Source organism: Dipodomys merriami, unplaced genomic scaffold (assembly GCF_024711535.1).
Source record: "Dipodomys merriami isolate MVZ:Mamm:240054 unplaced genomic scaffold, mDipMer1.0.p SCAF_33, whole genome shotgun sequence".
NCBI classification, from domain to species: Eukaryota; Metazoa; Chordata; class Mammalia; order Rodentia; family Heteromyidae; genus Dipodomys; species Dipodomys merriami.
The window spans coordinates 5,722,155-5,794,243 of NW_027204826.1; the positions used below are offsets into that span (position 1 = coordinate 5,722,155).

Below are 72,089 nucleotides of genomic sequence, written 5' to 3' on the forward strand. Positions count from 1 at the left end.
AGGTTGATTCCTAGGCATTTTACTTTTTTGAGGCTGTTGGAAATGGATTTGTTTTCATAATTTCTCTGCTTGTACACTGTTGGCATATAGAAAGGCTACGGATTTTTGTGGGTTAATTTTGTATCCTGTTACTTTGCCAAAGTGGTTGATCAGCTTTAGAAGCTTGGGGATGGAGTTTTTTGAGTCCTTTAGGTATAGATCATGCCATCTGCAAATAGGGATAATTTGATTTCTTATTTCCTATGTGAATCCATTTTATGTCATTTTCTTGCCTTAGTGCTCTGGTTGGGAGTTCCAGAACTATATTGAAGAGTAGAGAGTGGACATCCTTAGCTTATGGCTTTTATGACTTTAATGACATTGTACTGTAGTTCACTGGTCCCTTGCAGAACAACACTCCTGAGAGCTTGTATCTCTCCTCCCCCATTGGAACTTGAACTCAGGCTCTTGTGCTTTCCAGGCAGGTACTCTACCACTTGGGCAGCAGCCTTAGTCCCCATGTGTCATATGCTCAGTTCCCCACTCTGCCTGACACAAATAGGTTTGCCGTCAAATGGCCAGAAATGTGCTTGCTGACTCAAATAATCTTAGAATTAGAGAAGGAAAAGAAATATCCAGGTACATTCCTTTTAAGATAAAAACTTTATTTTACAATTTTATAAAGCAGCTTTACATTAAGCACAATTCATTTACTTTGTGTAGAAACAAAATAACCTTTCCATCTGCAAAAAAATCAAGTTTTGCTGCATATAAAACTAACATGTGCACATTGTGCTTCAACCGCAAAGTCTGTACAGCGTTACACAGGACTACCCTTCAAGGAGGGTGTCATGTAAACATTTATTGCATATTTCACACATGGTGTACAGCCCACATGTATAGTGGAGGAGAAAGACAATGACAGGACGCTGGAACCGCAGCTCCTGTGAAAGTGCACACTGCCAAGAAGACACTCGCTGCACAGGAGCTTTGTGGTCACCTCTGCACCCCTGGCACACCTGGTGCTTCTTGACTGAAGCCTTACATACAGGAACTCCAAAAGGGTCAAACTTGACCTTGGTCTGGAAGCTTTTGGTTGGTTGAGCAATTGAAGTGGCAACCAATTATCAGCAAATTACCTTTGCTGTTTAGGTGAACAAAACCAACACCTATAGTCTTAAAGAAAATAAAAATTAAAGAAACAAAACTTTAAAGTACCCTCCCCAGTATTCCTAAACTCAAAATAAGTAAACATTTTCCATGATTTAAAACCCTAGACAGCTCTATAGTTGTCAGGGTGAAAATGCAGATGGTCCCAGGTGGCGTCCCTCCTTGGTGGTCCAGCTCACCTACAGGTAACCATCCTGCAACAAACTGACTTAGGGACATCTGCGGGGTATCTGCACTTCAATCAGCTCCATGATTCCGAATGTCCTCAAGTACCCACAATGCCCCTTGGGGATAGAAGACAAACCAAGCTGCCACTACAGTGTGGAGGGCAGTGTTAGACCAGCAGCAGCCCTTCCTCTCCCCTCCCCTCTTAGCTTGGGACTGTGGGATTAAGGCACTGGTATGTCCCAGAGCAGGACCACAGTGTTCTCACCAGCTCTCCTTCTCTGAAGACCAGCATGCAAACACAAACAATCCTGGACCCACTAAGTAACAGCAAACATGGAGAAGGAGGGCATTCATCTGAAACGTCAGCATGAAAAAATGGGGGAGGTCCTTGCCTTTATTACTGAGATAAAACATATTTAATGCTTAAATGTTGTTGAGACATTGAATGTCTGAGAACTACAAAGGTGGACGGGAATGTAACACCCACATCTGTCTGTTATGGGTAAAATGAAGAGCTGGGGTCATAGAAATTGAGAACCAAAGCTTATTTGTATACTGCCAGCTTAAAATTGTTTCCAGTGTGGAATGAATTTTCATGTTGCTGCCCACTCTGAGGTGCATACATTTTGTGTACCTATCACAGACATGTATGTTCCATTGCACAACACCATGTAGGCAGAGAGGGCACCGGTTCTTCTGAGGTCAGGTGAAGAGCACTCTGTCGATTGAGCCCTTCAACATGTAGGGGCTCGTGTGTTTCCAAGCTGTCTGTTATTATGGGGCTTATGTTTCTGGGCTGTGCATTACTAGGAAATCTGTCTGGGGCTCAACAAAGACCTTTCCAGACACAGCAGCAGCACCTCTTCTAAACAGCTGGAATAACTCAAAACTAAGTTTTCAAGTAACAACAGAGACAGAGCCCCAATGGCTTAGTGAGAATAGAGAATGACCCCCAAGGGGAGGGAACCCCAGTGTGATTTATGTATGGAACATTTAAACTAGGCCTTTCCTCAGGTGCAACAGAAGAGATGGTGGTCCTAAAATTACTAAATCCTCACCAAATTTAGGTTTAAAGTCAATATTCTACATCATGTCCCCGGACTAGACAAAACTGTCAAAGTGAAGTCAAGAGGAAATACAAAGAAACCATCACACAGGGGTGGCAGGAGGGACAGGCTGATTATCACACTTTCACTGATTGTAGATCAAGTTTCATAAACATTTCTGTAATTTCTTGTGCGGTCAATAAGTTTCATTCTAGTTGTGCTTTACATACTGTGAAGCCTGAAGACTGGGTGTGTTTAATTTACACACATCAAGAAAACCATAATGCAAAATAGTCTCCATATGTATCAAATTGAACAAATGCAACAAACACCCATTTACCTCCCAGAAATGTCTAGAGAAAAGAAATAGCTTTTAAAAAGTTGAGCACAGTCCACTATCCAGGGTACAAACACACACTGACTGTATTACAGCACATATTGTTTAAACATCTGTTTCCAATATAAATATAAATAATCACATCTGAAAAGCGCTCCGCACTGCGTGTGGATGTGCCGGCAGCTGGCCAGGGCTATTCACCGTTACTTACTGTCTACAGCCTGCAACGAGCAAGGCACCCCAAACATTCCTGCTCTAACTGCCACCTGCCCACAGAGCACACGCAACTGTCTCAGGCCAGGAGCAGGGTTCCCCATGCCTGGTGCATGGCCTGTAGCTTATGGTTCTGAGGCTGACCATGGTTTGGTTGTTGGCACTAGTTGTGCTTTGCCCTGCCACCTTTGAGGTAGCTCTTCCATCTCCGGGCAAACTCTCTGAAGACGGGAGCATCATCAACAGTGCTGAGCAGCTGCAGCTGGTTGATGTGGGTGGTGTGGTAGTCCCAGCGGGCCAGGTTGGGAGCAACACCCAGCATGAAGTGCCGCAGGTCGTAGATGGTCCCTGAGCCCGTGTCGTACAGGGGCAGCATGGCCTTCAGGGACTCCATCCCACGCTCATATAAGGATGCTGCTTCTTTCCCAAGTGTCTCCCCCGCAGTCTCCTTTAGGTCATACAGCCCGATTAAGGAGTACATAAAGCCATTTAAGACAAAGGAGCTGGGCGTGGTTGGGTATTCTTCATACCAGTCATGTTTGTTCATGAACACGGCTTTGACACCACGCTGCTCTGATGGGAACTTGTAAGGGGCTGTAGCCCGTAAAGCTGAACTGAGGAATACCTGGTCTTTTGTTAAGAGATAGGCCCTGACAAGCGTAGAAATGGCTTGCCCCTGCGCCATCGCAGAGTACCACCCTGGCTCTAAAGACTTAAACCCTTCCCCTAGCTTCCGGGTCACCATGATGGGCCATCCACCCCTCTCGTCCTGATTCCTTACCAGCCAGTCACTGGCAGCAAAGAAGGCAGCCATGTGGGCGGTGGTGGAGATGGTGATGTTGTCCAGAAAGCCCTTTCCCTTTGCAATCAATCGCACCACTTTTCTGGGCATTATTTTGGTTGGCTTGACAGCTTTTGTGTTGGAGAGCCCCACTCCTTTCCTGAGGTCAGTAACTAGGTCTCTGGTGACTGTGCTCCATGAAGTTCTGGGCCCGATGCCATAGTAAATGTCCCTTTCTTTAAAAGCAATGAGTTGGGTATTTGAGACATAATGGACAGTGAAGAGCTGGCCCTTCTCGGTGGTCTCTAGAACCACAGACACGCTCCCGTTCGTTAGGAACTTGAGGTCAAATGAAATAATAAAGTCTTTTGTGTTTCCCAGCTGCAAGGACACACCATCACTGGCTTCTAAAGAGGAGAACACATCAAAAAGACTGGTGAGGAGAAAAAGCTTCCAAACGAGCTTTGGTTATCTATATAGTGTGTTCTTGACAACTATGGACCATGCAAAATTAACACTTGAGAATTCTATGTATCAGATTCATATGCATTTTTCTTTTACTAAGTTAAAGTACTGACACATAGTAAAGGACTCAGAGGAAAACTAAAACACTGCTGATCAAATTTTCTTTTCTAAGCCAGGTGATGATGGCTCACAGTTGAAATCCTAGTTATTCAAAAGCTCTTTCAGGAGAAAGATGCCTGATCCTCAGGAGATCTGAAGATAATGGTTCAAAGCCAGGCTAGGCAAGAAAGTCCATGAGACTCCTATTTCCAAATAACCACCAAAAAGTGGAGGTATGGCTCAAATGGTAGAGCACCAGATTTAAGTGAAAAATCTAAGGGATAGCACCCAGGCCCTAAGTTCAAGCCCCAGTACTGGCACAAACATAATCTTTTCTAGTGCTAGTACCAGCTAACCAATCGCTGATGACACTGCTGCCCTCCTATAAGAAGAAAAGCAGACAAACGCTGGCCCAGCTCACAGCATTGGAAACTGTAGAAGTTCCAGATTTCCAGTTTTTATCTAACAATTAATGTTACTCCATTCCTAATGCTCTCTATCTCACTTAAGACTTCAATTCCCAGAACTGTGTTTGTGCACACCAAGGCCTGGATGAGGAGACTGTCTCTACAGTACTTGTACTTGCCCCTTCACATGTTAAACAGAGATATATTACTTTGCAGGGTAATTGTGAGGATTTTTTAAAAAGACAATGGCTCAGAACTAGTAATAAATGATAATGCTTCATAGCACTAATTAGCACATGTTAAGAAAGTAGCAAAAGCTATTTTATCTTCAAATTAAAAATAGGAATTTCTCGCCGGGCGCTGGTGGCTCACGCCTGTAATCCTAGCTACTCAGGAGGCTGAGATCTGAGGATTGCGGTTCAAAGCCAGCCCGGGCAGGAGAGACTGTGAGACTCCTATCTCCAATAAACCACCAGAAAACCGGAAGTGGTGCTGTAGCTCAAGTGGTAGAGCACTCGCCTTGAGCTGAAGAGCTGAGGGACAGCGCCCAGGCCCAGAGTTCAAGCCCCACGACCGACCAAAAAAATAAAAAATAAAAATAGGAATTTCTCTTGGACAGCTCCAACACAGTGATGGCGGAGGACTCTGAGTCCTGATCATCTCAACTACCAAGGAAAGAAATGCACATATTAAAACCAAATGCAGACGGACACAGTGATACATGTCTCTAATCCCAGCTACTTAAGAGGGAGGGGTAGGAAGGCTGTGGTCCCAGGCCACCCTTGAGCAAAAGCATGAGACCCTAGCTGAAAAACTAAAGCAAAAAGGGGTGGAGCATGGCTCAGAATGCTTGTGTAACAAGTGTGAGGTAGGCCTTGAATTCAAAGCCCCAAGACCCCAAACTCTAAAACAGCAGCAAGAATAAAAAATATTACAGAGAAATATGAGTACCTTGGTCTTTACACAGCTTATATTTCCAAAACACATCATATGGATTGATTATCTCATTCTATCCCTACAATTATCTGAGACAGCAAAATAGGAATTGACATGTTTATAGGAGAGATCAAAGCACACAGGCTTTCTCAAAGCCAAGAGCTAACTGGTGACAGCTAAGTGGTTCAGGTTTCCTGGACCCAGGTTCAAAGACTTTAAGAGAGAAAAGCGCTACTGGAAGAAACACCCTCATGGCAAGGGTTACTGCTCTAAGTCCTATAATGTCAGACCTTGGCCAGGGCACTCCTGAAGAACCCTTTGGTATATACACAAGAACATGGATTAGAAGCAGGAACTTGGAACTGTGTTCGCAGCAGTCAGTGTGGTATGTGAGCATACTGGGCTATCATCTAACCCTTGTGCTGGAGCCCAGCACTGCAGACTCTGTAGCACATGTTCTTGGTTGCTTTATGTAGTGGATCAGCCACAGTGGAAATTGTACCAGGGACACGGCCATTGTGATGGCCTTGCCCATTTTATCATGCTTTGAGAGGCCATTACTCTCTCTTAACTAGCACTTCCCACTTCTGCAGTGAACGGGATCTGAAGCTCAGTACTATAACCCTGAAACATGGAATGATTCTGAACTGATTTATGAATCACTCAAGATGACATTACCCTTAGCAAATCAGACTACCCTGAGTGCTGTTTACTCTTCATTCTCAGGGTAAGGCTCTTTCATAGTCAACAATGAGAGAAAAGCTAAAGAAATCATTTGCTCCAAGAATTTTCTTCTAAATGACACAATTTAAAGAATCACTTGCTATATCCAATAATTCACTAATGAATGAAGTGGTGGGATGTAGCATTCCCATCAGCAGAGAGGTTCCTGAGTCACACAGCAATGACAATCTACCATTACTCTTCACTTCTTCCACCATTCTTTACTTCCATCACCAGCTTTACTAGGCTGAAAGGGAGGAGGCGGTGCTCAGAACCTTGATGGGGCATGGGTTGTGGGTCACAGGCCTGAGAAGGAAGGGCTAGAAACAAGAGGCACTGACATGCCACGTCACAGAAGTGACAGAGGGTGCTTTGTACTTAATAAAGTATGATGTGACACACTGCCAGTTCAGTTTTAAAACTAGGAAAATACTCAACAAACAATAAAAATGTGCTGCAGACTCATAAAATGCACTGTCACTTATTTTTTCCCCCCAGACAGGATCTCACTACATACTTCAGGATGGCCTGGAACTCTTGATCCTGCCTCCATCTTCTGAAGGCTGGGATTACAGGTGGGTCCCACATCTAGCTTATATTTTTTCCCCCCACTCTAGATGATTTTATTCTCTTTCAGGAAAACAAAAATTCAAGGCCAAGAAAGAAAAAAATGAAAGGTCAAAAGTCTCCAGCCCCTGTGCCTGCAACACTGGGTACTGAAACGCCTCCATGAGGTCTGTCCTCTAAACAGCCTCACGCATCATACACCTGTGTCCAATGAGACAGCCCCCCATTTTCATCTTCCCCTCTCTCCTCCTACAGACTTCTGTAGTATGCAAGTACGGGCACTACTGGAATGCCCAAACATCTATACCTCACCAGTACCCAGTGTCCCGTGGCAACATGGTTATGACTGACAGAGTTTTCTCCCTATGATTTACCTCCAGCTATGGGCCATGGATAGAGGCCAAAGGGAAACAGAACATAGGACGTGGAAGTATACAGTGAAAGTGCTTGCTCTAACTAGAACAATTTATACGACAGCTCTGAAAAAACTCCCAGGAACTCAGGATGCAACAGCTGTTTTCTATCCTTATTTACACAGATCCTTGGGGGTACCCCAAACCAAATGTTCTTTGGCTTTATATAATAATTTCCTGCTGCAATATCTTCTTAAACATCACAGGCTCCTACACTAAGAAAAGATTCTGTCTTGGACTCTCACAGAATGCCACAGAGGAAAGTTCTACTCCCAGAAAGGAACATCAAGGTCACCCTGCACTTCATCAGCTCTCACCAATCCATGACTTAAGGCCATCTAGAAAGAGGTTTGTCCTGTGGCTTACAAGGTCTGTAAATTCCCCAGTCATCAGTAAAGGATACGGTGAGAACACAGAAGAGGGCTTATAACCGTTTCTCTCTTTTGTATTTATCAACTGCAAGGATGGTACAAGGGGAATGGGTTCTGATCTTGACAACATCTCTGTAGAGCGAATTAATCCTGATGTGCTAACTAGTATGATTCCATTGTCTCTTTAAGTAATGGACTCATTAATTCTTATAGATATTGATCAGTGCAGAAAAATGCATTATATCCTAATTAATGAGACTGTCAGTAAAAGGGGAGATGATGCATAAAGTTAATTTGATTTTTTAAATGATTTTATTAATGAAGATGGTTTTATATGAAGTTTGAGAGAATTTAGTACATTAACACAATTCAATATGGGAGTAGGCCTCCTTGGTAATGCTACTTTTGTTGAAAAAGTTACAAGCTATTGGCAAAAATTACACAAAGGAAAGGATGGCTCTTTTTGTAAAAGTTCCTTCTACATTAGGGGGAATAACTCAAAAATTAAAATATACTGCAGTACAACATTACAATAAACTAAGGCGGTTAGGGTACAGCTCAGTGGTAGTGTTTGCCTAGCATGCACAAAGTCCAAGGTTCGAGTCCCAGCACCACAAACAAAGGAAAACCCAAACCAAAGCCCAGGGACCCCATTTCTGTGGGCTGCAGAACCCAAGAATCTCCCTGGAGCAGTGTGTACCTCAGCTCTTCATACAACATACACTTCTCTCTTTATAACCTTGTTGCTTTTCTTCTAGCCTCTCCTTCTGTAGGGAATTCACTTGGATGATACAACTACTTTATTGACTTGTGCAACATAAACAGTCTGCTAATATGTTTTTAAGAATGATTTGAAAATTTTAAGGGAATGTCAACAGAAAGGTGAGCAGCGCTGATGGCACACAGCTTACCTGGGGCAATAAACTGTTTCACATTGGTGAATCTAGACTTGTCAGCCACACTGGCCATAAAGCAGCCCTTGGGCACTGCCCAGGCATTGGGTTTGCCATTTCTGTCCTCATCTTCGGCTGTCTCATACACCTCTACATGAGGAGGCTTCTCTGTCAGGTTCTTGCTATAATGGCTCAGCCCATACTGTGCAATCTGGATGGGGTAAAAGTAGCCTTGGGGTCCCCACTGAGTGGACAAAGGCACACCTGTAAAAGAGGAAGGATACACAATTACTGCCAGACATTTCTTGCTGTGTACCCGCATGCCTCAAGGTTATGGCCTTGTACCTCCATGGCTCAGGATTAGGGCCACTTGGCTGCTTTCTTATTATGCTGCTCTCCTAATTGCTTCAAGTTGTCCCCCCAAGTTAAGCAGAACAAATATATTATTCTCATGTGACACACAGCTATGAACAAACTAAACCTTTTCAGGACTGTTTATGTACGTCACTTCTGCTCACAGCTACAGGAGTTACTTTTCGTGATCTTGTTCACATATTCACATTTTACACAATTTTAAGCACAGACCTCACCCGGTTTATTCTAAGTAACAATCCTGTAATTTTCTTTAACATCAGCAGGTAACACTCCATTAACTACTTGCTCATCTCTCCCTCCAGTGTCAAGGTCTAACAAGGAAGTATTCCATGTAATGGCTAAAGTATTTGTTTAATGAGAAAACCTAAAAGTACATACCCAGCTTAAAATTACTTTCATACCTTTCTGGCCAAAATGTAATTCTTAAGAACAAGGACTGCCTTTTAAAAACTGACTTGGTTTTATACTTGACCACATTCAATTCTTTCTCTTTTGTCTCCAGCCCTTTCAGTACCCCAGGCTGGTCTGGAACTCATCCGCCTGCCTCAGCCTTTCAAGTACAGGGATTACATTCATGTACCATCATACCTCAGTAACGGATTATGTCTTGTAAAATTCTAGGGCAACTTCTAAATGTTTGCTATTAGTGTTTAGTTAGCAACTTCTTTCTACATGGAAACTACAATATTACATTGCCCAGAGTATTTCATGGCTCAACTGTGTTTACCTGTTAGGAGAGAACTGTAGTTCTGAAATGAAAAGCAAGCATCTGACCAGCACAGCAGACACTGGAATCTATCTATAGCTGACAATTCTACTATTCTGATGTAGTTTCAAAACAATCCCTGACAACAGGGGCTGTTGTGGTTTCAACAAGGTCTGAGTGTGCCTCCGAGGGCTAGTGTTGGAGGCCTGGTCCTCATTGTGGTAATACGCACAATTACTTAGAGGCTGGGCTTTGTGGGGAGTGATGAGGTCTTGGGAGAATTGCCCTAGGAAGTCACAGATGCAGTTCTCATGCTGGAGTTGTTATAAAATACAGGACCTGGTGTCAGCTGCTCAAGCCTGCAATCCTAGCTATTCAGGAAGCCAAGAGCTGGAAGATGGGGGTTCAAAGTCAGCCTGGGCATAAAAGTCCTTGAGATTGTCTCTAAAACAACCAGCAAAAAGATGGGCTCATTGGTAAAGCACCAGAGCAAAAGCTGAGCAAGCATGTAGCACTAAGTTCAAACGTTGGTACCAGAAAACAAATCAAAACAGAGCAAGACCGAAAACTAAGGCCTTCCCCATGTTCTAGCTTCCTATCTTACCATATGACCTCATGCTCTCACAAATGCTCTCTTCATAATGCTATCCAGTAACATGGCCAAGGGGCTTCCACAAAACCAGCACCATGCTTCCTGCACTTGTAGCTCCCAGTGAGTTAAATATAACTCTTTCTTAATAAAGATTGTGGTTCCAGGCATTGCTGTAGCAACAAAAGCAGACTAATTCCAGGTACTCTACAAGCTAAGAGACCAGGTTACAGGTGTTTTCATGTCAGTAACCTTTCTCTGGGAATGCCCCCAAAGTAAGCAGAACTATCACATCATAAAATGTATATAATCTAACAATGGTACAAGAATTGGGACTGGTCAATGGGAAAGAACAACAAGCAAGCAGTCTGCTGGAGTCTTATGGAAATTTGGTAAAATGAATGATAGAGACCATGTTCATGAATCAGGAAGGAAAAGAGCCCATTCAATACATGTTACGTCGGGGGGAGAGGTTTCAAACTGGACCCTGACCTCAGATACCATTTGTCAAGAAATAAATCAATTTAACTGCTTTAAAAAGTTAAAAGTAAGCAGGGTGCTGGTGACTCATGCCTTAATCCTAGCTACTCAGGAGGTTGAGATCTGAGGATAATAAGAGTCTCATGGTCATAAAAAGCCAGAAGTGTCAATGTAGTTTAAGTGGTAGAATGCTAATCTTGAGCAAAATAAGCTCAGAAACCAGTGCACAGCCCCAGAGTTCAAGTGCCAGGACCAGAAAAAAAAAGTTAAAAGTAGGGCTTGAGGTGTAATTCTGTGAATGGCACTTTGTATGTGTACAGCCTGATTTGATCCCCTGCACTAAGGAAAAAGCCAATCAGGGTGCAGCACAAAATGAAGAAGTTATGTCAAAAGAAACTTTTTTTGGGGGGTGCTGGTCCTGGGGTTTGAACTTGCCATGCAGATACTACCACTTGAGCTACACCCTCAGCAATCCATATATATTTTTTAAATAGTAAAATCAAGTTTATATTGAAATTAGCATTAAGGTATTAAAACCATTCTACAATAAGGAAGGTGAAATACAATGAAACTGAAGCCAAGCAATTTCTAATCACATTACGTTCCTTCTCATTTAAACAATGCACTTCAGAGTAAAATTCAATTTGACTTCCTGGTCACTGCTACATTGGAAAACCAAAGTCCATGACAGACCAATTATTCCCATCAGGTACTCCAGGGTCCCACAGTTTTAAAGGCAATGAAAGGCACTTTCTGTACTCTACAGGTAACTGGGTAAGTGCAGAGGACATGGAATGGGGGCTAGGAATTGTTGTCCTTGGACCTGAACTTTCCTTCCAGTGATGGCAGCTGTCTAACCAGGCAACAGACAGTACGGTATGGCAGGGGACAGGACACAACGACAGTGGATGCTCTCTTTCTCCCAATCCTCTCACTAGAGGATAAAATTTATATACATATACATACACACACACACACATACACACACACACACACACACATATATATGCATATATATATATATATAAATACATAAATTTTGTTTTCTCGCACATACTAGAGATTGAACCAAGGGCCTTGTTCAAGCTTGGCAAATGCTGGCAAATGTTTATCAACTGAACCAGATTCCTAGCCCCAGAACTGCATATATGAAATCAAAATTTCTGTAGGTGCTCTGCCCCAACCTAAAACCAGTGAGACTCTGGAAGAAGGTACTGAAAGAATGCTGTGTGTTCAGGTGTGCTCTTCCTGCAGCCCTTAAATCAAATAGCTAGAAACCTCCTCTAAGCTCAGACCTGACTGGTTCCCTTTTGCCAAGACAGAGCAATGGAAGGGCTTCAACCCATAGCTGTGTACTCACAAGCAGGCAGATACCAACCTTCAACTCCACTGATACACTTGACTCTGTCTCGGACTTCCACATTGTAGCCTTCAAAGGACATGAACACGCCATCTGGGTGGTAGGGGGCTCTCTGTGCGTAGACTTTGGAATAGCTGTGAGAGAATTCAAACCGGTCATAGCCATCATGCTGAACCACCTTTCCGTAAACGTCAAAGTATTTCTCCACCCAAGTGAATGGAAGAAAGACTTCATTCCCCTCTCGTCTCCCTTTAATCGTGTGCTCATCATTGATGAGACAGTCAATTTCTTCATATTTGAGCCCTAACACCTTGCTGCCCACACTGCCATCGAAGCCCCCAGCCACAGGGGGTGCTTTCTGCTGCTCCTGCAGGAGCGTCTCCTCTGACTGCTGTCTGCCCCCGTGGTTCACACGTCGGTCACTCTCAGATGCCGCCGCTCTCTTTTCTAGTCCATCCACCCTGAAGCCATTACTCAAGTGCCGTGGAAATGAAGTCGCATTGTCACTGGAACACCTGTTCCACAGAAGTACTGTGACCAACGTGAAGAGTGCACAGATGATAATCAACGTCTTGTAGTTGACCCGAGCTGCCAAGCAACGCATATTCACACCATACCTATGAGAGCAAGAAGGAAGATTCATGCACAGATGTGTCGTTGACATTTCTGACATTGGGTAAGATTCTCTTCAGTTTTAAAATATCCAAAACCACATTAGGGCAATTTTATCAAATGCAAAAAATCTGACTCAAATTTTTCAGAATGGACCAAAAAAAAAAAAGGTAAGAGGATTCCACCCTTCATCTGTATCATCCTCTCAAGTGGAGATGCCCAAATTCTCTTACTTTGTTCTCCCTTGGTATCCTGGCAATTTTCTGCAAGGCTCCCTAAGCCGAAAGATTTTATAGTTCGGTTTTAAATAGCTAAGAACAAACAATTTAAGCATTTCTGTCCTAACAGCTTAGTCACTTCTGAAAAACATAATCGACCCTTTCCTGCAAAGCATCAACACCCATGTTACCCAAGCCTCCAATGAACCTGCATTGCTCATTCTATCTGGTATCTTAGAGCATAAAATGGGCTATGACCTTTCCTCCTGATGCCACTGTTCCCAGTCTCCAAGGCATCCTCTCTCTTGGTCCTCTCCTGCAGTACTATGCTATCTTCTCTTCCTTCCTTAATCTTCTGTGAGTCTTCCTTCTTATCTCCTGACCCTTGAGGGTTATAGTGTCTTAGGGTCCCAGTCCTCAGATTTCTTTGTCTATTTTTCCCTAAGTGATTGCAATTGGGTCTTGTGTCTTTAAATACAATTTACATACCAACTACCCCCAAATTCTATTTCCATGTCTTACTTTTCTTTGCAGATACATATACACACAACTGTCAATCTAAGTGATGAGTATCTTTTTTGGGGGGTGGGGAATACGTGTGAGTGCCAGTCCTGGGGCTTGAATTCAGGGCCTAGGTAAGGTTAGTAGTGCTCTACCACTTGAGCCACAGCTCTACTTCTGGATTTTTGCTTGTTAATTGAAGATAAGCCTCATGGAATTTTCTGCCAAGGTTGGCTTTGAGCTGTGATCCTCAGATCTCGGCCTCCTCAGTAGCTAGCATTACAGACACAAGCCACCAGTGCCTGGCATAATTGGTATCTTTTCCTAGAGATCAAATAGATTTCTGAAATGCAATAATCAAAATTTATCTCCTAATCCACTTGTTCCTCCTTCCTGCAGCTCACACTAAAACTCTGACTCCTCTTTTGTTCATCCCATATCCAGTCAGTCAGGAATTCCCTCACAGTGTACCCAGAACATGACCTCCTTCACGCTATACCCTGCATGTGACCTCTTCCCACCAACACCACCTGTGCCACCAGGCCACTTTTTGCCTGAAATTTTGCAGCAATAGCCAACTGGTCTCTGCCTCTATCTTGTCCTACTACTTTACACCCCTAAAGTCTATTCTCACATAGCTGTCAGATGAGGTTTTAACTTAAAGCTGATGATGTCATTCCAGTCCTGATGGGAGAAGAATTTGCTACTATTGATCACAACACAGGAGAGAGTACGTGCAATGTATGGAATATTTCAGCCTACAGAGAGTAAGGGGAACTATATACAGGCGCCTGTGGCTCATGTCTGTAATCCTAGCTACTCAGGAGGCTGAGATCTGAGGATCATGGTTCAAAGCCAGCCTGGACTGGAAAGTCCATGAGACTTACCTCCAATAAACCACCAGAAAACCACAAGTGGCTCTGTGGTTCAAGTGGTAGATGGCTAGCCTTGAGCTGAAGAGCTCCGGAGCAGCACTCAGGTCGAGTTCAAGCCCCACAACTGACAAAAAAAAATTGGCCACAGCCACTGTGCAGTTTATGCGTGGAATGACCTCATCAACTGCTTATTGCTTTTATCCCTTCTCATTTTTCCCACAAAAAAACTTTTTGGCAGAAATGAGATTAAAAAAAACCACACACACACACACACACACACACACACACACACACACACACACACACACACTGTTCAATGAAAACTTAAATGTTGAATTTCTGTTTCCTAAGAAAGACAATGGAAATTTAATAATTCATTCTTTTAATTCTAAGAGAAGGCAATCTCTGAGACTTAAAACACTGTCATTCTGCTCTCACAATTAGTAGTCTGGCAGGGAATTCCTGGGTTCCATATCATTTTGCATTAAGAATTACTGAAGTGTGGTTTGTCTGGTAAGCTGTCACTGTGTATAGGAATGTTGGGGTTCCCTGCTATACCCCAAGAGCCCTTCCAATGTAAAACTTGTGTCCTCTGTCCTTGGTTAGTGGCTGTGGTTCTTCCTGGATCTCAGTTAAGAGATCTTTTCAAAATACACTTCTCTGGAAATTTCTACATTTCCCACTGATATTCTTCTGGCTAGTTTTCTCTTGCCATTACTTTTCCTCACATGCCTGGTGATCTTTGGTTACTTGTTGAAATTGAAGCGAGAATAACTGGAGCCAACACAGAGCTCCTGTTACCTGAGGATGGTCTGGGTTTTTAGCTTGATGCTCCCCTGGAAAGGATGGAGGGGAGAGCAGGCAGGCGGGCACTGACAAGAGGGCTCCTCCAGGGGGAGCAGTGCTTCAGCAGACCTTGGAAATGCTAAAGGGAAAGAGCTTTTTCTGTTGGTTCTGGGGACGCAACAGAGACTTAAGAGCCTTAGTCTTTCTCAGTTCCTCTTCTCCACTGTAGGAAGTTGGAAGGGGCCTTACAGAAACATTCGAGGTCTGTATCTAGCTAGCGTGCAATATGGGGCATTTCCGTCTTGTCCAAGGAGTGAGGTGAGTTTTCAGCATGAGCTGAATCACCAGCATTGTATTTCAGCTGCGGTGCTCCAGAGGTGGTAAATGGTCTATGTGTAGCCAGCTCATGGGCTTCCCTGGTCTATTGTCATATCTTTACAAAACATTAACTTTTTAAAAATTTCATTTGAGTTAGGCACCAGTTGTTTACACCTATAATCCTAGCTACTCAGGAGGCTGTGAATCGAAGCCAGTTGGAGCACAGAAGTCCATAAGACTCTTATTTCCAATTAATCAGCAAAAATCACAAGTGGAGGCATGGCTTAAGTGGTAGAGTGCTAGCCTTGAGCAGAAAAGGCTAACGGACAGTACCTAGGCTCTGAGTTTAAGCCTTAATCCTTGCATGCACACACACAAAATCTCATGTGAATGAAGAAAGCTGTTTTGTGTTTGTTTGTTTTTAATGGAGGAAGGGTTAGCCGGGCGCTGGTGACTCACGCCTGTAATCCTAGCTACTCAGGAAGCTGAGATCTGAGAATCATGGTTCAAAGCCAGCCCGGGCAGGAAAGTCCAGGAAAGTCCGTGAAACTCTTATCTCCAATAAACCACCAGAAAACCGGAAGTGGCGCTGTAGCTCAAGTGGTAGAGCAATAGCCTTGAGCTGAAGAGCTGAAGACAGCGCTCAGGCCCAGAGTTCAAGCCCCATGACCAACAAAAAAAAAAAAAAAAAGAAAAAGGAGAAAGGGTTACAGAAAAGGAAAACAATTTCATGAGTACTTTTACCATATGCTAAGTGCCAGACATGTTTTCAGTTACTGACATCTATCTAGGCCTAAGAAGGAATTCTTGTTATTACTAGTGGAATAGAAGAAACTGTGACACTTTTATAAACTACTAAAGGAAAATGAGGGAACACATAGCAGTCTTTAAACTTACCTTTACTGGCTTTAGTGTAAGTAAGGACTTTGCCTCAGACATCAGGAAACATCACATTACCTGGTTCCAGGCCATTCTGTGTCACCTCAGCAACTAGGTACGAGTAGAATGACTTGCCGGTGGTTTGTGCAGACAAACCAGTGGCATTTTGCATCAGCTTCTGAAACTAAAATCCGCTTCTGAAAGGAACTTCTAAATGTATTCAGCTTAATTTCCTCCAGCAGCAATAATATAAAGAACTAGGACAGAAATGTTTCTTAAAGAGCAAAGAGCTGCTTTGTATCCAGAAAAGCTTAACAATTACAGTGTAGCTAAAACGTTCTTTGAAGTATTGTATAGTACTTAAGGAAAAAAGCTCTCTGGCTTGCTTCTAAAGCAATGTGTCAAAGTAAGCATATGCTATGTAAATAAATCAGTTCAGAAAGAGTGCTAGCTTCTACAGCTGTGTGATATTTTCCCACTCATTAGGAAAGCCAAGCAAAAGAAACTAATGATGCTTTTGTTTTGCATTTTTCCTGCCTAGGAAGTCTTGCAGTACAAATGTTTAGAACTATCTCGGAAGTTCAATGAATAGGAGATGTTTCCATGTCCTACAAGACAGCAATTATACAAAAGTAAAGGGTAAAAGCTTGCTTACTCAACTTGTAAAGTCAGAAAACATGGACAAGAAATCAGGGCCCAAATTGATTTTAAATGTAACTACTGGGGCAACTGTTTTCACAGAAAAGACTGGTTTCAAGCTTACCTAGCCCACAGTTTTGGAGGTTTCCCAAGGGTAGCCCCGTTGCCCAAGGGTAGCCCCGTTGGTTGGTTCGGGACTTTGATGAGACAGGCATATCATGGCAGGAATGGGAGATGGACAGGAAGCAGAGAGGCGGAGGAGGAAGAGACCTCAGCACCACCTAAAAGTGCTGCTGCCCATCAATCACCACAGTGCTCCCTCAAAGTAAGTCTTCACACTGGGGCCTTTGAGTGACAAGCTGCAAACAGCAGCCCTTACCTGCTGACCTTTATCCTCCCTTACAACTTAGAAAACCATATAATGTTTACAAATATTAACATTATAAATATCTCTTAATAACCAAGAAAAAGGCAACAGAATAGCAGAATCTGTCCTTATCAAGAAACTACCAAGTGTGTATTTCCATTTTCCACACAGGGAAACTGACATCAAGTCAACCAAACCATCAGGTGCTGACTCATCCTCTCTGCCCTAGTTCACACAGAGTTAATTCACAATGACTTGTTCATATTGAATTAGTTCACACTGAGTTAGTTCACAGTGAGTTAGTTCACAGTGAGTTAGTTAATTCACATCGAATTAGTTCACACTAAGTTAACACTGAGTAACTGGGTCTAGTCCTACCTACCACACTGGCACCTCAGAAGTGTCCAGAGGACTAAATGAAATCAAGTACTTACCATAGGATTGTGGAAAAGTGAGAGTTTCATTTTTCTTTTAGAGAGCTTACTAATTTGTCCCAAGTCTATAAAAAATACACATGGAAATCGAAAATAGATTCCAGACCTACAACCTAATAAATTCTCAGCCCAGTGTTTGCCTGTCTACTACATTTTCACCAAACTTCATTTTCCTGCTATGAATCTACTACTACAGCATGTTCAGTTTTTAAAAAGTGTGTCCCATGCCAGGTGCTGGTGGATCACACCTGTAATCCACCTTCAGGGGGCTGAGATCTGAGGAACACAGTCCAGAGCCAGCCTGGGAAGGAAAGTCCATAAGATTCTTATCTCCAATTACCCACCAAAAAGCCAGAAGTAGAGCCGTGATAGGGTGACATGGAGTGATGGGGTGCTAACCTTGAGAGAAAAAAAGTTCAGGGATAGTGGCCAGGCCTTGAATTTAAGGCCCAGGACCAACACACAAAAAAGTATGACCCAAAAGTCACATGCGCTCCCTTCCAAAATTTGAAAACATTCAGTAAATATGTTCATCAAGTTTTAGCAGAAGGCTCCGAGCTTTTCATGAGGTATGGCATATTTCAGATTCTCTAACACTAATGAAACTATGAGGTAGTTACTCAAGAGAATGCTATATTAACCCAGAAATTCTAAAACAAAATCAATTCATACATAAACCCTAAGCGAGAAAAGAACACAGAAGTCCAACAACTGGTAGTAGACTGGTCCATCTGGCAGTAAAATGACCTCAGTAACAGCCTGATACCTGCAACTACATGGGGGAAGTATTTTGCTAAGTAGCCAGACACAAAGGTTGCTGACTGCTTCCATTTATGTGGCATTTTGGAGAAGCAAACTTACTGGGGTAAAATAAACTGGTCATGGCATGAGGGACTCTCATAACTGATGGAAATGTCCTAGAGTTGGTAGTTGTGGTCCTAAATGGCTGTCAACGTTCTTCATCAAACAGTTTACTTTAAAAGAAGTGTTTCTAGGCAAAGAACACCTTTCTCTAGGCCTCTGTAATTTTTACTACCTCATAAAAGTTGATAAGAGTAGCAGTCAAGTAAAAAAATGGTCTGCCTTTCCAGATAATGATATATTGGTCAGGCACGTAAATTTTTATCAGCTATAAATGTGAATTAAGTACAATTTAAGCTAAGATTTCCCAGATGTACATTTTTCTAAACAAATAGGAAGGTTACGAAACTGAACTACCTCCATCTCTACCGGTCTTCCATTTGCCTTCTGCTTCAGACCTTCCTACATGCTAAGAAAAGCAGATACTTTCTAGGGGCTAAAAATGTGAGGTATATGCAAGACAAATACAGAAATTTTGTTTGCTTAAATAAGTAAGACAGCTGAGAAAGATACAAAATTGCATCCAAAAGGTTATTTCCTAAGATATAGAAACATGTTTTCTATACACACCTATATATCATCCTAAAGGATAAAACTTAAGTTTCAGGGACTTTTCCATAATCAGTCTAAGTAATTTGAGAGGATTATTTACAGAAGTGAACTTGAATTACAAGTACTTAGCAAAAAGAAAACGATATCCTCTGACTATTCCTTCTACATATAGGTATGTATGTTTTTCTTACATGTATTTTCTTCTGGCAACAGTGCTAGCATATGGCCTGCACCTTGCTTTAAGTGCTTTTGTTGTTTTTCTTCTGCAAAGCATTTTTTTTCTTTTTTTGTGGGTCATGGGGCCTGAACTCTGGGCCTGGGTGCTGTCCCACTGCAATTCAGCTTAAGGCTAGCCTTCTACCACTTGAGCCACAGTACCACTTCCAGCTTTTACTGCTTATGTGGTACGGAGGGATCGAACCCAGGGCTTTGTGCATGCAAGGCAAGCACTCTACCACTGAGTCACCTTCCTAGCTCCAGCAAAGTAAATTTCAAAATGTAGCAAATGTTAAGAAATTAATATGACATACTGATCTCCCCTTCTCTACTAAGCCAATCTTAAACAACCATCCCCAAATAAAATAACAGGAACTTGAGTTATCAAGCAGGCTTCTTGTTTTCTGAATTAGCCATGAGAAATAAGAAAGAAGGTCAAGCTTCAGAATTTTAAGGAAATTATTTTAAGGAAATTTTTAAGGAAATATGAAAACTTTTTACAAGTTTTTCATACATTTTAGGCCTAAAACCCCTGGTTAGAATTAAGTATTTCAATTTCAGTCTATTTTTTTTTTGTAAGGAATTCCTTAAAATAACTCATGGAATTTTAAAGCAATACACCTTCTAGTCTTTCCAAGAAAACAGGAAACTACCCTAAACAGATATTTTAGTCTTTAATAATCAAGGTCCAATAAATAATTTCTTACACTTCCTTCCTATCTGCTGTTCCTCCCTAAGAGTATACCTTCCCTCAACACTAATGCTCTTATCTGTCTAGACTTTGGTCTAACCCCAATCTTGTAACTTGCAAGAACCAATTTTTTTATATGCTTCTGCTACTGCATCAGAAAAAAAAATCTGCAAGGGGAGAAACCATGTGTAAATTTCCCTTCTTCTGAAGTACCTTGGATAATTCCAGTTTTGTCTTCTTTCTGTATCACAGTTTAATTATTCCTTGAATATACTTTAAAGAATTCTATAAATATGAATCAGATTCTACTTTGGTCTCCTAAACATTATTTTTCCCTGAAATGTTAAGAAAGCATACACTAAAATTTTAAGTTTGAAAATGTACAGTAAGGGTATGTTACATTTTACTGCATAATCTTACCTTAATCAAATGAAAGAATCTAAATTCTAGTACATTTCCAGCTTCAATTCAGAGTTTATTTGAATCAAGCTTCAGTTTCTTGTTAATTTCCTAGAGAAACAAAATTAAAAAGCGTTAAGTTACGTTGTAACTGTTGCAGATAAAATGGGGTAATCACAGTCCAATCTGTCTTTCCAAGTAACCCACAGCAGGCAAACTGTAAGGAGGTCGGAATCAGAAGTACCATGAAGCACTAATGGGTCATCACTGCTTCCTTCCGTATCATCCAGTAGGGACATCACAGAGCTTCTTATCCTAGTGTTATGAGAGAAGGGGAAAAGAACCTCCTGAAAGTGTGGAGTCCTCGCTCATTTCATCAGCCACATCTGGCTTTGGCAATGAAGGCAAGCAGGAGTTTAAAACTCAGAGGTAGGAGAACTACATTCTCTGGTCCCAAACCACATGGTAAATCCATTTGCTCACTTTGGTCTCGTACTGATTGGTGCTGGAAACGGGCATAGCAGCAGAGGATGCACCTTACAGAATAATAAAAGTGTATCTTTCTGGTTAGATGATGGAAAAGGTAGAGCTCCAAAGAGTCAGAGATCACTAGCAATCTCAGGCCAGAAGGACAATTACTTAAAACTAGCTTCATCTTCAGTGCTGAACCTCATACAGATCTGTCCCAACAGAAGCATTCAGACTATAGAACTGAACTGTGGAACAGACCACCTTCCAAACTCCATACTAGCAATGAATGGGTGGTACAGAACCAAACAGCAAAGCAAAAACTTCAAAATGGAATTGATATTCAAACACAACCCACAGGAGCTAGGTTGAACCTCACCAGATTACTACTAAAACAAATTATCAACATTCTGCACTGGATGTCCAGAGCAGGTCCCGAAGGTTCATCACATGTGCAGGATAAAATCCAGAAGTATTATGTGTATAAAAAACTGGGAAAAACTCAATTTACATGGGGAAAATACCAATACTAAGAAAAGCTCTAATATCTGAATTACATACCTAGATAAAGACATTAAACACAAGACATTATTACAGAATGCATCAACAAGTAATAGCAAATATTACTGAAACAAATGGAAAGACAGGTATCTTGGAGAAGAAATAGAGATATAAAGAAGAGCCCAATGGAAATCTGGCAAGTGGAAAAATACCCATAGTCAAATAAAAAGCAGCCCATTAAATGAGTTCAACAACAGCACAAAGGAGGAAAACTCAGAGAATTTACTACAAATGTATAGGAATTATCCAGCCTGACCAACAGAAAAAAAAAAAAATGGGGGGGAAAGAGTTTTTATCCAAGAAGCATTGTTCTTATAACTTGACTTATGGAACTGTAACCCCCTTTGTGCAACTACCTAATAATAATTAATTGAAGTTTCCCTCTCAAAGGCCAGCAAGACAAAAAGCACTGAGTGTAAGTAAAAATACTTTAAGAAAATATTTTCTACATTTATTGAAAGAGTTCTATTCCCAGATACACCATAATTAAACATTATATATCTAATTAAGCAAAAGACAAAGGAAAATGTCTTTAAAATATCCAGAAAATTTTAACATTACTTTTAGGGGAAAATATCCAAATGACTACAGATTTATTTTCAGAAATCATGGAGGACAGAAAGAAGTAGAGCATTTTTTAAATGTTAAAGAAGAAAGTGGAGAATAGTGAAAGAGATGCCATTGTACTCATAAGTTGAGATATGTTGTACTCATGAACTGACATGTTGAACTGAAACCGCTTTGTACAAGTAATAAAACTAAGTAAACAATTTTTTAAATGTTAAAATAGAAAACCTGTCAAACCAGATTTCTATACCAGCAACAACACCCTTCAGATAAAAGTGAAATAACTTTTGACACTTTCAGGTAAAGGATAGTTAAGAAGATGTGTTGAGATAAGGACTGCTTTGAAAGAAATGCTAACAGTAGCTCTTCCAGCAGGTAAGAAATGATGCCAGAAGGGAAACAGAGTGCTGATCCTATAGGAAGAGCCAGGCAGGGAGTGCACATGATAGCTGGAGGCTGAGGTAGGAGAACTGGGAATTCAAGGCCCTACTGGCCTACATAGTAAGGCCATGTCTCAAAAACAGAAAGAAAAAGGTTAACATCGTATGCATCCACCTCAAGAAAACAAAGAAAGAGGGGAAATTTTAACACAAAGCAGGTAGAAGGAATAACAGAAATCAAATAAACTAAAGAGAGTAAAATTACAGAAAAATCCATAAAACAAAAACTGGCTCTTTGAAAAGATCAATCTCCACAAGTATCAAGACCAACACAGATGAAGTGGGAAAAGCCACAAATTCAATAAGTATTGGCATAAATGAGACTTTGTTACAGACCCCACCAACATTTTTTTTTGGGGGGGGGGTCGGTCATGGAGCTTGAACTCTGGGCCTGGGACTGTCCCTCAGCTCTTCAGCTCAAGGCAAGTGCTCTACTACTTGAACCACAGAGCCACTTCCAGCTTTCTGGTGGTTTATTGGAGATGAGAGTCTCACAGACTTCCCTGCCAAGGCTGGCTTTGAACCATGATCCTCGGATCTCAGCCTAAGATTACAGGCGTGAACCACCAGCACCTGGCCCCACAAACATTTTAAAGATATGTGGTGAACAGTTCTATACATGTAAATTCAACAACTTAGATTAAATAGACTAATTTCCTGAAACCACAAACTACCAATATGCATTCATATAAGCTGCACAGCCTCATAACTACCAAATAAATTCTTTGTACGTAAAAACTTTCAAAAAGGAAATTCCAAATCTAGATCCATTTCACTTATTAAAAATGATCAAAAAAGTACACATTAGTTAGAAAGATATGAAAGTACACACTGGTAAGAAAAGATGAGTAAGAAAGAAAGGCTATGCATTGCTAAGAAAAAGCAGCAACTGCCACTTGAATGACATGATTAAACAGAAAATTTTAAGATTGTCATCAGCTAGAAAGTAAGTCCGACACTGACTGGTGGCTCACGCCTATAATCCTAGCAACTCAAGAGGCTGAGATATGAGGAACACAGTTGAAAACCAACTTATGTAGGAAAGTCTATGAGACTCTTTCCTCCAATCACACACCAAAAAGCTGGATGTAGACCTGTGGCTCAAGTGGTAGAGTGCCAGCCTTGAGCAAAATGCTCAGGGGCCAGCAGCACACACAAAAAAATCCTGCAACTAATAAGTGAGCTCATTAAGGTCAAGAAATATAATATCAACATAAATCATATTTCTATACAGTAAGAATTTGAAGTCCTCAAAATTTAAAATCAAACCATTCAGATTATCTCCTTAAAAGTATAATATTTAGATACAAATCTAATAAACATATTCAGGATTTATATGCTATAAAATACAAAACTTTGATAAAACTAAGTCAAAGAAGATCTAAACGTGTGAGAGGACAGGTTGTGTTCATAAACTGGAAAACATAGTAAACAGATATTAGCTTTCCCCAAACTGGGCTACAGGTATAATACAACTCCAATCAAAATTCCAGAATTATTTTTGTAATTATATACAAGGTACATCTGAAATCAACATAGAAGGGCAAAAAAAAAAAAAAAACAACTACAGTGGCCAAAACTACTTTAAAAAAATGGAAAAACTGGGGCTGGGAAGGTGGCTCAGTGGTAGAGTGCTTGCCTTGCATGCATGAGGCCCTGGGTTCGATTCCTCAGCACCACATAAGCAGAAAAAGCTGGAAGTGGGGCTGATGCTCAAGTGGTAGAGTACTAGCCTTCAGCTGAAGATCTGAGGGACAGCACCCAGGCCCAGAGTTCAGGCCCCACGACCGACCAAAAAAAAAAAAAAGGGAAAACTATATTAGGTAATTTTAAGGCTTTAAGTACTTATCAGCATAATGTGATATTTGTGAGATCAGTGTACCCACAAACAGATTCACATAAATATGACCACGTGGACTTTGACCAGGGCATAAAGGTAACACAAGGAAAGGACAGTCTTTACAAATGCTGTTGGAACACTCAAAGCTCAACTGTAAGAAAACAATCCAATTTAAATATGAGCAAAAGTATACCAAGGCTAAAAATTTTAAAACACAACAACACAAAAATCTTGCAGTGCTAAGAATTCTCACTCTTTACTAAGAATGAAAAATGGCACATCCATGTTCAAAGGTAGTTCAAAGGTCTCTGGTAAAGTTAAATACACACTTACCCTAGGATGCCATAACTGAACTCTTGGCTATTTACTCAATGTAATCAATAGCTTATCTTTCAAAGTTGCTTAAAACTGTGTGTCCCACAGATGAATGGATCCAAAAATTGTGGTATCTATACACAATGGAATATTATGCAGCCATTAGAAATGACAAAATAATGGCATTTGCAGGGAAATGGATGGAGCTAGAAGGAATCATGTTGAGCGAGGTAAGCCAAGAACGAAGAGACAAACAGTACATGGTCTCCCTGATAAGCGGATGATAAATCCAAAATGTTAGGTGATATGACAAAACTAACAGGACTTAAGAAACAAAGAACTCCCACTCATCTGGTTGAACCACTACTAAATATCCCCATGCTGCTGATCACATATATGGTATATAACATATGAGCACCGTTATATATTACAGACTGTGATAGACAATTTGCTCCAGGAAAGTTAGAATGAACGTGTGACTTTAAATGAGCATCATTATTCCACAATACTGTGAATTTCCGGAAATTAAGTAATCACTTAATCACAATCAAAAAAAAAAAAGAACCTTGGGGAAGGGAGGGAGGGAGGGGATGGTAGGGAGAAAACAATGGAGGGGGTAACAATGTTCAAGAGGAAGTGTACTCATTACCCCACTCATGTAACTGTAACCCTCTGTATAGAATCTTTACAATAAAAAAATTAAAAAAAAAAAAAAAACTGTGTGTCAAATTACAATGAACTTGCTTTCAAAGACCAGCTTTTGTCTTAAAATCTGGTACTATTTCTTTGCTTCTGTACATTTATACATTTGCTGTACAATATTTAAAAACCTCATAAACAATCTGTTTAACAGTAATTAGAATTTTATCTAGTAAAGTAATAGCAAAACATGCCACAACACAGATGGCAGAAGACTTTCTCCTAGCCTGATCAGTGTCAAAACTGTTCTCCTATTTCATGATTAAGAAGGCAATTTGTCAACAGCTAGAAAGTAGGTCAGACACTGGGGAACACAGTTCAAAACTAACTCAAGCAGGAAAGTCTATGAGACTCTTACCTACAATCATGCACCAAAAAGCTGGATGTAGACCTGTGGCTCAAGTGGTAGAGTGCCAGCCTTGAGCAAAAGCACTCAGGGGCCAGCAGCACCAAAAACAAAACAAAACAAAACAAAAAACCAAACACACAAAACAGTAACAAAAAAACACCATAGACATTAATCAAGAAGCATTATACACTGATATGTTGAATTTAAACCACTTTGTACAACTAAAAACTAAACCAACAACAAAAAAAGAAAAACAGGAAAAATTTACAAGTAAAAATATCTGAGAAATATTTAAAAAGTAGCTGTTTGAATACACTAATTAGAGTTAAGCATTCAATTCAGTTATCTCATAAAATTGTTCTTCTATTAAGCACCTAATTTCTTTTTTTGGGGGGGGGAGGTCCGGTTGTGGGGCCTGAACTCTGGGCCTGGGCGCTGTCCCTCAGCCCTTCAGCTCAAGGCTAGTGCTTTACCACTTGAGCCACAGCGCCACTTCCGGCTTTTTTCTTTTTGCTTATGTGGTGCTGAGGAATCGAACCCAGGGCCTCATGCATGCAAGGCAAGCACTCTACCACTGAGCCACCTTCCCAGCCCAAAGCACCTAATTTCAAAAACAGTAATTCACATCCTATCTTTCCCTAAGATATCTTAGATACTCAGAATCTAGGCTCAATTATTTAGTTTTTGGAACCAACATATCCCAGGTTAATTAGACTTCCTCCCTTTAAAACTGCGTGCTATTCTGTATTTTCCAACTTTGTTTACATCAGCTTCCTTAATTGCAATAAAGACAACTTGTTAAGAAGGCAGACAGTTCTCTTCAATATACAGAGAAAAAGGCAGGAGGACTGAGAGATTTGTCTATACTCACACACTACTGAGAAGCAGAAAAGCCAGGATTAATTGGAGCCTTAATCATAACCCAGCTGGCATTTTATTTTACCACTATGCTTCAGGCAACTTTTGACAAGGAGAAAGGAGACAGAAATCAAATCACTAAAGCTCTGTGTAAATGGGAGCTAAGTCAATTATCTGAAGGTGAAAGAGGTTGAGCATTATTGGTTACAAGAAGTTACAAATTCAAATTTGCCTTCTATCTCTTTCATTACCCCAACATTTTTTTCTCTTTTCCAGAAAGGGATGTTTAGTGCTATGTTAGTTTACATAATCGAAAGCTGTGGTCATGACAAACCAATAAAATATGAATAAGTGTATTTTAACTCATGAAAACACTAAGAGAAAAATAATGGACTGAGAACTTCAGAACACTAAAATGTAACCAAGGCAGACATGGTGTTGGGCACAGATTGTCATCTCTGATACCCATCCATTTCAGAACCCCGCCAACAACTTGTAGAAGAGTTGCCTATTTTCAGTTGTCAAGATGTTGATGATAAAATTACATTTTTTAATAAAACAAAGGTGTTTTTTTTTTTTTTAATCAGTCTTGGGCCTGAACTCTTGGGTGCTGTCTCTCAGCTCTTCAGCTCAAGGCGAACGCTCTACGACTTGAGCCACAGCGCCTCTTCCGGCTTTTTCTGCTTATGTGGTGCTGAGGAATCAAACCCAGGGACTCATGCATGCAAGGCAAGCACTCTACCTCTGAGCCACCTTCCCAGCCCTGACGCATTTTTTTTTAAGTACCTATTCTCATTGCCTGAAATTCAGAAGGAGTCCTGCCAGGGGGACGAGGGATTTATCAGTGGCTTAGGGTTGAAATTTGTCCATTCTGATAGGAAAAAATCCAACTTCTTTATTTGTATAGAACACCTGATTCCTTCTGGTTCTCCATCAACAGAGACGATCTAATCTAGATCTAATCTACCTTGCTATGAAGCCAGCACCTACCCTGCAGAGTAGAACAATGGGGGAGATCTCAGCCTCTTCATCAAGTCTTGAATGTCTAACCTGGATGCCTACCTTTCCTCTCTGCTTCCAGTACTTTAGGATGATAAATTTCCTTTTTGTGTAAGGCTATTTGAATTAAGCTTTCTCATATTTAAAGCTGAAGCAGTCCAAACTGAAACAGATAATACATCCAGTTGATATTATAGGAACCCCATGCAGCAAGATGCCTCTTAGATGTTTAAAATAATTTTTAAACATCTTCAAGTAGTTGCAAAAGGGCATTGTGTGAGTGCATGTGCACTGGTCCTGGGCTTGAAATCAGGGTGTAGGCACTATATCTAAGCTATTCTGCTCAAGGACGGTACTTTAATACTTGAGCCACAGCTCCACTGCCAGCTTTTTAGTGGTTAATTGATAAGAGTCTCAGGGACTCTCTTGCTTGAGTTGGCTTTGAACAGTGATCTTTAGATGGGCTCTAAGGGAAAAAAAATTAATAACTGTTGTTTACTAAATAATTTAAGTGTAATATAAAATGGTGAGCAAATTACAGAATAAACTTCAGAAAAGAAATGGAAATACCCTATGCTTACTTTTTACAAATGACTTTTACATGCCCAGAGGTATGGCTGAATTGAGGAGTAACAAAAATCATTATTAATGTTTCGGCATCAGTCCTGTGGAGTACTAAACCAGGCTTGACCTTAGGGATGGCATTCATTTTTTTAGGAAAATTTCTGCATGATAAAATATAGGACTGTAAATTTGCAATATTTGAATGTTATAAATTTGAAGTGACATTAGAAAGGATAAGGCTGCAAAGACATCAGATGGGAAGGAAAAACCTTGAATTCCAGATTGCACCAGTGCTTGCTGTTCTCCACATAAACCATGGCCTTCTCAGCTTCTGCATACAGTATGTGCTCCAAATATAACTTGTTGTGATTCCTTTGCAACACTGTCCTGAAAGCAGTCTCCTGAGTTAGGTGTTCTCTCTCCCACTCCTCACACTGCATGGCCTGCAGATAGGGTAGTATCCTTGCCTATTCCAAACCATTTTCCTCACTCTTTTAAAAAAAACTTCTAGCCTAGAATCTATCATCATCAGACTGGAACTACTCACTACCCCTCCTTGTGGCTGTGACCCATCTAACTCTCCACTTTATTTCTTGAAGACTTTAACTGCTTGTTCACAACAGCACCTCCAATAATAGCCACTGTCATAACCCTTGGAAACTTCAGTATTCATACAGAATATTCTCTCCCAATCTTTGCTTATCATAGCAGTTCCTTCATATGTTCTCTTCCAGTAATCCTAGCCTTAACTCTCATGCCTATGGCCAAACCGGGAGTATTCTTAATTTTAATAAATGTACTATTTTTAAGCATTACACTCACCACAAGTTTGCCTCCTCTAATATCCTAATTCCAACAACCTCTCAACCCAATGTATCTATAATACATTATTCTAAACTTTAACTGATTTACTTGTTAATTTTGGCTTTTTGAGATACGGTCTTGCTATGTAAGCTAGGATGTTGAACTCTCCACCCTCTGGCTAAGCTTCCTGAATATCTTCTGCAAGTTATCACCTTATTTCTCTCCCTTTAGCAAAAGTTCTCTGAACGATTCTTTCTACCTATCTCCAATTTTGCTTTTCTTTCCCTTGAACCCAAGTACTGCTTTTGCTCTAGCACACCATCAAACCTGCTCTAGTAGTAAAGAATGTCACACTGCTAACTGCAGTAACCAATGACCAGTCTTCCTCTTATTTGAACTATCAACATTTGACAGAGCTCAGTACTCCCTCCTTCATGAAACTTTCTCACTTGTCTTCCAAAACACCATATTGTTTCCCGCTTGTCTCAATTGCTTTCTCCTCTTAAGTCTATGATTATAATACATGAAGTCAACTTGTCCTCCAGAGAAATTGCACAAATGTACATTCTTGCCTACAGTCCAGAAGGGTGATGGATGTTACACAGGCTTGCCATTATCATCCCTTACTCAACTTCTTGGTCTTTGTCAGTCTGCCAACTGAAAAATGCTCTTGCTTCAACTTGCTTTTTGATGATAATATTCAGAGTACTTACTGTGTTGTCAGAACTTCACATTTTAAACTCGTCTAATTTTCCTAATATCCTTTAAGGTTTTATTATTATTCCAGTTTTATTGGTGAGAAGACTGAAGCATGAAGCACTTACATGACCTGCTTTTAATATTACTTTGTTTGTGAGAAAATGCAAACCCAAGCACCTGGATCTAGAAGGCTAAATATTAAATTATAGGTTAAGCTTTTTAAATTAGTCTTTTCTTAAACTGAAGGCAATGTGTGCATTTCTTTTGATTTGATGTTTATGGTCTCTGCTCATTTTCCTTTTTTTTTTTTTGGTCAGTCATGGGGCTTGAACTGTGGGCCTAGGTGCTAGGTGCTGTCCCTGAGCTCTTCAGCTCAAGGCTAGCACTCTACTGCTTAAACCACAGCGCCACTTCCAGTTTTCTGGTGGTTTATCGGAGATAAAGAGTCTCACGAACTTTCCTGCCCAGGCTGGCCTTGAACCGAGATCCTCAGATCTCAGCCTCCTGAGTAGCTAGGAATACAGGTGTGAGCCACAGGTGCCCAGCTCCTTTTTTTTTTTTTTTCACTTCACTTTCATTAATTTGTAAGTTCTCCCTACATATTAGGAAATTAGGTCACTTACAGCAAGTATTACACCCCCCACACACAAAAGTTACAACATACATTTACCATATAATCCAGCCATTCTACAGCTAAGCATTTAAGAGAAATGAAAATGTATGTACACAACCAGTTTTATAAATATACCCAGCAACTTTATTTGTAAATAGTCCCAATGTTTATCAACAAATGAGTACTCAACAAAATTTGTTTTTGGTTTTGGGGGGGGTTTTTGGTTCCTGTCCTGGGGCATGAACTCACAGCCTGGGCACTGTCCCTGAGCTTCTTTTGCTCAAGGCTAGCACTCTACCAGTTGAACCACAGCACCACTTCCAGGTTTTTCTGTTTATGTTTTACTGAGGAATCGAACCCAGGGCTTCATGCATGCTAGGCAAGCACTCTAATACTAAGCCATATTCCCAGCCCTGGTATGTTCTTAAGTGAAGCATTACTACTTAGCAAATAAAAGGGAATATGAATTGCTAGGTATGGTAGTATACGCCTGTAATCCTAGCAGTCAGCAGACTGAGGCAGTAGGTTGAGAGTAGATGAGGCAGTAGGCCGGCCTGGCCTACATGGTAAGACCTGTCTCAGTAAACAATATTAAGAGAATGGATTATCAACACAACAGAGAAGAATTCCAAAATAACTTCTGAGAGAAAGCCATAGCATACCATGTAAGTCTATTCATACAAAATTCTAGAAAGGTAAAACAATCTAGTAACAAAAGGCAGGCAATGTTTACTCTGACGGAAACTACCTCTGTGGGATTGGGAATGAGAGAGAGCTTGCCAAGAGCCAAGAAACTCAGGGCTTCCCACTTGCCAAGCAGGCACTCTACCACCCGAGCCATTTTTGTCTGGAAGCCAGCCTTGGACTACAACCTTCCTACCTATGCCTCATAATTCTCTACCCATACACTTGGTGTAGCTCGTGTAGCTGGTCTCACAGGCATACATACCACACCCAGCTTGTTGGCTGAGATGAAGTTTTACTAATTTTCTCTCTGAGATGGTCTCAAACTTCCATCCTCCTTATTTGTACAAAATCTAAGTGAACTAATAACTGGAAAATAGCCATTTATCCTGCAGAGAGAACCCAGAAGCAGCAACAATGAAAGCCTGTTATTACAGTGGGCATATTTAGCTTCATTCCAGCTTCATTGGAGGAAAAAAGATCACTGACACCAGCTTGTGCCTCTAACCCAACTGAATGACATCAGAGATCAAGATGACCGCTTGATTTTAACACGCTAAGTGCCAACCACCCACTGGGTATGACACGGATTTTATATGGCGAACAAAGTAAACTAATTCCATCTATGGCTCAGTTAGACAGGTTCATGGACAAATTTTCCAAACATTTAAAAATATATTCTATGTTTTTACTAATATGACATTAAGGTGCATGATCAGTGAAATACATTTACTGGAACTGATTTGCCTATTTATCTTTATTTCTTGTAAGAAATTTCATTTAAAGTATTTTTAAGTTACCTGTCACCTTTAAGGGCTAATGAGGAAGAAACTGGGCCAGGCATAGAAACACAGTTAAAAGGAAGATCCAAATTGGGGATGGGGAGGGCAGTACTAAGAACAAAATGGTAGCCGGGTGCCAGTGGCTCACACCTGTAATTCTAGCTACTCAGGAGGCTGAGCATCGCAGTTCTAAGCCAGCCCAGACAGGAAAGTCCTTGAGACCCTTATCTCCAATTAACCACCAGAAAAACTGGAAGTGGCACTGTGGCTCAAGTGGCACAGCGCTTACTTTGAGCTGAAGAGCTCAGGGATAGCACCCAGGCCCAGAGTTCAAGCCCCTCAACCAACAACAACAACAACAAAGAATAAAATGGTAAGTAATTGTTTTTTTGTCAGTCGTGGGCCTTGAACTCTGGGCCTGAGAGCTGTCCCTCAGCTCTTCAGCTCAAGGCTAGCACGCTATTTGAGCTACAGTGCCACTTCCGGTTTTCTGGTGGTTTTATTGGAGATAAGCATTTCACGGACTTTCATGGCTGGCTTTGAACCATGATCCTCAGATCTCAGCCTCCTGAGTAGCTAGGATTTATAGACATGAGCCACCGGTGCCCGGCAGTAATTGTTCTTAATGGCAAAAATAAAGATACACTGGGGGTAAAGGTAGAAATTAAACCCATAGAAATTCTACACAGCCACTTTTTTAATGCTATTAACTATTCTGATACTAAAATTTAACTGTACAATCTGTTTTGGGGGAGGGGATGCTATATTGCCTAACTTGGCAATTTTAGTTTCATTAAAAGGCTTTCAAGCCCCAGCAAAGTTTCCTTAAGGGGTTTGTAATCCTCTCAATTGAGAAAAATCCCTCACACATAAAAAAATAATTAAACAATTCACTAGAGTATACAACAGTATAAAATACCAACCTCCTAGCAAAGAATGAAAAACGCCTGTGCTGGACAGATAACCTGAGATGACCTAAGACAGCTCTGGGAGAAATTCTGAAGCTTGACTTTAGACACGTCCAAAGAAAGCCACTATTCTTAGAAGCAAAAGTATGAAGGTCATAAAGGCCAAAACAACTCTAGTTTGTCCAAGGACAGTGAATAAAAGAGCTTGCTGTTCCATTCTGGACTCAAACAACTGAGTCACTTAGAAGTTAATAACCTTTGGCTTCAGTTTTTGGCATTAATGTTATTTTGTAGAAATGAAGAAGGCAAACATGTACAATTTGAATTTAATGACACTTAGGCCATCACATTTAAAAGTGATTAATTTTGACACCTTTAAAAAATGCTAAGATCCTGTTTCCTTTGAAACTGTAAATGAACTTTTAAAAAAAAGCATCCAAATTGTTTCATATTCTAATTTCAGAGGTTGATCATCAAGAAAGTACAGTTTTGGGCTGGGAAGGTGGCTCATTGGTAGAGTGCTTGCCTTGCATGCATGAGGCCCTGAGTTTGATTCTTCAGCACCACCTAAGCAGAAAAGGCCATAAGTGGTGCTGTGGCTCCAAGTGGTAGAGCGCTTGAGCTGAAGAGCTCATGTGGTAGACTTGAGCTGAAGAGCTGAGGGATAGTGCCCAGGCCCAGATTTCAGGCCCCACGACTGACCAAAAAAAAAAAAAAAAAAGTACAGTTTTCCCTACTAATATCTAATACTATATTAAAAACATAAGTTGTTAAGAATAAATGACAGTAAGTATCCAAGAAAAAGTGTTGCCAACTGGAATTATAACAAAGAAATTAAAAGGCTAGATTTGGAAAAGTCCTTAAAAGGATAGTTTGATTAAACCTCACTCAATAAGTAATTTAATACTGCAGGAAGACACTATCATTCATCTTCATTCAAGTTAGTAAGATCTTCCTAGGAGCCAGTACCCCCTCCTTTCTCTAACCTTCATCACTGTTCTAAGGTCCATCCTCTGGGAACACAAGACATGTTTAGTCCTTCATGTGTTTTCTCACAGAACTATAGACTTGAATCAGAATGCACACTGAAGACTGTCCAAGTAAGAGCCAGATACGGTACTCAAGCCTGTTATTCTGCTACTTGGGAGACACAGATGGAGAGATCACAGTTCAAGACCAGCCCATGCAAAAAAGCTCACAAGACTCCATCTCATCTAATGGCTAGATGCACAGGTGTGTGCCTGTCATTCCTAAGAACACAGGAAACAAAAGTAGGGGAATCTCAGTGCAGGCTAGCCCCAGAGAGGAAGCAATAACCAATGCAAAAAGGGACTGCAGGCATAGTTCAAGTAGTAGAGCACTTGCCTAGCAAGTATGAGTTCAATCCCCAGTATTGCCAGAGGGAGAGGAAGGGGGAGAGGGAAGAGGACAGAAGGGGGAAAGGAGAGGGAGGGAGGAAAGGGACAAGGGAGAAGACTAGAGGGAAGGGGAGGAAGATCATCCAAGTACTCAATCCAAAAAGCATTACCATTACTCCACTAGTCTTCTTTCTCCTGGGCAGCACTACATGACATGTTTCAATTACTCTGCAGGTATCTATTTGAAGACACCACTTCATTCTGACAACTCTACTTTGATCACTTTATTTGTCAATGTTATCCTTCAAGCAGAATTAAAGTCATTACATTTATGCAGAGTAGAAAATGACAATCAACTGTTAGAACATGCTTCAAAATAACAGAGCACCACACACACACCAAATCAGACAAATACAGAGCCACAAGCAGATAAACACATACCTCTGCTTTAGAAACAACAAAAAAACCCTGCTGTTTCACATTCTGTATCTGATTTGTATTGTTCAAAACCCAGTATTTAGCAATCACATCCACGTCGAGATTAAGAAGATCCTTGATGTACGACTCAAATTACTGCTATGCTATTAGCATGAAAATCTTTTTACATACATACTTTAAAATGTTTATATGTTTATCCTGATTAGTTTTTAACTTTGGCAAATAAGAATTTAGGGAACTGATTGATGTTATTTACACATTTTCAGGTTCAAACCTGATTTTTCAGCAACAGTTATGAGAATTCTGCTACAACTAAACTGCCAAGCAAAGAAACACTAAATGCCTTGGAATGTTCTATCCCTAAATGCTATACTGCATACCTCCAGATAGCTCTTGTTCTTTTAGGTATCAACTGTCTACTTTTCAAAAACTTGGGCTTTCCTTTTTACTACAGCACTACAGAAACAGAAGTGCTATTGTTGAAACATTGATCCAATAATAAAAAGAGCTGAGGCCACTTGTCTTACAGAAAACTACTGCCAATGCTGCCAGACCCTGCTTTTCCTCCTCCTGGGCTGGTAGCCAGATACGAATCATTTTTAGACTCTTCTGAATTTTTAGTACACAATTAGGTGCACAATACCACATCTAAACCAGTCAATATTTTAATGAATGCTCTCCATAATTCATCTAAAAATCTGGCACTTATATGAAGACTTTGCATACACACAGCCATTCACATTCATGCACAAGTGTGCATGTACACACCCACATACACACCCATTATCCATTTCTACCAATTCCACATCTGTGGATTCAACCAAGAACTGAAAATATTTGGGGGAAAAAAATACATTTGCACCAAACATGTGCAGACTTTTTACTGATCATTATTTGCTAAATAATAGAGTAGAAATACCATATAGCTTTTTACATTCTGTTAAGTATCCACAGATGAGTTGTACGGAAGGATATCTGTGTTATATACAAATACTTCTCATTTTATGGAAAGGACATGGGCATTTATAGATTTTGGTCTCCTCTGGGTACTGAGGACTACCCAGAAACACCAACCTCAGTGTCTTCTACTACACATAAGAAACTGGCAACAGTGGCTACATTTGGGACCAACTGTTTTGAGTCTTTGAATTTTATACTTTTTTTCCACAACTATTCAAATTATTTAAAAGCCAAAACTACAATAACATAACATTAACTTTAGTTAAAATATTCTTTGCCTTACAAGACAATGCACAAGGCATTCTTTTAAATATCTCATAAACATTTCGACATCTAATAAAACAATTCACAATGCTCCATTTCCTTTATTAGCAAAGAAATACAAATTAAAATAAACTCTTCTGCTTATCAAACTAGAAAAACGCTTTTAAAACAAATACTACTGGCAGCCTATAAACTGGCATCTTTCCAGAAAGGTCCAATGGGGAGCCAGACCTGTTAAGTCAAGGCAAGCGGCTAAGAAGGAAGCTGCAGACAAAAGCCTGAGAAAGGGGCCTCCCTTTAAACAGATGACCATCTGGACACCAAAGAAGGAGACCCCGTGGATGGCACTCTGTGGGGACCAGTCCCAATACTTAAGTGTCAGCTGACAGCCTGGTGTAAGCTGTCCATAGGCAGCTCCTGTAGCCCACAGCAGTGTGTATACTCTGTGTGTGCAGGTGTGTGTATAATGTGCATAAGTAAAACTCCTAGTTATTAGCCATGAAAGATTTTTTTTTTTTTTTGCCAGTACTGGGGCTTGAACTCTGGGCCTAGACACTGTCCCTGAGCTTCTTTTGCTCAAAGCAAGTGCTCTACCCCTAGAGCCAAAGTGCCTCTTCCAGCTTTTTTTGAGTAATTTATTGGAGATAAGAGTATCATGGAGTTTCCTGCTTGGGGCTGACTTCGAACCATGATCTTCTGATCTCAGGCTCCTGAGGGAGCCACCAGTTCCCAGCTAAGAAAGGAATTCTTATGCCCACCAAAACACATGTACAAAACTGTTCATGGTAGCTTTCATGAAAATAGCCCAAATGCCTATGAGCAGTCGAACAGACAAGTATATGCTCAAACAATGGGATAACTGATATAGTGAACAAAAACAAGCCACTACTAACTTAAAAAACAAAACAAACAAAACAAAACCCATGGACGACTCTTAAGAGACACCATGTTGAACCAAGGAAGCCAGACCTAAGATGACCAGATACCATTTGTGTGCAGTTCAGGAATGAGCACAACTAGCCTCAGGTGATGGGAGGTCAGGAATACAGTTTACCTTTGGAGCACCAACTTGGAGAGAACATTCAGGAGTTTGTGGAGGTCCTAGACATGCTGTCTATCTTTTGTTGTTGTTGTTATTGGCAGGACTATGATTTGAATTCAGACCCTCACCATTTGAGCCGTGCCCCCAATCTTTTTTTGCTTGTTTAGCTATTTTTCATATAGGGTCTCATGCTCTTGCCTAGGACTGGGCCTGAGAGATACTCCTACCTTTGTCTCCCAAGAAGCTGGGATTGTAAGCATATATCACTATGTTAGACTTGCTCTTTGAAGTAAGATCTTGCTAACTTTTCCTCCCCAGGGTGGACTCAAACCTTTAACTCTTCTAACTCAACCACCAAGAGCTATAATTATAGGCATGAGCTTCCATGCCCAGACAAGATGTCTTGATCTGTGTGATAGCAACATGTTTACACGTGTATAAATTCATTAAAAATTCCCTTTTGAGCTGGGTGCTACTGGTCACGCCTGTAATCCTAGCTACTGAGGAGGCTGAGATCTGGGAATTGAGGTTCAAAGCCAGCCCAGGGAAGAAAAGTCTCTGTGAGACTATTATCTCCAATTAACCACTCAAACGCCAGAAGTGGCACTGTGGTTCAAATGGTAAAGCACTAGCCTTGAGCACAGAGCCTCAGGTACAGCGCCCAGGCCCTCAGTTCAAGCCCTATAACCACCACCACCAACAACAACAACAACAAAGGAATTCCCTTATGGGCTAACTAGAGGTTAACATCATTCAAAAACACACATACCAAACTCTTCAAGGAAGCCCTATTAATTGGCATATCATTGACACCTACACAGTTATTGCTAAGGCTGTTAATAAATAACATAGACATAAGACAAATAAACTGTAAATACTTTATTTTTTAAAAAGGAAGAAATTAGAAAACTGAGCAAAAGCACTGAGGTATCTCCACATGACATGCTCTGAATTCAGGATTTCTTTACCATTTCCTTAGGACTAAAATCCTTAACAGCACTAAGCTAGTCCCAGTGAGGGTAGAGGGGGAACCATCAGGAATCTAGTTTTCTTTTCATATGATGGCTTTAGGTTGACTGGTTTTGTTTTTTTGAGACAGGGTTTCAATGTGTAGCCCCTGTTGCTGTATGTGGTCACTCTGAAACTTAACACATATACATAAAAGAAAAAAAAACAAGTCCTATTATCAGTTTGTTGTCATGGTACAAGACATTAAGATGATTAGAAACCCCCAAGTGTCAGGAAAATAAGACTGAGATTTGAGTTTAATTTATTTTGAACATTAATAAAGACAGAAAGTTTGGCTCTGAGAGTTCAAACTATACATAAACATGTAAGAGGGATTCACAAAGTAATAAGGCAAATAAATATAAACTGCCTTTGAATCCAGGGAGGTAATTACTTCAGAGAATGAATGAACAAGATGCACTGAGTGGATAAACCAGTAAGATGGGGGAGCACAGGACCCAGGAGACCTAAGAAGCCTAGTGTGAAGTTGCATTATGAGAAAGTATCAGCAGCCTTCAAGACAAAGAGAAGAAAAGGTAGACTAAGCCAACCCTTGGGGACAGCCTAACTACAGGATCTGAGTCAGGAAACAGCACACCTCACTTAATAACTGCTGCATTAGTTTTAGGAGAGCTCTCCATTTATGGTGAGGGAAATACAGATGAGCGAGATGATTAACATTAAGGCTAGACCCGTAGGTAAAGGAGAAGTACTGGCTTGGGTAAGAAGCAATGACCAGATTTGCATTTTAGAAAAATTACCTTTGCAGTGTGAAAGAGTGGACTAAAGGGAGTCATGTCTGGAGGCAACCACAGAGACCTCATTCTACATCAGTTAAGTATGGACGTAACATTACCATGTGGATATTTTGTAACAACAGGGTCAGAAATCATAATTTTTTTAAGCTGTCTGCTCCACTTGTGCCTGATTATAGGCTACTCAGGAAGATGAGACCTGAGGCTCACAGTTTGAAGCCAGCCCAGGCAAGAAAGTCTGTGACACTCTAGTCTCCAATTAACCACCCAAAAGCTGAAAGTAGAGCACTAGCAGTGAGCAAAAAAGCTCAGGAACATCACCAAGCACCTGAGTTCAAGCCCTAAGACCAGCAACCCCACCAAAAAAAAAAAAAAAAAAACAGTTGGAGGCTAAGAAAAAAAATAATAATCCAAAGAAAACCATTTACTTTCACAAATGCATACAGTGAAATTAAATATTCATGTATCTTTAAAAAGAAAAGCTTTCTAGGGCTCAGAATGTGGCTTAGTAGTAGAGTGCTTGCCTAGCATGCATGAAGCCCTGGGTTCAATTCCTCAATACCACATAAACAGAAAAGGCCAGAAGTGGTGCTGTGGCTCAAGTGGTACAGCACTAGCCTTGAGCAGAGAGGCCCAGAGACAAAGCCCAGGCCCTGAGTTCAAGACCCAGAACTAGGAGGACAAAAAAAAAAAAAAAAGAAGGAAGGAGGAGGCAGAGGCTTTTAGCCTGGTGCTGGTGGCTCACACCTGTAATCCTAACTACTCAGGAGGCTGAAGATGTAGGTTCAATGCTAACCCATGAGACAATTTTCTCCAATTAAGTACCAAAAAGGCTGGAAGTGGAGCTGTGTTTTAAGTGGCAGAGTTAGCCTTGAGCAAAAAAGCTCAAGGACAGCATCCAGACCCTGAGAGCAAGACTCAGGACCTGCACCACCACCCCACCCACCCCCAAAAAAGAAGCTTCAGGTACAATCAATTTATAAACATTACCTGGTGTGAGCTAGTTGCACCCTGAGAACTACACTGTACCTGTGTTATCTAATAAATTGCACATACAATACTGCAAGCTGCAATGCTAAAAACAAAACAAAACAAAACTGCAGTATGACCTCTGCAATTGGAGCTTACACTAGTTACTAGCCGGGGCTTCTTCTGTTTATATATGGAAACTGAGGGCCCCAATAGATTAATGAATCACCCAAGGTCACCCTGTTAGTAGTTCAGGGAAGACTGGAAGTACTGTCTTATGACTTCCTTTCTAGAAACTGATCTAATATATCACATTGATAATTCTAGAATTCTGCATGGTTATTCAAGAGCCACACTGGTACTTCATTTTCTGCAAAGTAATAATGACTATAAAACTATCTTTATAGTGTATAAGCCTCACAGGAAAAACACACCTATGAGATGTACATATGTCTGACAAGAAAGAAAAGGAAGTTCTTTCTCAAGTCTCATGCACCATATGAATAGGAGTACCTACACTACTGAAGTCCCTTCCACTATTACCATACCTATTCTTCACCATAAAGGTACATTTTCCTCTCCTCTGGGGTTCTAAGACCTTTCTTTCTCAAACTCAGGAAGCAATTCCATTTGAAAGATGCTCAGATGAGCTATCTTCTTAACTATATACCCAGCAACTTTAGCATGTTTTAATATTTGACTGAGGTCTATATCCTTTTTTAATGTTGTGCTTCTCACACCTCTTTGTCCCCTCACCAATTTTTTTGTCGGTGGTGGGGCCTGAATTCTGGGCCTGGGCGCTATCCCTCAGCTCTTCAGCTCAAGGCTAGCGCTCTACCACTTGAACCATAGCGCCACTTCTGGCTTTTTCTGCTTATGTGGTGCTGAGGAAGCAAACCCAGGGCCTCATGCATGCAAGGCAAGCACTCTACCACTGAGGCCACCTTCCCAGCTCCCCCCCCACCTACCTCCCCCACACACCGATTTTATATACTTGAAACACCTTTTCACTCTATCAGTACAAACAAGGCAGAGTTGGCAACAGTGACAAAAAGTTTTATAAATACTGTGTATTTCACAAGCTTAAAATGCTCAAAGCTGTTTTAGTGTTTAGACTCTCTAGTTTGCCCTTAAGTGATATCTGCTCACTGAACCAGGTTCAAGTATAAAGCAGAAAAGTAAACAGCTTTCTAGCAGGCAAGAGAAATGCTCTCCTGAAGAAGCCCCCAGATGTGGACAGGCTTAAGGAGGATCCTTGAAGACTTTTTGTGTTCCCTCATTCAAACTCTACTGATCATAACTGGCTTTCATTAGTAATGCAGAAGGCAGAGCTCAATCATGCAGCTTCTGGTTATCACACAGAGGTTAATGTTATCATTTCTCCGGTCAGGAAAAAAAATAATAGGTGACTCCCAATTCCCCTTTCCCAGCTCCCATTTCTTCCAGAGCAGAATCAGAATTTGTTTGTGTATGTGTTGTCTTACTTTCCCTCTCCACACAGGTCTCATGACTGCTGGAATCCCTGTACTCTATCAATGTCATCCTCCCTAACAGGAAATCAATTTGGCCAGTCTATGCTTAAAAACCATGGAAATCCTTAAAAAAAAAAAAAAAAAGCTTCTGAAATCTGCTTACTCTATTATGTCTTATTACACACACACACACACACACACACACACACACACACACACACACACAGAGAGAGGAATAAAGGAGATCTCCTTAGAAGAATTTTGGGGAACTATAGTTTTAACCAAATCCCTGATCAACTGATCTTTATTGGTGGCTATGAAAGCCAATCATGTATTTCATCTGAACAATAATAAATAAAAATTAACTTAAGCCCTGCCCCAAAGGTAAATATTCCTACACTGCATTTCCTTGCTTAATAATTACAAAATTGGAGAATTCAGTACATTATCTGTAATCTTTCTGGTTCATATATCAAAAGATATGTTTCTCCTTCCCCCTTTTTTTTAACTGTCAATAAGAAAACCATGAGGCAGGCGAAATTCTTTGCCTTGTTCTACTCAAATCTGTTTTGGTCTCTCAAATCCATCTGTCTGTCCAGGTTACAAATTTACAGAACAATTCTGAACACAGGCCTTGCAACCTGCCATGCCTCACCAAAACTGTCAGGCAAATGCACAGATTTTAGACTGAAACACTTTTTAAAGTCACCTACCCATACTTAAGAGATGATGTGATTTCAATTCCACCTAAGTCTGCACGTTTCTTAGGATCCCAGACTCACAAGCAACACCCTCGGTAAAAGGGTTTCAACAGCCATCCTTAACAGGTTGCAGGTGATGCTTTTCTCAGAGACCCAGCTTTGCCGGTTTTCTCCTTTTTTTCTTAAGCTAAACTTGAAGCTACTTCTCCACCGTTGCTCCTCAAAGGGCAGAGACGCCAAAACAACACTTCTCGGCACTATAGGACTCTACCACTGGGGCAAGACTTCAGGACGGTGTGGAGAGCTCAGGTCAGCTAGGCCCGACACCTAGGAAAGAAGCCAAAACCCCAGGGCGCCCCCCATTCCCAACCCTCGCGGCTCCTGGCCTAGCCACTAGCACACCCCAACCAACCGAGGAGCCCTGCCCACCCACGGCGCGGCCCCTCCAACTTGGGGGACTCCTGTAACACCAGCGCGCCCTCACGGGGACCCGGGCAGAGGAGAGAAAGCCTTGGAACCAACGCACGGAATCCCACGAGGCTCCAACACCGACCGATCCCCGATCCTCCAGCCAGGCTGGCTCCCACCCGGCGAGGGGAGACCGCCCCCCCCCCATCCAAGCCGCCGAGCAACCCGGGGCGGTTCTGCGCCCCAGCTCGGGGCGCCTCGAAAGCCAGGTCCTGTCTGCTGGAGCCCCCGAGCGCCCCGGCGCCCGCGTGACCGCGCCCACCGCGAGACCCGCCCGGGTCCCCGCGAGCGAGCTCGATAGCCCCGAAAAGACTGGGGACGGCGCTGAGTTACCGCCGCCCCCGGGCACAGTCCACCCCGCGCGGCCGCCGTTCCGCGCCCCCCCGGACCGACCACTGTCACCGCCTCGCCCCGGGGCAACCAGCGGCAGACCCCGGCCACGACCCCGCCCCGGCCGCTCTAAGGGAGACGGCCGCCCGCCCGGCTGCAGGACCCCGACTCCCTCCGGGGAGCCCCGGGCCGTCGGGACGCCGCCCAGCCCGCGCCAGCCCGGGGAGCGCCGGGACCCCCGCCGCACGCGGCCCGGCCAGCCCCCGCGCCCTCATCCCGGCGCCCACTGGAGTCGCTCCCGGCGGGAGCCCCGGAGGCTGCGCGTCGCCGCCGCCCCTCAGCCCGGACGCCGCCCGACCTGCCCACCTGAGCGCCTCGGAGGGCGAGACGAGCGCCGCCCCAGCCAGAGATGCGAGCGGCTGACAAGCCGGGCCTGCGGGCGCCGCAGCTCCGGCGGGCGGCGAGGAGACGCCGGTGTGAAGAGAGCCGCCCGCTCCGCGCGCAGCCGGGAGACAGCCGCCGCCGCGCGCACCGCTCTTCCCGCGAGATCGCAGCCGCGGGGGGAGGGGGTGGGGCCTCGGCCCCTTGACTGACAACCCCTCGCAGCCTGTCGGCGGCGGCGTGGGAGGCGGGACTCAGGATCCACTCTGACCAATTGTAAAAGAGAAAAGGCAACCAGCCCCGCCCTTCATTACTAAATTTGCGAACCAAAGTAGTGGAGGCCTTAAAGTACAGTCGAGAAACGGGGTGGAGGGAGGCGACAAGGTTCCCCGCAAGGTGGCTGTAGGGACGTGGCTTGCTAGTGTTTGCTGGCCGGTTGGGGACAGGGGGGGGGGGTGGAAGGAGGGGGTGATGTGTCCTCGGGTTACTCGCGTGCAAACCTCTACCTGCGATGAACAATGGAGTTCCAGGCTTGCAGGCCGGGTTATCCGCGTGCAAACCTTCATCGAAAGCGGATCCCCTTCTCCTCCTCCTCATTTCAGCCTCTCCATTTCGTTTAAACAGGACGACATTATTAGGATGCCCGTGTTTTCCAAATCCCAGGCTGGGACATCTGGTCTGACAAAGGACTCTTGGTTCGTTCGTGCATTTGTTTCCACTTAAAGCCTTCCTGAAGAGTAAAAAGTAAATCCCAAAAGGACATGAGAAGTCGTATCTTTGTGGCCCCCACTGACTTGGGGTGTTTGGCACGGTCAGGGCACAGGGTGAAAGGAATGAATGAAGACTGTGATATTTAAATATATGAAATCGTGAGGCAACCCCAGAAAACCGCACTTTCCTAGCATTTCCTCTATAATGACTGCCAGTCTGGTCGCATTTAAATCCAGTCATGTTTATTCTGCCTATCGGGTAGATTTCTTTCATCCTGCAGGGAGTGACCTTTCCTCCCATCAAGGTTAATCCTTGCACCTCTGCACTGGATAGCTGCCATGCCCCGATTTTGTTTAATCAATTTCTTTTCCTTACTCCTTTATCCCATTGATAAGCTGTCTCCCCCATCCTTTCTCAACAGAACAAAGCCAGACTAGCTCTTCCACCCACGCAAAACCTGCCCTGTTGCCTTGCTCCTGCAACCACAGTGCTTTGTTCAGAGTTTCTTTCTTCTATTTTTTTTGAGACCCATACTTCTTGAGGAACATCCAAGTTTACTTGCTATGTTCACTTTCTCCTCTCTCCTCTCTCTCCCTCCTTCCACCCCCCCTCCCTCTTCAGCCACAATGCTGTTTTTTCCCCACACATAAACTACTGTTCTCAGAATGGTTACATAAGGCTTCTTCTCTAATGAACAAAAGTGTACTTTGAGATGTTTTCCCACTGACTTTTCTGCACCTATTGACAATGCTGATGGCCTCCAGCTTTCCCACCTGCCTAGCTATCTTCTTCACATTCTCCAGTTACTCTTTTTCCCAGTTCCTTTTCCTGGTTTGAAAATAGTTGCAGATTGATGTCTCCCTATCTTACAGCCACACCTTGTGCATAAATTTTCTTTAAAACTGTCAGCAAAGGAAGGGATGGCATTGTCCAAAAAAAAAAATGTACTCATAACCTGACTTGTGAAATGGTAACCCCTATGCAGCACCTTAATTATGACAATAAAACTATATTTTAAAAGGGAAGTTATCCACAGTTGCACACTTTCAGTACTGATAATCAGCTCAGAGAAACGCTGTTGGAAGAATCAGAGGAGAGAGAAAATCTGTGAGGCTTGAACTCCTAAAAATAAATGCAGGGCAAAAGTGGAACCCTTTCTGAGAGATGATATGAACCTGGGAACAGGAAACACATGGGGGCTGAGCCTGGTTTCAAGTTCGTTTATTTGGCAGATAGATTCCTGCACAAGAATAGTAGGAGTTCAGATCAGAAAGGAACTAAATTGTATCACGCCTTAAATATCCAGCCCTGCTGATTTGACTTCATTAGAATCAATCCCAATGTTCATAGGACCAGTGAGAAGGCTGCATATAGAGAACCCATTTCAAGTGTCTAAATGTGTGCAAATGATAAAACAAGCTGACAAAGTATGAAGTTTCAAAATTTATATCCTTTTATTTTTACTTTGACAAATAGATTTTGATAATAACTTGGGAGTCTGAGAAGGAACTTCTGAGAATTTCCAGCTGGAGTTAAGGTGGGTCAGGCAGAGATGGTCTCCACACAGAGAGGCCTGTGTTTGTTTTCTTCCCATAGCCAGTCAGCCTCACGTTGCAAGATTATCTCCATTCCGTAGACACTCAAGCCTAGGTGTCCAATCTCCAGCCTCACCTTTTCCTCTCTGAAATAGTCATTTGATGGCTGCTTCACCAGTCTACTCAAGATTGAGATTAGAGTGTCACAGACTTTTTTGCTTGGACTGGCTTTAAATTGTAAGCCTCAGATCTTAATGTCCTGAATAGCCTGTAATCAGGCAGAGGTAGAGCAGACAGCTTAAAAAAAAAAAAAAAAAAGTAATGGAGAAGTTCAGAAGGAGAGAAGCCCCAGGGATAGAGTGGTGTGGAAGATAGGGGTGAGGGTGAGGTGAGTTAACCTGGACCCCCAAGGTAGAGGGAATTTGTGGGGACAGTGGGAGGAGAAAAAATTCTGAGGATCAGGGTTTAAAGCCAATCTGGGCAGGAAAGCCTGTGAGACTCTTATCTCCAATGAACCAGCAGAAAAGACAGAAATGGAAATGTGGCTCAAGTGGTAGAGTGCTAGCTGATTATACAAAGAATGGATACCCCAGAGGCTTCCCTGACCAGGCTGGCTTCAAAACACTGATCCTCAGACCTCGGCCTCTTGAGTAGTTGGGATTACTGCACTCTAGCACCCCGCCGAAAAACTCTATTCTTGACTCTATACCCTTTGTGTGGTATCTTCTTTCCAAGGCTCACTTTCACAAGTTGTGTCCTACCCTAATTCCCTTACCAATTAAGAGTTCCAGAAATCCACAAGTCTTGAAATGTGAGAAGCACAGAACAGCGATGAAGAGCTCTCAGCCTCGACTAAAGCTCAGAATACTTCCATTTGACTTCTCAATGAGAATGCGTTAGAAGAGGAGGCTCTTAGAGAGGCCTTGTGTGAAGGGCCCCCAGGCAGCTAGGGCACTCAAAGGCAGTAAGCCACCACCACAGACGGGGCACCCCTCTCACCATCTGTCTCATGGCATGACGCATCCGTCTGTGGCCTGACAGTCATGCTCTGTTCCCGCAACCTTGCCATCTGGTCCCAAGCGATCTCTTCCTCTTGTTGTATACTGCGAGCCACACAGGGCCAGAGCAACTTTGGTCTCTGCGTTTGGAGATGCACTCTGCGCATTTCTCAGTGGTGCAAGGAGGATTTCAGAGCACAGCTTTGGCCCTTGCCTGATCCAGCACCAGGGGCTGCTCAGAGCCTCGTGGCCACCATCTGTGACTGCTCCTCGCCAACTAACAGCAGAACAGAGCCAGTCTGCTTCTTGCCTGGGTCATGCCATCTGCTGCTTATGTTCTGACCTATCCATCTAGGTAAGTACAACCACCCGGCTCTGCTCACGCCAGGAAGATTTACCCGTGTCCCACTCTCTCCCCTGGGGACAGCTGCCACCTGGCTATTGCAATTTGCCAGGACCATTGGTAAATTCACTAGGGCTACCAGTGTCTCGCTCTGAGCACAAGCTATCTCCTGGCCACTGCAAATTTGCCAGGGCCAAAGAAGACAGCACTTTTTGAAGAGCTGGAAGAAGAAGAAATCTGGCTTCTACTTCCTCCTTTTAGACCCAAGGAAAGACCTATTTGGTTGGGTTGGAAGGCTAAAATCCTGGATGACTTGAACCAAGGTTGAGGGAGTTGTTTTTGCCTGCCCTTTACTGATTTCTCACTAAATCCTTGACTTTGGCCAAAGGGAACTGGGGTAGGGGAAATCATTAGAACTGTGAGAACTTTAAACTACATCCCCAAATGGTTCAATAGAACTTCTCTCAATCTAGGTGATAGAGGTTCAAGCCTATAATCCTAGCAACTCAGGAGGCTGAGATCTAAAGATCACAGTTCAAAGCCAGCCTGGGCAGAAAAGCCTTTGAGATTCTTTAGCTCCAATTAACCACTAAAAATCTGGAAGGGGAGCTGTGGCTCAAGTGGTAGAGCTCTAACTTTGAGCAAAAAAAGCTCAAGGATAGTGCCTTGGCCCTGAGTTCAAGCCCCAAATTAGTACCAAGAGGAAAAACAAACAAATAAGAGCTACTGCTCTTCTTTAGACATTTGTTTAGAGGTCTCTGGAACAAACTGTTCATTAGCACCTCTCAGAGGTTTGGTTTAAATAGCCATGTTGAATCATTATTATTGATGGAGAGGCATCAGCACCTGTAGACTTTTCCTCTTTTTTTCTTTCTTTCTTTCCTTTTTACATATGGTAGAGCAGGAAAGAAAGAAAAATTGCTTGTGTGTCATGAAGAATAGTTGCTCTTTCTCCTTCCAGGTCTCTTTTCCTTATGCACATTTCAACTAAACATAGATCTTTGCCATCTTCCTTGAAGCCTCTGCTATGGGAATAAAAATACTTCTGGAATAACTCAGTACATTTGCTCTGTTAATGGTAACTTGACCTTTCACTGATTTCAAATTAACCAACGGGGAAACAGTAAGTTGCCTTAATTAAAGCGTTATCTTCATTAAGGATTATCAGATAGGTACAAGATGAGTTCTCTGAAAAGCAGGCCATGCTGTGGGGTCCTGACAACCCTAGCATTTAAGAATATAGCATGTTTCAAGGGTCTAAAATTGAATTTGGTGATTGGGTAACTCTGCAAACGATGAGCCATGAGAGCAGTGATTCCCTTTCCCTAGTGTGCTCTGAAGATTGTTTCCATGGTGATCTGCATTGTTTTGTCTAAATTCTTCCTCATGCCATTTTCTTTTTCTCCTCCACCTCGATACTCGCAGAGTGCCTATCACTTTAGGGATCTCATCTCTGATCAAGCCCCCAGAAGGGGAACCAGAATATTTCTTAGAAGAAATGAAAGGCTGTCACTTATCAAAAAGATTCCAATTTGCAAGCTGATGTAGGGCTTACGGCTCTCCCTAGAGGGCCTTTTCCTATGATCCACCCTCTGCTCAGGTATTGGGAAGACAGAAGCCGAGTCTGTATCATCTGTCACTTCAAAAATGTCTTCTTAGGACACCTTCTTAGACCATTCTAGTCTGGAGTGGGGAAGTGGGCTGGGCCAGGAGAAAGGATCCCTTAGCAAACAGAAACCTCCATCAGGTAGCAGACCATGTTATGCACTCCAGGACATTTCTTTCCTCCTGGCACTCCTTTTGGGGAGGTCAGATGTACTTCCAACCAGAGATGAGAGTAGGAGTACTTTGGGGACAGCCCCTAAAATCTCCTGAGAAACCCTCTCCTGTCTCAGTACTCCTTGCTCCCCCATCTCCTGGCTAGCAGAGACAGAGGAACCCATTGTGTAATCCAAGATCCTGGAAGATGGAGCGGTCACTGGATGGGAGGGGCAGGTTCCTGAGTCACCTTGTAGTAGACTATTGGACACTCAGGCTGGTGTCAATGAAATAGAAACCTGTCACTACATAAAGCTACTGAGATTTGGCATTGTTGCACGAGTTGGCCAGTGCTGGTATTCATCAGTGAGGATGTGGCAGGTTTCTGGGAGAGAAAAAAAAAACATCAAGAACAAGCTCATGAATGGAGACAGTTATGATGAGGTCAGAGATAAGGTTGGGGGGGGCGGTTGTCAAAGCCCGAACTAGAAGTCAAGGTCACAGAGGTGACATTAGCAACCAAAAACTGATACAGGCTCAGCAAGTCAAGAAGAAATCTCGACTCCTAGAGCTGGGAGGGCTTTAGGAGCTCAAGTGAGGTAAGATAGGGAACAATTGGAACCTTTAGAAGAGATTCCAGGGCAGGGGCTACGCAGTGGATAACACAGGCCTGTAGCTTGATACAGGCACAGGCAGTGGCCCAGACACAGGTTCAAACCTCTCCCTGACCCAGGCCCAGTCAGAGCAATGAAAGTGGCCGCCACAGCATGTGTCTCACACCAATCCTGAGGCACAGCACCACGGAGGGAGCTGGGTGGATGTATACATCAAAGAGGGTGCAAAGGGGACCTTGGCAGAGGACAGCAGGGTATGAGGGCAGAGCCAAGTGGCTCAGTGGAGGTTAAAAAAACAAAACAGAACCCAAGAAGTGAAGCAAGAGGCCGCAGGCCATCCAGGCCCAGCAGTGAGAGGTGCTGGAAGGCAAGGTTAGAGGAGTTCAGTGACCAGGCCAAGAGGAAGATGAAAAAGAGGACCCTGATAAGTCTAGAAGTCAGGCAGTCCTTTACACCAGCCAATAAGGAAAAGAAACACAAAGCTCCCAGAGGGAAAGTCCCATCCCTCCCTGGCAGTACTGTGATCCTCCAGACTCAGCTTTTCTCTGGACATACCAAAGCTGTGCAAATTCACAAGAGACCATCCAGGCTCATCTCGTGCAGCCAACAACAAGATGGGATGATGGCTCTTGCTGCAGGCACTGGACAATCGCTGGTGACTCAGGCACCCATAAAAGAGTTTTTACAGGCAATGAGCTATGAGGTCGTTAACATTTACATTTCTGCCCCCATGCCTAGGAGTTTGGCTTGCTTGTATGCAAAGGATACGAGTTCTGTGGGTTGATTGTTATGGAATGTACTATATTTTATTGGGAGAAGTGGTTAGGGGCTGTTTGGGTTAATTAGGCTCTTATCCAGAGACTGAGGGAGATCAAAGTGACTAGAGATGGCTTAGGCATGTTGAGACAGACAACTCATTAGGTAAGCCCAGGATTCTGCTTCTGGTGCTGCGTGAATTCTGTCTGTCTGTCTGTCTGTCTGTCTGTCTGTCTGTCTGTCTGTCTGTCTGTCTGTCTGTCTGTCTCTCTCTCTCTCTCTGTCTCTCTCTGTCTCTCTGTCTCTCTCTTTTCCTCTCTTCCTCCCCACTCTCTCTTTCTGCTGAGATTTCATCAGCAATCAGAATCTCCACAATATAAGAAAGACGAAAGCTTTCATTTTGTAAGTTGAAATAAAACTTCTGATTAGAAAAGACAAAGCACAGTAGCTTGTAGTCAATCAACAGTCTCACTTTGTCACTCATACCATCATGTAAATAACAGGCATCAGGTACTCTCTGGAGTAGTGAAGCCATTCATTTCCCTGACACTGTCCATGGCCACTTCCACTATGTCCCTCCAGCTTGACCACAAGGCCCTTAGTGGAACTGAGCGGCCATCTCTCCTCTAGATTCTGTGTAGAACACAGGACCATATATTGGCACTTCCCAGTAGAAAGCTTTGGGTTTGATGTTTTCCACAGCTTTTCCCAAAGCCCAATTCCTTTTTTCAGAGACTACTCTGAGACATTGGAACTCTCTGGATCGCTCACATCTTTCAGCTCGAGATCAAAGCAGGCTCCAAATAGGACCCATCAAAGCAACCTTGAACAGTTTATATGGCCTTGACTCTGGAAATTTTAAAAATCATAAGACAAACAAAACCCCCACAAAACCAAACAAAAAACCAAACCAAAAAAAAAAACCCTTCACTTGTTTACCGAGTGAAAATTATGTTCTTATTGCAGGGCTGGAGACCTAAAGAAGCTAAATGGACAACTTTGCCTTTATCTTAATTTTTTTTTTGAGTCAAGTTCTCACTCTGTAGCCCACGCTGAACTGAAACTTAAGATTCCCCCCTGCCTCAGCCTCACGAGTGCTGGGATTACAGACATGAGTCACCACACTTAGCTGCTTGATCCTAAATTTTAAAAGACCATAGAAGGCAATGTTCTCTCAGGTTGGTCCTGACCGCCATGATGAGGGACCATTGTTGAATCGATCTATTTGCTAAGTTAGTGAATCAACTCAGAAAGATAGAACGAAGAACCCAGGGCAGCAGGGGGAATAAGAAACTCAAATCTCTGCAGGAATTGGTTCCAGCCTCTGCTCTGCTCTTAGTAGATGAATACTAATTACCTTCTATGAGTTTCTTCGTCTCTCAGATGCAGAACATGGCAGGTTGTAGTTTTCCAAGCTGACCCATCACTATGTCTCATTCTACCATTTTCCTTTCCACCTGGGTCTTCTTAGGCAGTAGCACTGATTCTTCTCCCCCCTTGTCCTCTCCCTTGGTTCTGGGAGAGACTTTGGGATGCCTTGTTCCATAGGGAATGGCCGAAGCAACACTGTGTGACCTCTGCGGTTCTGTGGTGCTATTGTGCCTCGGTCCTGGGACACCAGCTCTAGAATTCAGCTACCATGGTGGGAGGAAATCCATTCCTACCTGCGTGATGAGACCACTCTGCCAGGCCAGGTATAAGGATCTAATCAGCCTGAGTGAGATCCAGGCAGGCAGATAGGGGAGAGGAGAGTCTAGTCCCTAGTGACTGAGTCACCTAGTCTTTTGAGTCTTCCCAGAGAAGGTTCCAGACATCATGGAGCAGAAAAGAAGGAAAGAAAGAAAAAGAAAGGAAGGAAGGAAGGAAGGAAGAGAGAGAGAGAGAGAGAGAGAGGAAGGAAGGAAGGAAGGAAGGAAGGAAGGAAGGAAGGAAGGAAGGAAGGAAGGAAGGAAGGAAGAAAGAGCATTTGCTCTTCTGCCCATCTCAATTTTTTTTTCCGAAGAATCCATGAACCTTAATAAAATGGTTGTCAAGTTTGGGGTGGCTTGTTACACAGCAATCGTAAATGGAATTTGTAGTGAGATCCTTCCCAACAGCCTTGTGGGGATCAAATGAGACTCATGGGAAATCTACAAGAATCAAGAAGTTCCTGAGAGCCGTGCTAGGCATTCATCTACCAAACAACTTCCTGGACCCACCAGAAGCAGCATGTCCCTGCAAGGTCTTGGGCCTGAAGAGCTCCAGGAGTCCAGTTTGTGACTAGTGGTTCTCATCCTCACCTTTTCTTCGGTGGATGAGAAAACATAGGTCTGGAGGACACTGTCCAAAGTCACGCAGTTCTGTGCTTGCTCTACAGTGTCCTGTCTCCTCCCAAAGAGAGTGAGTGGTACAAGGCAGGATGGTCTTCACCTGGGAGGAAGAACAGGTGCACACACAAGGCCCTGCAAGATCATGCTGCAATACTTCTCTTCACATCCCAAGCAGACACTTTGAGCACACTGGAGACAAGCCCATTTCATTCCCCTCACTGCCCCTGCCCTCCCTCCCCCCACCCCCAGGCCCTCCCAGCTCCTCTTCCATTCAGTCCTAGCAACATAGATCATTTCTCTGAGTAAACAGAAAGCCTGAGCTGCGCTCAACCTCCAGCTCTGCCAGTTGTCAGCTTGGTGATGAATGGATGGCTGAGCTAATACAGAGGTTGGCATGGCCTGGGCAAAGTGTGGTCAGCCGGCCTGGGTGAGCACTAGCCATCAACATTCAGGAGGTTCCTGTTACCTGGCAAGGGAGGGGGCCTGCCTTGTGGTTCAGTATGGAGGCCTCTCTCAGGTATTAATCTTTTATGTCACTCCTCTTGTGGTGATGGTAAAAGCAGGCTGGGGTTCTGATCAAGTTTTATTTAATACACTGCAACTCTCTCAGTGGAAGAAAAATAAATAAACCCCTAAATCCACCCCAGCAGGAAGGATAATGGTAGAATCTACCAACGCCAATACAGTCATGCTTTTCCATCAGATGTGACCTCCCCCTCCCCCGGCCCAGGGAGGCCCTATGGATGTGGATGATGGTCCCCTGACATTCTGAGAGCCACAGATCCATACATCATGGAGTCCAAAAGAGGCTTCAGTGTCTGTCCCCTTGAAATAAGAGCGCCTTTCCTTTAGGATTTATGGCTCTGAGGAAGACAATTTATCTAAATGGCTACAGAGAACATTAACAGGAGACCTCAGTACTTCCAGTGTGGTGGAATCCATGGGGCTGAGGGCTTCATAGGTAAGTCCAGGAGTACTGGGTTTCAGTGGGACCCCAAAATCTCTGTGAGTACACCAACTAACTACTGAACTACCTTGTGGTTAGAATCTTTATGTCTGTACACTGGAGGCAGAGATTGTGAGTTAGGTTTCAAAACAAAGCAAAAGGCTTATAATAAATTTTTGTGACAGAGTATGGAGATTTTTTTAAGATAAAAAAATGAGCATTTTGCTTCTATAAAAAAAAATATAGATGCCCCAGGCTGGGAAGATGGCTCAGTGGTAGAGTGCTTGCCTTGCATGCATGAAGCCTTGGGTTCGATTCCTTGGTACCACATAAGCAGAAAAAGCCAGAAGTGGTGCTGCGGCTCAAGTGGTAGAATGCTAGCCTTGAGCTGAAGAGCTGAAGGACAGCACCCAGGCCCAGAGTTCAGGCCCCACAAAACCTACAGAAAAAAAAATAGATGCCCACTGAACAAAACCTGGTAAATATTGAAAAGTCCAAACAGACAAACAAAAAAGACCTGTATTTCTACCTTGTGATGGGAACCATAGCTGAGCATCATTCCTTTGGACCATTTTTTTCCTGTGCGTGCATATACACACATACAATTTTATGTAGTACACATAATTTAAAACTAAGAACTTCTTAACAACAGTTTTGCATTCTGCTTCCTTACTTGAACCTATCTGCCATCAACATCCGTGATTTGTTTTGCATTGTTGATACTGGGATTAGAACTCAGGACCTCACATTTGGCAGTCAGACACTCTACCAACTGAGCCACACCTCCTCTAGCTCTCATTAAACACTCTTCAAGAATATGTTCTGTAAGGGTGAACAAAAACAACAGACATTGGAGAAAATGATCTGGATATCTTGCAGGTAGGGACAGGAAGGAAAAAACCAGGAGAGAGTGACAGAAGGGGAAACATGGTTCAAAAAGAATTGTACTCATCACTCATTACCTGATTAACATAACTGTAACCTTTCTGTATATCAACTCTACAATAACAATCTTTTTAAAAAGATTATGTTCTGTAAAAGCTGCATGCCTTGAAGTCACATTGTATCCCCCATTTCCCCCATTATTGGACATGTCCTTGCTTCAGTTTTCTCTCTGACTTTCTTGGGTTAAATCCGAGAAGCAAGACACAGACCTCTCCATAAGACGCTGGACACCGATTGCTTTGAGAGTTTCCTGGTCATTTTCTTCCCACTCTTTTTTGGGCAGTAGGTCCTGGGAGTGAGGCCACATCCACTGACTCTTTGTCCCTTCTCTGAGAATGACCACTGGGTGAGTCCTGTTCCTTCTCTGCTCCAAACCAGCCCAGCCCTTGAATCTGACCTTTGGCTTTCCCATATTTGCCCTGGGAATCTACTCATACAGTGTCCCTGTACCTGGCTGTGGCTTCACCGCCTGTTTTCCTCCCACTGTCCCCACAAACTCCCCCTACCCTGGGGATCTAATTTAACTCCCCCTTCATTCTTACCCCCCAGCTTCCACACCACTCTACCCCCAGGCTTCTCTCCTTCTGAACTTCTCCATTATTTATGTTCTCGACACCACTCCTCCGACAATTAATCACCACTTACCAGCTGTCTGACCTTCAGTAATCCCAGAAGCTCGTCGTGAGAATTTAATGAGATCAAGCCTATAAAATAAATACCTGTCACCACGTGGGGCAGCCCCCGGAGTGGAGCCACAGATGGGAACCGTGATTATGAAGATGGCCAGGGTGCCCTGTGGCATTTCCTCTGTTTAATGTCACACCACACACACACACACTCTCTCCTCCACTGCGATGTAGCCGTGTGTGACCAGAGTCCAGATCCTGGGAGCAGCAGCTCAGTGGCATGTAGAATGGTGCCCTTTTAGAGACCCTGTGTCCAGCAGGGGAGGGGGGAGAGCTTGGACCTTCAAGGTCTTCTTCTCCCTGGAACCCATGTCTCAGGTACGAGGTGACGTTCTTTGCGCTCTGCCTGACTTGGCTGCTGGAGGCTCTTCTGTTTGAAGTGCTGTGTCACTTCTTTCTGGTTTTCCATTTGCTTGTCTACAAAATCAGTGCCCCATCCTCACCTACATGGCAAGCAGGGACCGCCAGGGCCCTGTTCTCACTGAGCTCCTGCTGTCTAGCTTGCAACTCAGACACAAATAGGAAATGACAAACCCAAGTACTAGCGGAACCTGGTAAGCTGTTCTCCAGTGTCTACTCTCTGCCTCTGCTACAATTGACGCAATTAATAAAATGTATTAAGTAATAAAATTGAATCTCTCAATTTTGGTGTTCACTGTGGTCATATGATCCATTTCTGGACAGTAGAAGATGACCTGATCCTAGTCATTGTTCTCCTAAGGGAGAATGTCTCATGGTCCACAGCTGGAACACGGCCATGGAAGAGAGCGATCTTGGATCATGGGAACAAAGACACCATGTTGTGTGTGAGCAACAACAGGTTGGGAATCAGGGTCTCTGATGCTCTGCAGGTACAACTGGACCAATTACTCCCACCCTGTTGGACAAAACATGTATTTTTTGATATCTGACAGAGTGAGAGGTTGTTTGGGGTCTTGCTGGCACCCTGAAACTCACATCCCCAGTGTGCCACGTGCCAGAAGGGAGCTAGCAGTGCCGATGATCACAGAGGTGCCAGCATTCTGCCAGTCTCAGGGTTCAAGGTCTCCCAGAAGTCACTGAGTGTGAGCTGGGCAGAAAGATAATGGATGGAAGGGGAGAAAAACTCACTTAAGCAAAGTCAGCAAAACAGAGCAAGGTCACAGACATTGGAATATGGAAGGCAATGTGGAAAGAGACCAAAGAGAAAACTTGCCTCTGGTGATGATTCCAACCTGGCTGATCATCAGAGCTCCTATGAGGCCCACATGATCCCATTTCTTCCCAACATTCTGCTAGAGCTGGACACAATCTAAAGGCCCTGTTGTGTTTTTCAAATAACAGTCTGGGGAAGAGCAATTCTAAGAGAAAGCTCATCTAATGACCCAGAAATATCAGACCCAAACCCTCTTTCCAGCTCTGCCTTTGCCAACCGTTCACCTAGAGCATAAGACTTGATTTCTTTACCAGGGAAAGTAGGAACAATAAGGTTGCTGTGGAGATGAGATGGGAAAATGTAGGCGCAATTCTGCAGCTCAGTGTAAACACCCAGTAACACCACCGAAATGTCAGTTGTCCTGCAGGCACAGTGCTCTTGCTCTGTGTGCTATTTACACACCAAGATGATTCTGGAAGGTCCTAAGGGAGGTAGGTGGCAAGACTTGTGCTCTAGAGACCAAGACTGCAGCTCTCCCTCAGCACCCTCTCAGCTGAAACCCCAGGAACCTGTCACCGCTAGAAGTGGATCATGCTATCACCCCTGTGATTATCTAGTGCTCTGTGGTCACTACTGGAGATCAGCCAGAGTCAGGGCTGGCCTCTGTGGGCCTGAAGAACTCTCGTGGAGTCCCCTTGAGCCTGGCCTTCAGCCTTGATTTCCATTAGTTCAGGATGGAGGAGAAAAAGGTGCATTCTAGATGTTCCCAGGGCTCTGCATTGTGACTTAGAGAAAATAAAAAGGGTTTAATTACTTTGGGCTAAAGTACATGGGCATTTGACATTTTGAAAAATGGTTTTATGACATTTCTTTGATAGGTCTGGGCCAAAGGCAGCTGCTTGTACTGTAGAGAGGTGATGGAAATGGAGGAGAGACAGCAAGAGACGAACATCGGTCTTTTAATAACTCCCTTCTAGTTTCAAAGTGCTTTGTACTTTTCAAAGTAGCTTCACTTTCATTACTAAATGATTTGATTTTTACAGGGGCTCACCAAGGAGGGCACAGAGCAAAAGAAACTCTGACACTTTCCAGCTGCATCATCCTTGGCAAATTAACATATCCAACACCCGTTTTCTCTTCTTTGAAATAAGAATGCTGTCTGCCCTGCAGGCTGTGGTAACAATTACACAACAAGCTTGTGGACATGAAGCCACTGGGACATCAGCTCACACACAGTACCAGCTCATTATTGGTCAAGCTTCCATCTTCCCCTCCACTGCCCAGAGGAGAAAACTGAGGGGAGAAATCATGTGATCCAGAGAAGGACAGGACCTTGCATCTGGGTGTAGGGTGTATGGTTTTCTCTCTACAATATGCAGACCCCAGGAAAGGCTATTTTATAGACTAAACCACAAGAATTTTGCTTGCCTGTTTCCACTAAGATCCATTCCATAAGAATAGTCTGAAAGTGCTGGGCACTGGTGGCTCACACCTATAACCTTAGCTTTTCAGGAGGCTGAGATCTGAGGATCACAGTTCAAAGCCAGCCCAGGCAGAAAAGTCCATGAGATTCTCATCTCCAGTTAAGCACCCAAAAAGTCCCAAGTGGAATTGTGGCTCAAGTAGTAAAGTGCTAGCCTTGGGTACAAAAGCTCAGGGAGAGTGCCTAGGCCCTGAGTTTAAGCTCCAAGACTGATACACACACACACACACACAGACACACACACACACACACACACACACACAGACACACACACACACACACACACACACACACACACACACACACACACACACACAAAGTCTGAGAGAAGAGCAGGAGAAGAGAGACTTGTGTCAACAACCAGGCAGAAAGTGAGTGAGGAAAGGAGGAAGCCAGAATGTGTCTGGTTGTGGGCAATGAATGTGTGGTACCTGCCAGACTCGCAGAGGATGGAGCTGGTGCTGGGCACAGAACAAGGAACCTCCAGAGCTGGAGGAAGTTCTGTGAATGTATTTGATACCAAACCAGGAACACCTGACACTGCACACCTAGCATAATCAGGCTGGATGTGTCTCAACTGACTCACCAAGATGAATGATACCCCAAAAAGGGGAGGACACTTGGGCTCATACATTGAGCCCAAAAACCCAAGAGCGCAAAATGCTGAAGGAGAAAAACTGACTTGAAAGTAGAAAGTACATCTCACTTCTTCTCTGAAATAGCCACCAGTCAAACAATCAGGAGACCACTTGAGGTGGACCAGGAGTTAGGAGATCCCACTCTACACAGGCCATGAATCTTGGTACAATTGCCAGCCCTCTCTGAACCCCAATTTCCTCTCCTACAGAGTGGTTGGATTGCAGTGGTAAGCAACCCTTATGGTTTATTTTAACTTTAGCATAGAGCTCTCTTACTTTATTTAGATGAAGAAGACCTTACAGGGATTTGCTTATTTGTTGTTGGTTTTTTTTGTTTTTGCTTTTTGGTTTGGGTTTTGTTTTGTGATGCTGAGAATTGACCCAGGACCTCATGCATGCTACACTACCACTATATCACTGAGCTATATAGCCTCAGGCCAGAGTTGGTAGCTTCAGTGTTCTCTCAGTTCAACAAGATCCAAGGGTATAGAAATAATAGTTAAAGCCAAGGAGGAGAAGGCAAGTAGGAATACAATACAATGGTCACTCAAAGCCAGACAGTAGTCCAGCTGACTGAAATTTCTGGGCAGCCCCCTCCATAGGAGGGGACAAGGCATATTTCAAAGAGTCTATAGGGAAAACAGAGTCTGTTTAAAGAAACTCCTGAGGGTTGTGAGAGTTCATATTTAAATTTGAGGAAGCTGAGAACTTAGAAATGTGAATTATGAAGAAGAAAATCCTGGAAAGGAATGGAAGATAATAGCTATATTTCTAATATCTGAAAGGCTGAAGCTCAAAAGATGAGTCAGGATTATCCTGAGCTCCAAATTCTTTGGTCTGGACAAAGTAGGTCAACTTGAGCTCAACTTGAGCATTTGTCTGGCAGAGTCAGAAAAATAGGAGGCTCCTGAAGTAGGGAGAGCAGGCTATGGTGGAAGGCTTGGGCCACAGGAAAGGACCAGTTTGAGCCTGTGGATGGGGAGGCTGTGGATATGGATTTTATACTGGGTGGTGGAGAACCAGAAGCATTCTAAGATCTCTTCCAAAGAGTCGAACCTGAGAAAGAGGAAGGAGAACGGAAGGAGCAAGACCCACTGAACAAATGAGAGGAGAGGGGAAAGGGAGGCCAGCAATGAGGAGAGGACCTGGCTGCCTCTGCTAATGCCATATTAATTATTTGGCCACTGCAGGCAATAGGGTAGAGCAATTAGTAAAGAGCAAGGGGCAGAATAACACAGAGGCTGGGAGTAGATGGATCTTGACAACTGGAGTATGGGATAAGGGAGGGAGCCAGGAGTCAGCAGGGCTCTGAGATGGCAGCTCTGTCTACTTTGTATTTTAGATTGTTTTTGTATTTTAGATTGTTGGGCCCCCATAGGGCAGCGATCTGACTGAGATCTTTCTGCTTCCCCATCACTTGGTTCCTGACACATCAGACACCAATGGTGCTAAATAAACATTGTGTCAAATGACTACAAGAATGGACAAAGGAACATCTAGAGCTCAATAAACAGTTATTGACTCAATTAATTACTGGAAAGTTGACCCAGCCCCTTTTATTCCAATCTCAAAGAGTAAAGCTATGAGAAAAGGAAGTTCATGATGGAGGAAAAAGTGGGAGTGATGGGAACAAGAGAAATAAGAAACATGTTGCATGAAGAAAAAGAGAGGGATTCAGAGGGGGGAAATGCAGATGTCTAGTTTCTAAGGATGGTACTTCATCCATTCATCAACTCATCTGTTCATCCATCCATCATTCATCCATCCACTCATCTGCCACCCTTCCATCCATTTATCTATCTACCTACCCACTCATCCATTTATTCGTTCCTTTGACCAAATTTTTCTGAGGTTAGTCATGGCCAACACAAGACAGAATGCTCCTGCTTTCCCTAGATGTGAGGGAAAATACCTTCACACACCAAGCAATCAATTCTGCAGCAGACTTCAGCTAGATGATTATAATGCAACTCAATTCTGACATTATCTACCTGGTGTTAGCAGCACCCATAGGTTAAGAGTTCTATTCCACCAGGCTCCCTACATCTCGGAGGACAGTTGCAAGTACAGATTGTGGAGAGAACTTTGAGAAAGAGGAATTATTAACAATTTGTTTTGCAGATGAAATGTGGGACTCAGGCTGGGAACATGGCTTAGTGATAGAGTGCTTGCCTAGCATGCATGAAGCCATGGGTTCAATTCCTCAGTACCACTTAAAGAGAAAAAGCCAGAAGTGGCTCAAGTGGTAGAGTGCTAGCCTTGAACAAATGAAGCTCAGGAGCATTGCCCAGACCCTGAGTTCAAGCCCCAGGATGGGGAAAGAAAGAAAGAAAGAAAGAAAGAAAGAAAGAAAGAAAGAAAGAAAGAAAGAAAGAAAGAAAGAAAGAAAGAAAGAAAGAAAGAAGGAAGGAAGGAAGGAAGGAAGGAAGGAAGGAAGGAAGGAAGGAAGGAAGGAAGGAAGGAAAGAAGGAAGGAAGGAAGGAAGGAAGGGGAGGAAGGAAGGGGAGGAAGGAAGGAAGGAGAAGGGAAGGGAAGAAAGGAAGGAAGGAAAGAAGGGAAGAAAGAAGGAAAGAAAGGAAGGAAGGAAGGAAGGAAGGAAGGAAGGAAGGAAGGAAGGAAGAAAGAAAGAAAGAAAGAAGGAAGGAAGGAAGGAAGGAAGGAAGGAAGGAAGGAAGGAAGGAAGGGGAGGAAGGAAGGAAGGAGAAGGGAAGGGAAGAAAGGAAGGAAGGAAAGAAGGGAAGAAAGAAGGAAAGAAAGGAAGGAAGGAAGGAAGGAAGGAAGAAAGAAAGAAAGAAAGAAAGAAAGAAAGAAAGAAAGAAGGAAGGAAGGAAGGAAGGAAGGGGAGGAAGGAAGGAAGGAGAAGGGAAGGGAAGAAAGGAAGGAAGGAAAGAAGGGAAGAAAGAAGGAAAGAAAGGAAGGAAGGAAGGAAGGAAGGAAGAAAGAAAGAAAGAAAGGAAAGAAAGAAAGAAAGAAAGAAAGAAAAGAAATGTGGGACTAAGTGAAGGTAGCTAATTTGCTTAAGGCCAGGAAGTTCCAACATGGCAGTCAGGATTCACACCTAGGTTTCACACTCCAAAGCCTTATGTCATTCACCACCCCCACACAGTGTCCTGTCTGCATGTGGGGGGGGTCGTTAGGGCAGTGTTAAGGCTCACCCTTGCAGACCTCTCACCCTGGCAATGATGAAGGCTGATAATGATGATAAATCCTGTGGCAGTGTTGCCTAGGCACCTTGCCTCATAAAGGGTGGATTTCACAGCTTCAGGGCGCCAGTTAATTCCTCCCAAAGACATCTTTATATATAATAGATGACCAAATGACTCCTACCCATGCCAAAGCGCACATACTCATCCGTGTTATCTATGCGTCACAGAAGTACTCAGCTGGAGGCTCCTAGAATGTTTTTTTTTTTCTGGTCGTGGGCCTTGAACTCTGGGCCTGGGCGCTGTCCCTCAGCTCTTCAGCTCAAGGCTAGCGCTCTACCACTTGAGCCACAGCACCACTTCCAGCTTTTTCTGTTTATGTGGTACTGAGGAATCGAACCCAGGGCCTCATGCATGCAAGGGAAGCACTCTACCACTGAGCCACCTTCCCAGCCCTCCTTGAATGCTTGTCCTAAATGCTTTTCCACACTCCTTGGTAATGCACAGGGCTGGCTACCTTTGACTGCCAATTGCCCTTGACCATTGAGATACCTGTGTGCATTCCTGAGGCATTTTCTAGTCTAACAAAGGGTCATGTGTATGCTTCAATTCTGTGTCTACATACTTCCAAACTCTCCAACCAAGGAGTGTCAGGTTTTTACAGGAGATAAGTTGCCATCAACTCCCATGTACTGCTTTCTTCTGCCAACACCTACAAGCTGGGCACCAGCCCCGAGGGAAAAACAAGAACGAATACAATTCAGAGAAGAGGTCACTGCCGAGTAAGGACATCAGGTAGCAGGTGACTAGGTGCTGGATTTCAAGGTAAAACAAAAAAAATATTTTAAAAATTGAGAAATTCAGAGGGAGATGTGGACTCTCATTCTCAGAGCAGCCTCATGCAAGATGACAGGGGTAGAAGAGGTTAAATGTAAACCTTCCAAGTAGAGCACTCCCCAGGCAAATCTGCCTTTGACCTACTCTTCATTGGGTGGGGTGTCTCCATCTCTGCTTGCTGATCTGCCAACCAAACTGGTGCCTCCGAGCGCTGGAGTCCCTCAGGGTCACCAAAAGTGACTTTTGTAAGTCATTGAGGAGACACATGTGATATAACAAGAACGCAGTTCATGGCAGAGCCCGGCCTGAGTTGATGGGAACCTATTTATGGGTTCACCCACATCTCATACTCATACCCAGCGATGCCAAGCAGAGCAGGCCTTGCCTAACTTTCTCTGTAAGCAACCAGACAGGAAATATTTTAGGCTGTGGACCACTGCACAGACTATACTGTAACCATTCAGTTCTGTTGCACAAAAACAATTATGGCCAATGGGCCTGGCTGTGTTCTAATAAAACTAATATAATGACAACAACAACAACTCAGGAAGCTGATGGGGTTTTTCCTCCCACCTTCATTTCACAATCTGACCTCAGACAGGGTGGGGAAGAGCAGACCAGCTCCCAGAGTCCCTGAGTCCCCAGAGTCTGGGCCTGTGGCTCCAAAAGCTGCCCCATTTGTACATGTCTCTCCCTCCCTTGGGCCCAATTCCACCCTGGCACTCAGCCCTTCTGCCCCAGGGGAGTAGGGTGGATGGCCAGAGAGCCTCTGTTGTGTAAGACGCTATGTCAGATAGTGTTGGAAACAGAGGAAGCTCTGAACATCTTTATCCAACAAAATGAAAATGCCAACTCAAAAATTAGAAGTGATGAGAAGCTGAAAATGGAATCTCAGTGCCCCTGTCCTCACAGGCCATTTGGCTGGCCATTAAGCTGCATTTGTGCTGCCAACAGAGAAAAACCACAGCCGGTGTGTGGGTGGCAGGTGTGCAGCTGGAGGGCTGGGGCAGCTCTGTTCAAACTATCTGCCACCAGACCAGGAAGGAGCTGGCCTCTTGGCTGGGCTCCACCCTCTTCCTCCAGTTCCTGCCAAGCAGCAAGAACCAATGGCAGATGCTCACTGAAGGCCCTGGGGTAGGTGGGGAAGCAGTAAGTCTGGGCTAGTAGACGCTCTCCGGGGAGATCAGGAAGCCAATAAGGAGTCAAGGCCCAGTGTCCTGATTCCCAGCCAGCCTAGGCCTCTTTCCAACAACATCTAACATATCTGACCTAAAAGGCTTTTGGCCAGAGGGTCTGTGTCCCTGTGCAAGATGACTGTAATAAGAATACCATCTCCCTCCCAGGGCGCAGAGAGAGTTTAATGGATTGCTACACAGCTTTCCCAGAAGTAAGATTCATTTCTTCGTCTGTTAGACCTTAGACCATCCTGCTGCTGCTGCTGCTGCTCTTCTCTGTTGGTGCAGACTGACTAATTGATTTTTTTTGTGGATGAAAAGAAGCTCTGACTAGTCATTGATCGGCTTGCCATAAAGACTTCTGCCTTTGAATTAGCCAGGAGACAACAAATGATGGGCCTCTGACTCTATAATGTATAACCTTGTCCTGGAGATGGGCTTGGAAACAAAACAAATGTCTTCTCCTTCCCATGGGAGAGAGCAGGCAGACAGCAAGTCAGTCCTGGTGGATGCTTCCAGCTCCAAGGAACAAGTCCCAGTTGGTCTGCTTTGTGCCTTGGGTCCCTCTGCGGATGGAGAGGCCCAGATGCATCTGGGAGCCAGGCTGCCCTGTTCATACTGCAGGTCTCCACATCTGGGAGCCCAGCTTCCCAGTTCACACCATAGGTCTCCATGTCCAGGGGCCAGACTGTCTGGTTCTCACTGCAGGCATCTGGGAGCTGGACTACTCAGTTCACCCTGCAAATCTACGGTGACCTTGGGCTAGTTGGGTTGAATTTGGCTTCTGACCACAGGGTCCACTCTCCTAATGAGGTCAGTTATTGCAGATGTCCACACGCTGCTCTTTTTTCTTTCCTGTGCTGTTTAAAACCAGTGATCAACTGTTTCAGGTGACTCTTCTTAAATGGCACGATGGCAGTTTTCTCCCTTGCAGATGCCCAGAGAGCAGAGGTCATGCACCTCCGAAAGAAGTGCTGAGCAAAGAGATCTGGAGTCAATTGACTGACTGACTGGTCATCAGCCCTTCCAACAAGCTGGGGCCAGCTCCTAGGGTCTCAGGATGCAGTGTCCATGGGAAGTGGATCTCATCCTCTTGAAGCCCTCTATGCAATTTCTTCCAGTTGACCCTTTCCTTAGGGCACACTTGGCACATTGGGATTCTGTCTCATCAGGACCAGAAATCTATCTAGAGGCCTGGAGCTGTTGTGACAGATTCTTCCTGGCAGGGGCATGGGGACTAGCTCTCCACTAGACACCACTCAGAAAAGGCTTTTTGAGAACAGAACCATCCTTCCTCTGTCTCTCTATCCTTCCCTTCCCTTCCTACCTTTTTTCCTTCCTTCCACTCTTCCTTTCCTTCCTTCCTTTCTTCCATTCTTCCCTTCCTTCTATCCTTCCTTCCAACTTTCCCTTCCTTCCTTCCTTTCTTCCTTCCTTCCTTCTTTCCTTCTTTTATTCATTCCTTTATTCATTCTTCCCTTCCTTCCTCCCCTCCTTCCCATCCTTCCATCCTCCCCTTCCTTTCTTTTTTCCATCCTCCCCTCTTCCCTCCTAGCCTTCCTCCTTTCCTCCCTTCCTCCCTTCCTTCCTTCCTTCCTTTCCCTCTCTCCCTTTCAGATACTGGGTTTTGCCACAAGCTCCCTTTAAGGTAAGTGTCTATCCTTGAGGTAAGTATTTTTGTACATATTTTGTGCCTAGGGTGATTCATTTTCCCAGAATAAATGTCTAAAGTTTCCTTGCTTAGTCCCAGAGCATGCTAATCAGCTGGACAAACAGACAAGGTCCAAGGGAGAAAACCGAGGTTCTTTTCACTCCCCCCCCACATACACATACCCCTTTCTACTAAATGTTGCAGCTTATGTGGGAGTGTAAGGCTCAAAACAAAGAAAATAGTGCTTATATGCCTTTAATCAAGTGAATCAATATGGTGTTCGTTCTGAATTCCAAGCTGCCATTTCCTGAGCCTCATCTTCCCCCAACTACCCTGCCTCTGCTGCAGGCATCAGAAAGGATGCAACAAGTTGCTTTCAAGTTTTATGCTTGGCCATGGTGCTCAGCAAGTCAGCGGAGAGAGTCCCTCCACCCAGGGCGGTTTCTGTAAATGGGACCAGCAGCATTGGCTGCTGACCACTGACTGGAGCAGGCGAGCACCAGGCTGACACAGGCCTGAGATACCCCTTCTGCATTAAATGGCCTCTTCTGTTTTCACCTCACATCCCAAAACCAACCCACAAAGGAAACAGGCAGAAAAGCCACAGGAACACTCACCACCAACAGGTTAAAAGAAAAAGAAAAAAGCAACCAATACCCAACTGCAACATCTCAGCTCAGAGGAGAGAAAACCCAGCAAGCTGTGAGGATGGAGGAGGATGAATGATCGCTGGATATGGACAGGGGAAAGGAGAGGGGGAAAGTGAACTCTCTGTGATGTTTGAGCATCATAAACATTTGTATCCCTCTGGCTATCAGGAACTAAGGCCCCAAATGTATACAATTTTATATCACCCAGCCAAGGGTAGTAAGGCCCAGAGACCAGCCTGTCAAAACCATGCTGGCCTTAGCACTGATGCTAGGCTGTAGCTCCCATTGGGCCAGATGTGACATTGTGGCTCCATGGACATCTGGATCTCCAGAGTGGAATGGCTAGCATGCTGGGCAGGAGGAGTTGTTTTTTCCTTCTTTATTTCCTTTGCATTGACTTTGTGCATGCTAGGCAAGTGTTCTGCCACTGAGCTGCACTTCAGCTCCAGGAAGCTAGCTTTTCAATCAACAGTGTGGAGGCCTAGGTCAGCAGTAGGCAGAGAGCCCCTCTGTACAGCACCAAGGCCCAGGATGATGAGATTTCTCCAGAAGCCATGGCTATTGAGACACTGGTTGGAAAGGAAAGGCTGTGGAGGGTGAAGCCTCGGAGGGAGTGAAGGATTTCAGCCTGGAAATCTCCCTGATGGTTTTTATCCAAGGAGCTTAGAGAAAAGCAGCCACTCATCGGCTAGCTTACCCAAGAGCTCAGGGCTGATCATTCTTCTCCCAGGAGCCCTGAGTCCATGGGTAAATACCAGTGAAAATCGCCAGCCGTCCCAGATGCTGAGGCAGCAGGCACTCCCAGCCGGGCAGTCCCGTGGGCACAGAATGGAAAGGAATGGAATGCTCACATGTTGCCAAGTGAAGGGACATGGAGTATTTCAACATGGCGACAGGAATCGAGCCAGTTGGCTGGTGATGACTATTAATGGAACCCTCCTTAGTGGAGCCTGAGTGGGTGTGAGGGTCAGCCGGGGTCACCAGGGAGGCTGGGGGTATGGGGGGAGGTGACATCCTGCTCTACTCTGGGCTCTTGCTCATCTGTATATTATTGATTCTAATTGACAAAGGAAAAAGGGGATTGGATCCACCCTGTGTTCAGGGTCACTTTTTGTTGTTGTTGTAGGGGGGGGGCTTGAACTCTGGGCCTGAGCACTGTCCCTCAGCTGTTCAGCTCAAGGATAGCAGTCTACCACTTGAGCCACAACGCCACTTCTGGCTTTTTCTGCTTATGTGGTGCTGAGGAATCGAACCCAGGGCCTCATGCATGCAAGGCAAGCGCTCTACCACTGAGCCACCTTCCCAGCCCCTCGGGGTCACTTTTTGATGGCTCTGGGCCTCAGGCACAGTTGCCTTTGTGGGACCTTCTGCCGAAACAAAATGTTGAAAATTATAATTTATAATTCCACAGACATAAAGACAAATATCTTGATTAGATCCATTTGTCTCTATCATCATCATCATCATCATCATCATCATCATCATCATCATCATCATTATCATCATTTTCTTTCTTTGCCTTCTGATGTTAAAAGAAACCAAAATGCATGCATCACATCCTGTGATTCTCCAGCACAAGACCTTCCCTGTCCTGCTGCCCACAGGAGTCCACACATGTACAGAGTTTCAAAGTCATGCCACAAATGTGGAGGGAGACTATGTTATTAGGAAGGGGGAAAAAAAGCTGGCTGATTAATAATGTAAAACACTTGCCAGCCTCAGGCCCCTCCAGCTGGGGAAGAATACAAAGCCGCCATTGATCTGGGGAGCAGCCAGGAAGTTAAGAGTTCAGGTGCCCCCTCCCCACCAGGGTAGGGTGGGGGGGCTTCATTCCTCCAAGTCTGGCTCCCTGCCTTGGTCCCAGCCCATCCTGATGGAATCAGCCTCAAGATCCCTTTGGTTCCCACACCGTGTCCAGGGCTCCCATACAGAGAGCCTTTGCTCACGAAAATCAAGAAGGGAGGTCTGTGGTGACTGGAGACTGCATTGAATTAAAAGGCTAAAGAACTCTCCATGTGAGGCTTTGAAGAGCCCAGGTAACAGCTTCTGTAATTCTGTGGCATGTGATCGATTGCTAGAGTGACAGCCTGTCTGGGTCTTTGGGGAGGGAGGGGTCTCAGAGCAGAGTTGTCAAGTGTGGGGTGAAGATATGCAGGGTAGGGAGGTGTTGTGCCTCTACCCACACTGGAGCAGACATTTCCACGCCACCATCCACTCTCTACTTAGCCTTTGTGGGCACCTTCTGCCATAAGGTAGTATTCTGTTTGATGGTGGCCTTCATAGGAAGACAATCCAATCGGCCTCAGAACCCTTCACCACCTGGTCAGTGCTCTGTTCCTGGGGTTCCCTGTGAACCACCCAAGTTAGAAGCTGAGAGCTCCAAGCTCTCCCTGACCCCAACTGCCTGCCTCAGTCTTTAGTTACCCCCCTTCATGAAATTTGAAAGAAAAGTACTCCAAAAAAAAGTCCAAACAGCACTGAACATTTTAGCCCTTGAAATAATGACTGTATGTATGTGTGTGTGTGTGTAAATCATTGTTCTTATTTTACAAAAGCGCAAAGAGTTTAAATATTTAACCCAGAACCTAACCACTAACAAATGGTAGAGCTAGAATTTCAATCGACGCCGACTAACCCAGGCTCAGAGCATGGCTTGATGGAAATAGGAGTTCTAGTTTTTTTAAAAAAAAATTATTAAGTCCTTGAATTAACAATAAGGAAACCCTAACTCTGAAATCACTGGTGATGGGAAAATGGAGGAACTGGGGTAAACATGTCCCAGAACCACCTAGTATGAGCCTCCCTCAGTGAAGCTGATTTTTGCTCAGCCTCCATCAAAGGCTATGTGAATGTCTGAAATGCAAGGAACATGTGCTGGTCACGTGCTGTTCATGTGCTGTTCACGTGCTAGTCATGTACTACTTAGAGCACACACAGCCTATCAGGCTGAGGAATGGAGGGAGAGCTGTTTCACTGAGGGAAAAGTGCCTTTCCACAAGATCACCCACAGGGTGTGTTAAACATAGAGACTCCTCTCCCAGGTTCTCAATTAAGGTGGGGCCTAAGAATAGACATTTTTTTGAGTGGGGGGAGCAGCCCTGGAGCTTGAACTTAGTGTCCAGGCCCTGACCTTCTTTTGCTCAAGACTAGCACTCTACTTCGTGAGCCACAGCACCACTCTGGCTTTTTCTGTGTTATGTGGTACTGAGGAATAGACCCCAGGGTTTCATGCAAGCTAGGTGAAGACTCTACAACTAAATCATATTCCCAGCCCAAGAAGATACATTCCTTTATATTGTTGTATTGGTTATTTTCCTCTTCTTGGGCTGGAGATGGGACCTAGGGCCTTGCCCATGCTGGGCAAGCACTCTACCACTGAACTGGATCTCCACCCCCAAGAATCCAGGTTTCTAGAAAAGATGAATAGGGGCAGCACATTGAATGCTTCAGCTTGGAATCATTGGCTCAGATGATGGAATTTCAGGTTTATTGCGGAAAAATATTTGAGGCCAAAGAGATTTTTTTTTCTCAGAGACTCAAAAATGACACCAAGTGGGCCACTGCTTTGGCTTGAGTCTGGGATGCTTTTCAAGGTGAGCCACAGGAGGATGTGTTCTGTGACTGGACCTCAGGAGGCAGGCCCATAATGCAGGCGGAGGGCTAGAGTAGCAAGGCGCATGGGAACAGGGGAGGTAGCAGCTGCTAGGAGGCTCCAGGGCTGCTCCAAGCTTTTCATTAGCCAGAGCCCTGTTTTCCCTTAGGGTTGCCGGTGACATGGGGCTGACAGGCCACAGCAGATGTGGCCCAGGCTAGCAGCTGCCCCCACCTGCTCAGTAATGGGCAGAGAACAGTCATGGGAGTCAGAAACAGTGTGTGCTCTCGGAGAGAAGCTGCTGCCCTGTCTGACACATACAGGGGCACAGGCCAGCATTCAGGCATACCCAGCTGGCACCAGGGGGTTTGCTTCTGAGGGCCTGAGAGGAGCATCTGAAAGATCACAGAGGCCCAGGCCCACCATGCTAATAAGAACAAATGTTTATGATGTTCTAGCTGTGGCTAACTCCTAACCAGGGACTCATATGAGTCACAGACATGGAAGCATAATTGGGGAAAGCCAGGGTCATTTTTGAGCTCTTACTGTGTGCAATCCCAGTCAGATCCCTTAGATCTTCCCACTAAATGCAAGGGGTGTTATTTTTGTTACCCTTTCAAAGACAAGGAAACTGAGGCTCAGGGCAGTCACCCTGCTGATAATGAGCAAAACCATGATTTGAACTTTGTTTCTGCAGCTCTTCCCAGCAGGCCAGATGGTCTCCACTGAGGATAAGGAAGCCAAGGGGCATGACAGGAGGCCACAGAAAATGCCAAACTAGACAGAGTGGGGCTGTTTCTACCATTCTTGGCCCTGGTAAGGGAGATGGCTACCATCTGGGCCTCACCCAGGCCTCTTAGAGAAGACTACTGAGAATCCATGAGGACTCTTCTCCGCTTCATGGGGCAATTCTGCTCTCAGGAGGGAGGCTTGAAGCCACATCCGCCCAAGACATCTGCAGCTATGCCCACTCTGCAGGTGCCCAGGGAGCCAACAGAGTGATCCAGCCAACTGGAAATGGTTCTGGCTCCAAGCAAGCACTATCCACACATGGTGCTTTCTCTTCCAGGCTGTCCCTGCCCCCCCCCCCCGACCCCCTGCACCTCCCTATACTGCTTTCTCCCAGGCACAGGCTTTCTGGCCAGCACCACCTCTGAGCTGTCCACTTCAAGACCACCCTGAACCCAGGACAGTAGAGAAATGAATGTCACCTCTTCTCAGAGAGAAGAGGCTTTGCTGTTAAGCAAGACTAGGAAGACAGGCTTCAGGGACCACAAGGCAGGCCCTGACTTTCAAAGGATGTACTCTCAGCTGAGTGCACAGAGGAAAAATCACAAACCATGTTATTAAGGATCAAAAGGAACGTCCCGGACAATAAGCTCTGGAGCTGTTTGAAGTTGACAGATCGCTGGAGCCCCAGGTGCAGCAGATGTAAGCACAGAGCTGGGTATTGAGAGAGAAGATTTAACAGGGAGGAATGGGAAGGGCTTTCCCTTCCTAGTCAGAGGCTGGCATGAGCAAAGATGTGAGGGCTGGGAAGTTTAAGGTATGTTTGGAGGCAGGGAAGAGCTGGACAATTTGAACTAGACAGGGAAGAGGGAGGAAGGTGGAGGGGGGGGATGGGTGGCTGTGACCAGCAGGTGGTGGCAGCTGGTGATCTGAAGCCTTGGGCTGGATTGCCTGGTGTGTGGGAGAGGCTCGTGAGAGGTAGCAGTAGTGGGTGGCATGGATTACAGGGAGGGGCAAATTGTAAGTGACTCAACTCGGTGACCTTTTGTATGCTAGGCAAGAGCTTTACTCCTTGAGCTGTGATTATTCCAAGCCAGCAAGTCTGTAACTATCCAAGAAAGAGTGAGTGAGGACTTAGACCCTTGTCTGGATTCTTAGGCAGGAAGCCAGGATGGCAGGATTCTGCCTGCAAGATGACACTGCCCATTAAGGAGGCCAAGGGAAGACTCAGGGGAGGCAAGGCCTTGGGTCAGAGCCACTAAATGGTATTAGCCAGGTGCTAGTGGCTCACACCTGTAATCCTAGCTAGTCAGGAGGCTGAGATCTGAGGATTTCAGTTCAAAGCCTCCAAGCAGGACAGTCTATAAGATTCTTATTTCCAATTGACCACCAGAAAACCAGAAGCAGAGCTATGGCTCCAAGTGGTAGAGTAAAAGCTTTGAGCAGAAAAGCTCAGGGACAGAGTTCAAGCCTCATCACCAACCAAACAAAAAAGGGTATCAGACATCCTGGGGCCTGGAGAAGGCAAAGCTCTGTGTGTGAATGAGAGCTGGGAATCTGAGTGTGAATGGTCCTGAGGGCTCCTCTGTCCCTCTGGACAGCCTTTGTGGGACCTGTTCTCACTCCTCTTCCCTCCACCCCTCACAGAAAGGAGGCCCAGAAACCGCCCTGCTGTCCTCCTCTGGCTCATCATCTAATTATTTCACTCCCAATAACAGGAGCCATGGCATAATGATATTATTGTAGCCAACAGCAATTGAGCAGCAAGAAGGTTAATTGCATTTTTTTTTTTATTTAAAAAGACCAGCACTGAAGGAAGATGTTCAAACAGGCTAATTGGAAGCTAATGCTGTCACCCCATTGAATTTCAAATGAATTTTATGCCCATCGTTCAGTTGCTAATTTCACTCTCAACATCCTGTTATTTGTTGATGGAGAGTGATGATTTAAGTGAAGGGTATCTGTGATCCTCAGACACTGCCACACGTGAGGCATTATTTACTTATATTTCACCATCTACTTAGCCTGTAGAAGTGTTGGGCCAACAGAAGTAGCCCCAGGGTTCAGAGGCTCATCCTGGCTGTGGGGACCCAAGGCCACTGGAGGCCTTTCCAGCAGGCCTTCAGGGTCAGGACCAGGTGGTAAAAGGCAAATTCGTTTTGTTCAGTCTACAGAATGGGGCGAAAAATCCCAACATTGCAAAGAAAGAAAGGGAACTGATAAAAATCAAAAGTTTCTGAATAAAAACCCAGGTTTCCAGCAGCTTCTGGAAAGTTCAGACAATCTGACATGGTCCTTTGGTTGCAATGCCCGGTGAGATCTGAGAAATGTCTGCTTCCTTTAGATCAAGGGTTTGCTTGCCCATTTGCCACATGGGGCCCCCACTTCCTCATGCTCCCCCATGGCGAGGCTGAGTGCTTCTTGCCTTTCATCATTGGATTTGCTGAGAAAACCTGGGCTGTATTCACGTCTATGTGGAAAGTGAGGAGGGAAAGGAGAGAAGAGCCTATGATCTCCCCGTACCTGGCCTGTTCTTCTTCACCCCACTAGCCTAGTGTCTGGAAGTTTGAATGTGCAGATGCAGAGGAAAAAGGCTGGGTGTAGAGACATCAGTGGGAGGAGGGTCAGAGTGGCCCAAGACATTCAGCTTAGAGAAGGAAAGGCTCAGATGGGGCCCATCACCATGCAGGACTGGCCTGTGTGTTGCTTCAGTGACAAGGGTTCTCGAAGAGC

General features: G+C 43.9%; 1 protein-coding gene across 3 annotated transcripts; it reads right to left on the minus strand.

Moving 5' to 3' along the window:
- Window positions 1–607: 607 nt before the first annotated feature.
- On the minus strand, window positions 608–42,844 carry Glce (glucuronic acid epimerase). Of its 3 annotated transcripts, XM_070043015.1 has the most exons (6): window positions 42,708–42,844; window positions 20,448–20,537; window positions 17,708–17,772; window positions 12,097–12,695; window positions 8,587–8,832; window positions 608–4,101 (listed from the first exon to the last, which is right to left on the minus strand). In XM_070043015.1, exons 4-6 carry the CDS (start codon window positions 12,680–12,682, stop codon window positions 3,077–3,079), a joined length of 1,857 nt encoding a protein of 618 aa, XP_069899116.1. In that variant the 5' UTR covers window positions 12,683–12,695; window positions 17,708–17,772; window positions 20,448–20,537; window positions 42,708–42,844; the 3' UTR covers window positions 608–3,076. The 3 variants fall into 3 exon arrangements, with proteins under 3 accessions (XP_069899116.1, XP_069899115.1, XP_069899117.1); XM_070043014.1 differs by lacking the exon at window positions 17,708–17,772; XM_070043016.1 differs by lacking the exons at window positions 17,708–17,772; window positions 20,448–20,537; window positions 42,708–42,844 and adding an exon at window positions 15,848–16,017.
- Between the last annotated feature and the right edge of the window lie 29,245 nt (window positions 42,845–72,089).

Excerpts from the sequence above, each read along its gene's own strand:
- Glce (XM_070043014.1), bottom strand. The coding sequence starts at position 12,682 with ATGCGTTGCTTGGCAGCTCGGGTCAACTACAAGACGTTGATTATCATC. Across the intron at positions 8,833-12,096 it reads GTGTATCAGTGGAGTTGAAG|GTGTGCCTTTGTCCACTCAG; the intron begins GTTGGTATCTGC and ends CCTCTTTTACAG. Across the intron at positions 4,102-8,586 it reads GAAACAGTTTATTGCCCCAG|AAGCCAGTGATGGTGTGTCC; the intron begins GTAAGCTGTGTG and ends TCTCCTCTTTAG.